Below are 72,089 nucleotides of genomic sequence, written 5' to 3'. Positions count from 1 at the left end.
CTTAAAGAAGGTTGAATCATGCTGGTTTTATGTTTGCCTCCTTTTGAATTCAGAATGAGGTAAACCCTAAAGACTATATCATTATTCAGTACAATTTCATTTTAAGAGCCAGAGTTGGCAACCCATAAGCCACACAATCTTGGAAGAAGCTCATGCAGATTGCCAAAATCAAGGTTAATCTGAGTTGTTGCTAAACCTCAGCAGCAAACCACATGGAAATCATTGACCACTTGTCTTAGAGAAACTAAAATGTAGACCTCTGTCAGATCATAGAATATAGAATCCTTTATAGATAGAAAAGAATTCTTTATTGGCCAAGTGTGATTGGACACACAAGGTATTTATCTTTGGTGCATATGCTCTCAATGGACATAAAAAGACAAGATATATTCATCAAGAATCATAAGGTACAACACTTAATGTAAGTCATAGGGTACAAATAAGCAATCAGGAAACAATATAAATCGTAAGGATACAAGCAACAAGTTACAGTCATGCAGTCATAAGTGGGAGGAGATGGGTGATAGGAACGATGAGAAGACTAATAGCAATAGTAATGCAGCCTTAATGAATAGTGTTGAGGGAATTATTTGTTTAGCGGAGTGATGGCGTTTGGGGAAAACTGTCCTTGTGTCTAGTTGTCTTGGTGTGCAGTGCTCTATAGCGTCGTTTTGAGGGTAGGAGTTGAAACAATTTATATCCAGGATGTGAGGGGTCTGTAAATATTTTCAGGGGCCTCTTTTTGACTCATGCAGTATACAGGTCCTCAATAGAAGGCAGGTTGGCAGTAATTGTTTTTTCTGCAGTTCTAATATTACGACTTAATATTACGCCCATGTTATTATTTGTTTAAATTCAAGAACTGAAGCTATGGTGACTAAAGGGGAAATAGAGAAGATTCCGGTTACTTATAATATTGCCGCCTTAACCGAGAAGCTGGAACAAATCTCCTTGGATTGTCCTGGCCAATTCAATGTTCAGTCATTGAAGACCCATTTGAAAACCTCTTCTCAATTTGGTAATCTCAGACAGCATCCTTTGACCAACTCTCACCAATTAATACAAATCCAAGGTAAGTATTTCAAAGCATCCCCCCTCCTATGCACAGCTGCTTCAAATTTCGGGTATATATCTATTCACTGTATTTTATAATATAATTGTAACTTAATAGAAGGACACGGTGGCTCAGTGGCTAAGATGCTGACCTTGTCGATCAGAAAGGTCTGCAGTTTGGCGGTTCGAATCCCTAGTGCCAGGTAACGGAGTGAGCACCCATTACTTGTCCCAGCTTCTGCCAACCTAGCAGTTTGAAAGCACGTAAAAATGCAAGTAGAAAAATAGGAACCACCTTTGGTGTGAAGGTAACAGCGTTCTGTGCGCCTTCGGCATTTAGTCATGCCGGCCACATGACCATGGAGACATCTTCAGACAGCACTGGCTCTTTGGTTTTGAAACGGAGATGAGCACTGCCCCCTAGAGTTGGGAACGACCAGAACATATGTGCGAGGGGAACCTTTACCTTTAACTTAGTAGAAAAATACCTAAGTGGCAGCATCTAGTTCATCTTGTTTGGCCCTGGAAGCTAAGCATATGTTGACTTGGTTAGCACTTCAGTGAGAGACAGATGCAGAACGCCAGGACTGTTAGACTAAACTGAAAATCAAGATATTTCCTCTAGGAAAGCAGAGTTAAACCACCTCTGTATTATTTTCAGAGAAACCTGAAATCAAACAATATTAAATAAGTAGCATTTAATTTAAAGAAAGAAAGAAAACAATAGTTGTATATTGTTGCGGTGCTTATGAAGAATTTCGTATTGACAAGGCATTTTTAATTGCAGCAAAATAGGATAAGGTGTGTGTTTTTTGAAAAATAAATGCATACCGGTGTTTCCACATGTTGAAGTTTCTGAGGAAGTTTAGTAAGCAGAGTGGAGGGTTGGAGAAATGGAGAAGGACAAAAGGACATCCTTTATCTACTTGTTCCCTCTAAATATGTGGAAATACCAGAACCCTCTTTCTGAAAAGTCCCAAATTGGGGGAAATAATCAGACTCATATTTACAAATATATGCCTGTAATTCACAGTTTGGGGAGAAATAAGGAAAGATTGAGGTAGGGAGGTAGGGGGAGGGTCTGCTTTAAGGATAGCGAAATTGAAACACAATCATTTTTTTGTTTTTTCTTCACCAATGGCTTCTATCTGTACCATTATAAAGACTACCTCGAGTGGTCCTTGAAAATTGAGGTTCTGTGCCAAACAATTGACTGCAGACTTTCTATAATCTATCATGCATGATTCTGAAGGTCGCCATTATGAAATACAGCAACAACAAAATCAAGAGTTTGGTGACACCTTTTCTAGCTAATAAATTTTATGAAAAGACATAAAATTTTGGCAGTCACATTTTCACGCCTTTTCATAAAATTTACCAGGAAGAAAAAATGCTACTGTACTCTCCCTTTTTTTTTGCCATTATAGACCAACACAGCTCTCCTTTGACACTAAAAAGTAGGATTTTCTGAACACATAAAGAGAATTCTGTCTCTCTTGACCTGCATCTTGGATAATCAGCCTATTTTTATGAAAGCTTATGCCTTTTCATAACATTTGTTAGATGAAGAATGTATTACCAGATTTCTTTTCTTTCTGTAAATCTCAAAGCAAATCTGGAGGGTTACAGAATTTGAAACAGAGAAGATTATGCATACAACAAATGTTGAGATGATTATCTGGAACTTATTTGATTTGTTTCCAAAGTAAATTCAAGTCTTTTGCCCCAGGTTGTTGAGTTGCAGCTTGTATTAGTTTCAACTAACAACAGGCAACTTTTTCAAACCACACAAATTAATTCAGGGCAAGAATATTTGTGTCACACCTAACTACTGCTTTGTTTATAGTCACTATTTATCAGTCATTCTTTCTCTCATATCTTTAACCATTTCCCTCTTTCTCCTCCTCCCTTCTTTCCCCTAAATTGTTGAGAATACATATAAGATCATCAGATGAAGCAGCCTATGAGCTATGGAATTTTATGCAATTTTAAATCCACAAGATGCTTTGACATTTCGTTTAGAGACTCTTGTTTTATTTTGTTTTGCAGCTTTGAATGAGGCTCCTGGTTGCATAATTAACAATGAACAGTCAGAGAAGGCAATGATAAAAGCTCATCTTAATACTCGTATTTCAAAGATGCTTGGAGTCCAAATTCCAATTGGTGACCCACTGCCTTTTCCAGTCCCCAAGCTTTCAGTGGGTTAGTATGGAAACCTTTATGCTTTGTTTAGGAATTGATAGGATATAATCCAGAGGTAGTATTCTGCCGGTTTGCACTAGTTCGAGCAAATAATTAGTGGCGGCGGCACAAGATTCCGCCCACCCAGACATCATCACGGACCTTCTGCGCATGCCCAGACATGCTCGCTCGTGCTTCTGCTACCGAACTGGTAGTGAAGAAAAGAAATACCATTACTGGTATAATCTGACTGCCAGAATCCCCAACAATGGGCAGTCCAACACATCTAGAGCAAGGGTGGGTTCTAGCTGGCGTTACAGCTGGTTCACTTGTATGCGCGCTTTGCGCTTGTGCACTGGATGCACGCTGCATGCACATGGGCAGTTTAATAGAAATTGTTCTGTGCATGTGCAGAGTTCCAAAACAAGATGGCAGCAATGACTGAGGCGACTGGGGAACTGGTTCGGAGGCGTGGCAAGCCTGGGTCGCTGCTGGTTCTACAACCCAGGCCGACATACCACTACCAGTTCAGCCTAACCTAGCCGAACCAGTAGGACCCCACCACTGATCTAGAGGATACCAGATTAAAGAATACCACTGTAACCAGGGTGCTCTGATTAGGACTGGCTCATGTGGATCTGGGGCCCACCTTCTCCTGCTTGAGCAGTGCCTTAGACTAAGTGTCCTTGAAGGGGGTCTATGACAATTCGCCATGGCCAACTTGCCATGGCCAACTTGTCACAGCCAACTCACCACAGGACAATTCGCTGTGGGACAAGAGTTACGTTAATATCAAAGAAATCGTGGAATAGAATCATTTAAAAAGGGACAGAGGTGGAGGGATAGAATGAAATGTGAATGACAAAAATTAAAATATATTTTAATAATTACCGTATTTTTCAGAGTATAAGACTCACCGGAGTATAAGATGCACCAAGATTTTGAAGACGCTTTTTTTTTTAAAAAAAAAGGTTTTTGCACTCTGCAGACCTCCCAAACATGGCCCGAAAAAAAGGGCATGCATAGCCTTTAGGAGGCTTGTAGAGTGCTCCTGGGGGCTGGGGGTGGGGTGGGCAAAACCTAGCAAAAAACGGCCTGTTTTTTGTCAAACAAAGGGCATGCATAGCCTTTAGGAGGCTTATGGAGTGCTCCTGGGGACTGGGGGGCAAAAAAACGGCCTATTTCCCACTTGTTTGTGCCCTCCCCAGCCCCCAGGAGCACTCTGAAAGCCTCCTAAAGACTATGCATGGCCATTTTGGTGAAGGGGGTGGGGTTTGGGAGGCAAAAAATGCTGTATTCAGTATATAAGACGCACCCAGATTTTCACCCTCTTTTTTTGAGGGAAAAAGGTGCATCTTATGCTCTGAAAAATATGGTAAATTGAATTGTTAAGTTATCCTGCGATGAGTTGGCCATGGCTAGTTGTCCCGCGGCAAATTGGCTGTAGCAAGTTAGCTCTGGTGAGTTGGCTGTGGCAAGTTGTCCCATTCCGCCTTGAAGGTCCCTTCCAACTCAGCTATTTTGTTATTTTTCAAACCACTCTCATTGTTTCTTCACTTAAAAAATGTAAAATAGAAATAATACTTGGCAACTGCTAAGGATTGTATTCTGTGCCACCACAACTCCTTTCTGCTCCTTTTCTCGCTCAACCCAGTTATATCACTCTGTGCAGTGGTTTGCAGGAATCTGCCAGCTGTCCACACCTGTAAATACATAAGGGATGTAATTAAGGCTGATTTGTTAAAACAAAACTTGGCAAACCAACAAGCTAAATGCCATATGTGAGCCCCGACACCTGTTTTGCAGCCTCCCGAGCATCTTAAAATCATATCACTTATGTGCAGAGGCAAAATGCCACATTTTGCCAACATAATTCGTCTATTTGGGTTCATTGGTTTGTTTTTGCTTATCATTCACAAGTTCTTAAGTCATTCTAGGCCTTGACCCCAAGACTGAACTACTAACCATTTCTCCCGTGGTCTTTGAAGTTCAGCCGCTAATTTAACTTCCCAATTGTCCAGCTTGGAATAGCGCTGAGATATGAAAATATTGCCCATTGGTGTGCTAAATAGGTAAAGTGCCTAAAGTGTGATGAAGATTAACAGGCTTTATGACAGACTTACACATTTCAAATATGTTTCATTTGAACCAATGTAAGAACAGTAGTAAAGCATTTGATATTCTAGCCCTGTGATGGCGAACCTATGGCATGTGTGCCACAGGTGGCAATCAGAGCCCTCTCTGTGGGCACGTGAGCCGTCACCCCAGCTCAGCTCCACCATGCATATGCGCACCCCTCCCACCAGCCAGCTATTTTTTTCAGATCTGTTCGTCCACATCTCTTTGCCATGACTTCAGCTGCCCTCTCCTCCCCATAGCGAGTGGTTTTTCTGTGGACCAGGGGACCATGGTTTTGTGCACTGCCTGCATCTCACAAGTGCATGGATGGGGCTTTGTTTGCTTGTGCGACTCAGTTTCTGACAGGCCGTGGACCAGTGCCGTTCACTGGATCAGGGGTTGGGGACCTTTGCTATAGATGACTAACATAAAACTCAAGAGTCTTTTTTCTAAAGACCCAAGAAGATGTTTTCCAAAATATTTCTTTTGTACCATTGAACTGGGTTGGTACTTCTGATGCTTAACCATTATTGATTACTCATTCTTTTTTTCGATATTCACAAGATCTTTCATCAGACACATCAAGAGAAGAGTTAAAGAAGTCTGCCATAAGATCCAGAGGTGCTACCTCTTCTATTGAGTCAGAGAAGAAAGAAGCAGTAAGTTTCATTAAATATCACTAAGTGTAATTTAATGTCATCAAATGTCATTAAAAATCCACTTTACTAAGGAGTGGCATCAACCTCTGAGTATGAGAGAAGGAAATAAATTCAATAAGAAGTAACTATGCTGAAGCCTGAACTATTTGTACAGGAGATAGTTTCAGGGTATAGTAATTGTGTCAGTTTCCTTCCTCCAGATGTTTTGCAATTAAAATGCTTAGACTTCTTTTTGTTAGCTAAGAACCTTGAAAATTATAGTTCAAACAATTCTGGAGGGCACCAAATTTGGAGGGTTAGGAGATTGGTATAATATCTTACTAGCTGAAACCAGTGGGCTTTAAGCTGCTAGGCATGCAACTCCAAACAGCTTCAAAATTCAAAGATTCTTGAATTCTGCTTGTTTGAGGATAATGCCAATGAAGGTGAGGGCAGTGTGTTAAGGCAAAGAAAGATACATTAAGCAACTTCCAGTTTTCTAGCCATCTAGCTTCCTTAGCTTTCCTAAGCTGAAATAATTCCTAGTGAACTAATTAAATTAGAAAGAGTCTGGTAGCAGCTTTGCTAACTAACAAATTCTATTGTAAGTGTCTTGTTAAATGTGGCTCACTACACCAAATGTATATTTATTCTTCGCATTTCTAAACCGCCCCCTCTCCCCAAAAGGGACTCGGGGCGGTGAATATGAATCAGAGGTGGTATTCAGCAGGTTCTGACCAGTTCTGGAGAACCGGTAGCAGAAATTTTGAGTAGTTTGGAGAACTACCACCTCTGACTGGCCCCGCTCCCATCTATTCTCTGCCTCCCGAGTCCCAGCTGACCGGGAGGAAATGGGGATTTTGCAGTAACCTTCCCCTGGAGTGGGGAGGGAATGGAGATTTTACAGTATCCTTTCCCTGGAGTGGGGAGGGAATGGAGATTTTACAGTATCCTTCCCCTGGAGTGGGGAGGGAATGGAAATTTTACAGTATCCTTCCCCTGGAGTAGGGAGGGAATGGAGATTTTACAGTATCCTTTCCCTGGAGTAGGGAGGGAATGGAGATTTTACAGTATCCTTTCCCTGGAGTGGGGAGGGAATGGAGATTTTACAGTATCCTTTCCCTGGAGTGGGGAGGGAATGGAGATTTTACAGTATCCTTCCCCTGCCATGCCCACCAAGCCATGCCCACAGAACCAGTGGTAAAAAATTTTGAATCCCACCACTGATATGAATGGTTAAGCCAATGTAGACTTTAAAGGGAGAGTAAGGTACAGAGTAGAGAAAGGGGGGGTTGTGCAGGTGCAAGTTAAGCAAATGACAGGACCTCATTAGTCAACATGATTGTGTTGGATTAAAAACCCATTATGTTAGTTAAGACTTTCTGAATATCCTGGAACATTTTGGATATGTTAGTTTGGTACTTTCTCACTCTAAAACTCGTATAGTTCTATTGTTTTAAAATGGGCATCTTAACATCTGCCATGAAATCTGCTGGGAAGGTAAAATGTCCTGATTTTAATCTTTTTTTTTTTTACATCTGATGTCAAATATGTAATTCTTTTGCGCAAAGTTTGTCCTATTTTTCATAGAATCCAGGAAGGGGGACGACAACAGACCATGGCATGTATGGCATTGAAAGAGGCGCATGCGAGAGTGTTTTCTACACTACTTAATGTTAAAAAAATAACTTTCTCATCAAGGCCAGGTTTATCTGTCTGTTTAGTTCCAACATTTTAAGAATTCTTTCATGAAACATTAATTTTTCTTTAATTTTTTTAAAAAAAAACCCTTTCAAAAACTGCTGTCCCCTCTGTTTTAAACTTTAAGAGATTCAATTCTTCTTAAGCTTTTTGCTGGGAATTTAGATTTTTCTTCCTTTCTTCAGAAACTGTGCTAACTCACCAAGCGTATTTCTTTTATTTTGCTGCTCAGAAAAACCTCTCTTTAGCTGTAAAACATTTACATCTGAGAGCGATTAAGAAAGGGAGGCTTTTGCAAACCTTGCCTCCGCAGTACAGCTGTCAGCTTGTTTGAAATCCATCAACCCCCAGCTGCTGGACTCACATGTTGACTGCAAGAATCTCAGTTCCTGCTGTCTTCTCAGGATGAGTAGCTGTTTGGAATACAGATGGGCAACCTCACAATCTCTTTTGTTCTGGAGAGAGCGCGTAAGCCAGAATTCACAAACTGGCTGTCAAACTCCTTTGCAATGCCAACCATGTTCTTTCAGGGATGTCTACTCCAGCACCTGAGGGACAAGATAAATAACAGGTAGAAGCTTACAAAGAGAGATCCAACCAGTGGTGGGTTCCTGCTGGATCGCACCGGATCGCGCGCGCTCCCTTTCAGTGCTCCACCTGGCTCGCGCGCTCCCTTTCAGCGCTACACCTGGCTCGCGCGCTCCCTTCCGGCGCTGAAACCGGAAGTACAGTCTTGCCCCGCCCCTGGCGAAGCAACGACGCCTGCCTGCGCTCCACCAGCTCGGCTGGGAACGGAGATGTTTCCTCAGCGGAGCGGAGCGGGGCCGGGCAAAACTGTACTTCCGGTTTCAGCGCCGGAAGGGAGCGCGCGAGCCAGGTGTAGCGCTGAAAGGGAGCGCGAGAGCCAGGTGGAGCGCTGAAAGGGAGCGCGAGAGCCAGGTGGAGCGCTGAAAGGGAGCGCGAGAGCCAGGTGGAGCGCTGAAAGGGAGCGCGCGCGATCCGGTGCGATCCGGGAGGAACCCACCACTGGATCCAACCTAGAATGAAGGAGAAATTTCCTGTCAATGAGAACAATTAATCAATGAAATGGTTTGCCTCCAGAAATTGTGGATGCTCCATCACTAGAGGTTTCTAAAAAGAGATTGGAAAGCTATTTGTCCAGAATGATACAGGGCAGTGTTGGCGAATCTTTTCGGCACTGAGTGCTGAAATGGGAGCACCCGTGTGCCGGAAACCATAAGTGCAGCTGCCCAGTGTGCATGTGCACGCTGGGAAGATGAACTTCCGGTTTCTGGTATGCGCATGCACACCAGGCAGTTGGTTTGTGGTGTGCATGCATGCAAGAACAGCTGGCTGGTGCACATGCGCATGCCAGAAACCGGAAGATTGTCTTCCTGGTGCACCAGGAAGCTGCTCTTCCAGTTTCCAGCATTTCTGCATATGTGAAGACAGCTGGCCGGCGCACCGGAACCCGGAAGAGCAACGGGTGATAGCTCAGATGACTCTGCGTGCCATAGGTTCACCATCACAGATATAGGGTCACCAGCTTGAGCAGGTGGTGGACTAGGTGACCTTCAAGGTCTCTTCCAACTCTGTTGTTCTGTATTCTAATAGAATAGCATAGCATAGCATAGCATAGCATAGCATAGCAGAGTTGGAAGGGACCTTGGAGGTCTTCTAGTCCAACCCCCTGCCTAGGCAGGAAGCCCTATACCATTTCAGACAAATAGGTATCCAACATCTTCTTAAAAACATCCAATTTTGGAGCATTTACAACCTCTGGAGGCAAGTTGTTTGATTAATTGTTCTAATTGTCTGGAAATTTCTCCTCAGTTCTAAGTTTCTTCTCTCATTGATTAGTTTCCATCCATTGCTTCTTGTCCTACACTCAGGTGCTTTGGAGAATAGCTTGACTCCCTCTTCTTTATGGCAATCCCTGAAACATTGGAACACTGCTATCATGTCTCCCCTAGTCCTTCTTTTCATTAAACTAGCCATGGCCAATTCCTGCAATCGTTCTTCATGTGTTTTAGCCTCCAGTCCCCTAGTCATCCTGGTTGCTCTTCTCTGCACTCTTTCTAGTGTCTCCACATCTTTTTTACATCGTGGTGACCAAAACCGAGTGCAGTATTTCCAAGTGTGGCCTTACCAAGGCGTTATAAAGTGGTGTGAACACTTCACGTGATCTTGATTCTATCCCTCTGTTTATGTAGCCTAGGACTGTGTTGGCTTTTTTGGCAGCCGCTGCACACTGCTGGTTCATATTTAAATGGTTGTCCACTAGGACTCCAAGATCCCTCTCACAGTTACTGCTATTGAGCAAGGTATCATCTATACTGTATCTGTGCATTTCGTTTTTCTTGCCTAAATGTAGAACCTTACTCTTTTCATTTATTCTATACGCAGAAGCCAGTCCAAAAATCTCTTACATTTTTTGAATTTATATTTTGAAGCTATATATTTTAAAACCATGCCAGAGACAGGAATTTTGGATCAGAAAAAGGATTACATCGTTACATAGTTGGGCAAGAATATTTAATATTTTAATTATTAATATAGACACGTTGTTGACAATATATGAGTGAGAGAAGAGTTTGAAATAACCGTTAAGGAGTGGGAGGGAAACTGGAAATAATTTATTACATCAAAAGAGGAAATTATGTCCCCAAAATGAATTGTCCAACATGGAGAATTTGTTATATCCAGTTCAATTCGCCTCTGTGCTATAAATTGCAAATATCCACTAGTATTATTAACAAAGAACTGTTTTCAGGTTCCAGGGAGGTGACCTCAGAATAAATTCCCACATTGAAACCTAGATAAAATTCATGCTGCCAGCCAAACGTTACTCATTGACATTGAGTCTTTATTGATTAGCCCTCGGGGCAAAATTCCAGAAACAAATTATTACTAAAATTTGATAAAAGCAAATTAAAATGAAATTTGATAAAATACAATTTAAAATAGAATTGGAATAAAATACGATCTAAGATGGAATTGGAATAAAATATAGTCTAAAATGAAATTGGAATAGAATACAATACAATAATTTGAGATATGGATAAAATACGATAAAATTATATTTTGGTGTCACCCTTACAATCTACCCCAATCAGTCCCACGTATGCAGATGTCAACCGAATCATTTTTTTAAAGTCCTGTGCTGTGTTAAATGTTATTTTCCGGTTCTGGCCGCACATAAGGTAAGTTGTTTTCATATGGGGATCCCAATGGATCTTTTGTTTGGTATACGGACCAAGATACCTGTCTCTCACCCCCTTATACAGGCAACAATCAAAGAGGATGTGAGCTAGGTCTTCTACCTCTGCCACTCCACACAAGCAGAGATGCTCATTGTAGGGCATAGAATGGAATCTCCCATATCTGACTATTGTGTCAAGCCGTTCAAATCACACTCACGTAAATATCTCCCTAAGACATTTTGGCAGTTTTAACTTCAACTAGCTGTCTACTTGAAAAGTACATTTGTATTTACTCAGCCATTTCAAGTTGCCCACCTTACTAACGATAGCTAGTAACTAAAGCTTTCTCTTGAGGACCAATCAGTTGAGAAAACTGTGGAGGATTTCCCCAACAATTGTCCATCACCAGTAGGTGGCTCACAAACCTCATTTATATGTAAAGAACAACAACCCAAAAAGGCCATGGTAGATGTGTAGACATGAAGGGGAAAAGCCAACATTTCTGGAAGCAATATCTTCAGTGGGCCCATTGAGGATTTTGTAATGTTGACCTACTGTACAAAGTTGGGTTGCAACACTTTACTTACATTAAGTCCATGCAGATAACTGCAATGCTGATATTTACACAGGCAGAGTGTTCTACAAGCAACCCTATGAGAAGGGTCTTTTTTTTCAAAAGAGCACAACATTTCACAGTTGTGCCCATGATGATAGAAAAAAAAATGGTGGCAGGGAATGCAGGAACATTTTTCGGCATGAATCCTAAGTGGAAAATATGAGGTTTATAGGTCAACGTATCTGGAGATGGCTGGAGTAAAAACCCTGAAATTTGTTTTTATTTTATTTTATTTGGTTTGTCAAACATGTACAAGATAACAGGTATACATATAAACATGGACATGAACAAAGGAAATGAGTACAAATAAATGGGGACAGTAGGATAGGAATGGTAGGCACACTGGTGCGCTTATGTACGCCCCTTAGGGACCTCTTAGGAATTAGGTGAGGTCCACAGTAGACAGTTTGAGGTTGAAGCTGTGAGGGTTAGAGGATGTAACAATGGAGTCAGGTAGAGCATTCCAGGCATTGACCACTCTGTTGCTGAAGTCATATTTTCTGCAATCGAGTTTGAAGCTGTTTACTTCCAAAGAATCTGAATCTGAAAAGAATCACTCAGCACTGTGTTATTTTCTTCTTCTTTTTCTATTTTATGTTCTTTCTGTTGTCATCTTACTTCTCACTGGATTTGAAGGCAGAAAAGTCTCAGAGAGAAAAACAGATCTTGGAAGAAACTGGACATTTCAATCTACCTGTCTCCCAAGCCACAAGTCACCAGTTATCCTACTGTATGTTTGGAAACAATGATATAAATAAAGGCAGAGATGTATCTACCTTTGCTTTCCAGAATCAGCTAGTCTCAAGCAAAGCCTAAATACAAGAGTAAATACAAGAATTTTCTGGCTAACATACAAGCCACCATCTATGATGTAGATTTAGTATTCTTTCGTACGCAGAAGATTTGGAAATGCAAGTTTAAATAGCTGGAGAATAAGAAATTAAGCTGGATATACTAAGAAATTAAATCAGATACATAAAATTTATTAATCATTACTGGGAAGTAAGATTTGCCATGTAAGCAATAAAAAGTGATGTTGCAATCAAGTACTTAGTGGCTCTTTTATTTCAAACAAAACGTATTTGCTTCCTCTGGCATTTTGGAGCTATCCAAATGTATGGAACTACAGGTTGCAAAATTGCTCTAGCTTCAATGGCTGGGAATTCTGGAAGTTGGCACAACTGAGAGTGCCAAATTGAAAATGGCTGAATTAACAAATTGTTCAGTTTCATGTATTTTGAGAGGGAGAAGTTGTTAAATACTAAGAAAGCATATTAAATACTCCACAAGAGATGTTGCCAGAATGATTTCCGTGGATGAGAATTGTTGGTAGGATGTCTACAGGAGAATGTCCAAGATGGCAACTACACTTGACTTTTTGATCTCGACACGTAATAAAAGCCCTACCCCTTTTTAAAAATCTGAATTGCATCGCTATCTTGACCTTTTTTTGGCTTGCAGACACCTATGAGTGTTGCTCAACAAAAGTTCTGAAGCAATTGAGAAAACTTAAAAGTATCATTATACCTCGGGGGGGGGGGGTATTGAGAACAATAACTAAGGGTCCCTCCCTTGAATATCTTCTATTGGAATGTAATTAAATGTGGATATCATACAACGTTCAACCATTTCTGACTGGTGGACAATCCAGAATTTTGAGATCATCTGATGGGCACTTCTCAAAGTATGCCAGTTCATACGTTGGGGTGGGATTCAGCCGGTTCGGACTCATTTGGGCGAACCGGATCCTAATTTTACATCTGTTTTGCTGAACCAGTAGTTGAAAGAACTGGATGGCCTTGCACACCCTCCTCTGACCCTCCCAGTAGTCTCCACATGGGCCGTTTTGGATGCCAGGTAAGTGCAGGGCCCACGTGGAGGTTCTTGGACAGGGAAAAACGGGCTTCCCAGAAGTTCTGGAAGTTCGGAAATGGGCCTGTTTCCAGAGGGCCTCCGGAGCCCAGAGGAGGCTGTTTTTGCTCTCCCAGAGCCTTGAGGAAAGCCTCCAGAGCCTAGGGAGGGCAAAAACACCCCCCAACGTGGTGCAGGAGGCCAGGTAGGCCACACCCACCATGGCCATGCCCACCCAGTAACAGGTTGCTAAAAATTTTCAATCCCATCCCTGGTTGGGTCTTCTATTTACAAAACCTCTGCAGTGGGAAACTTAGCTTCTTGGTGTTCTTCCTCAACTTTATCCATGGTTTCTTTATCATTCTGGTTTCCCTTATCTCATCACCCCCGTTAAATAGGCAGACTTCCAAAGAAAATATTGGAATGCATCCACCCCACATTTTCATTTTCTGTGAAAATGAACATGTCCCTTTCAGAGTCCAGACGTATTACTCAATCTAAAAATGATAATGGAAATGGGATGTCATCTCTGAATAAGTACAGGTAATCCTCGACACAGGTGGTATTCAGCAGGTTCTGACCAGTTCTGGAGAACCGGAATTCTTGAGTTGTTCAGAGAACCGGCAAATACCACCTCTGACTGGCCCTGCCCCTATCTATTCTCTGCCTCCCGAGTCCCAGCTGATCTGGAAGAAATGGGGACTTTGCAGTAACCTTCCCCCAGAGTGGGGAGGGAATGGAGATTTTACAGTATCCTTCCCCTGCCATGCCCACCAAGCTACACCCACCAAGCCATGCCACACCCACCAAGCCAGGCCCACAGAACCAGTAGTAAAAAAAATTGAATCCCACCACTGGTCCTCGACTTACAAACATTTGTTTAGTGGCCATTTAAAGTTACAAAGGCACCAGAAAAAGTAACTCATGACTATTTTCCATACTTACAACCATTGCAGCATTCCCATGGTCATGTGATTAAAATTCAGACCCTTGGCAACTGGCTCGCATTTATGATGGTTGCAGCGTCCCGGGATCATGTGATCCCCTTTTGCGACCTTCTGACACACAATGGGGAAGCCAGATTCACTTAACCACCGTGTTACTATCATAATAACTGCAGTGATTCACTTAACAACTGTGGCAAGAATGGTCGTCAAATGGGGCAACATTCACTTAACAGACGTCTCACTTAGCAATAGAAATTTTGTGATTGTAAGTCAAGGATTCCTCATCTTAATAATAACTGCAGTGATTCACTTAACAACTGTGGCAAGAATGGTCGTCAAATGGGGCAACATTCACTTAACAGACCTCTCACTTAGCAACAGAAATTTTGTGAACGTAAGTCAAGGATTCCTCATCTTAATCTTTTTCTTTATTTCAGTTCTTTCAAATACTACAGGTTACTTCCATAGTACTTTATAGCAGCTTCATGCCCTCTTCGTTCCATCACTTAGTTATTCCAACTTCCTACCATGTTTCCCTGCGAATAAGACAGGGTCTTATTTTCTTTTGACCCCCGAAATAAGCACTTGGCCTTATTTTTGGGGAGGTCTTATTATTTTTGAGGTGCAGGAGGCGGAGAGCATGGTCACCTCATGGCTGCTGCTGTGTTGCAATATTTTTGGGAGGGCTTATTTTCGGGGAGCGCTTATTTTAGCTCATGCGCTCAAAAGCCCGATTGGGCTTATTATCCAGGGAAGTTTTTTTCGGGGAAACAGGGTATTTTATATCTTAAGAAATGGAACAGGGAAAGGAAAAAGATTCACAGATTCTTTGGCGGGCACGCTGGGACACCTAAGGGCACATCGGCTCAACCAGAGTTTATGAAATGTCCTCATTTCTGCCTGGTCTGCCTGAAGCAGCTGCACAAGTGGAAAGATTCAATGAAGTACAACCGAATTGTGATTTGGGCAAAGTCCTTCATAATGAAACACAGGGACTCAGATAAAACGGGACCCTGTGTGTATTTAGCTTCTTAGCTATCTACTATGAAGGTCATTGTGACCTGTCATTCTGCCCTTTCCACCTTCCATTTCTTTCAACATTTTTTTGGAACGGCTTATTAAATGTTACAGACCCATTTCATGGCTATAATTCAGCAGGAGCTACTCACCACTAGTGAACAGAATGGTGAGTGTAACCTTCATTTTAAGCAGAGGTGGTATTCATCCAGTTCTGACAGGTTATGGAGAACCGGTAGCGGAAATTTTGAGTAGTTCACAGAACCAGCAAATAGGCTGGCCCCGCCCCTGCTGCCTCCCACCCTCCTACCTGATCTTCTTTTGTTGCCCTCAACAGGAGAATGGAGCTGGAAAGCAGGTTAGTGGGGTGGGGAGGGAATGGATATTTTGCAGTATCCTTCCCCTGCCACGTCCACAAAGCCATGCCCACAAAGCCATGCCCACAAAGCCATGCCCACGAAGTCACGCCCATGAAGCCACACCATGCCCACAAAGCCACGCCCACAGAACCAGTAGTAAAAAGATTTGAATCCCACCACTGATTTGGACATTATGTAATTTCTGATTATTCCTATTATGCAATTATGTAATTTCACACCAATTCTCCTCCCTGAGAATACTTAGGAAATCCAGCACAAAGAATGCAAATTTGGGAAACAGCTCCGGAATGAATTTTCACCTTTTCCATGCCTGCAAACCCATGTTTGTGACCCTAGTTATTCTTGACAAGGAGCTAACATCAATTCTAGTTTTCTGACCTACCTTCCAAATCACTCAGTCTACCCAAATCCTATGTAATTTCTGCACTCCAGGTAGTCCTCAAGTTACAACCACAACTGAGCCCAACTTTTCTCTAGCTCAGTGAGACATTTACGACTTTTCCTGCCACTACAAACCTGAAATTTGGCAAGTATGTTCCTCTTGGTTTCTAGGTGCTCATTAAGAAAGGATTTCTCAAATTGACCATCAGATCACTAGTATTTCTTATACAGTAGTTAACATGCTCTGATGCTAAGGAGTTCTACTCCCCCTCCCCACCTGAAAAGAACTGTTCCAACTGCCAGTTGCCTCGCATTCCATTATCTTAGTTCAAACTGGCAGATGTTCCACTCCTTCACTCAGGAGCAGCATGGGGCTCCTTACAGTACTAAACGTCGGTACCTCACTAAAATGTCTATGTCTTCCACCTATGGAACTGTTTTAAGGACTCAAGGCAGCTGGAGCGGTATTCCCTTATATGTTTCGATCACCAACCACCACTGAGCCACCAAATTTCTCCTGCATAGCCCAATCACATAATTTCATCACAAAGCACGAGTATCCAGCTAGTAAGAAAATATTTCAAAATATGACAAATAGAGAGCACATGGTGATTTCAATTCTATCTGATCAAAGAGCTGTGAGTTCATCAGTTAAGCAAGTTGGGAGTAGGGGAAGTTCAAAAAATCTTTACAGAAAGCACCTTAATGAATTCATCAATAAATGCATTTATCCAATTTATTGGCTGCCCATTTTACCACAGGATAACTCTGGGTGGCTTACAATATTAATGGGGGTTTCCTTATTCAGATTCCAAGATTCCTAAACCTTTCAAGGAACCTTCTATACTTTATAGAGATAGGTCAATTGTAAGGCAGACCGTTTAATGTTTTATTTTTTATTTTGCTAACCTGTTTATTTCTTCCCTAAATGTGCTAATTAAACTCTATTCTATCTTGTCTTATTGCTCTGAAGAAGACATTCTGTATACATTAGCCATTCATGCATATATCAGGTTGTGGGAAGATATGCTTTGTTAAGGTTATGATTGATAACCGTAACTTTTAGGAAGACATCGTGCAAAAACGGAGCAATTTGTAATGGACTTCCAGCACCTTGTAATCAGGGGTGGGTTCCATCAGGCATTACTGCCAGTAGTGCCTGATGGAACCCACTCACTCGTGTGTGCTCCGCGCATTAGTGCACTTGATGCACGCTGTGTGTGCATGCACAGTACAATTAAAATTGTTCTGGGCATGCACAGAACTAAAAAACAAGATGGCGGTGCCTATGGCGCCATCCGGAGAACCGGTTCAAGGGTGTGGCAGGTCTGGGTCGCTGCCGGTTCCAGCAACCCAGGCCACCAAACCACTACCGGTTCAGCCAAATCGATCCGAACGGGTAGGAACCCCCCACTGCTTGTAATCTACCTGGAGCAATAGATCTGCATTTCAATCAACCTTGACTGAATTTAAATGGCATCCTGTGTGGTAGGTTTTTAAAGGAAGAACCAACCTGTTATAATTTCATTTCCAAACAAAGTCAAACTTTTAGAGAGCCTCCCTCGGTGGAGGGGAGGATAAGGAATGTTGGCCCTTGTTCAAATCTAATCAAAGTGATCTTTGCCTCGGACCAGTTTGTTTGCATATTCTACCTTGGCACCATGCTTGGTTAAAATCAGCAAAAGCTCCAACACTTTCCATAAGTACCAATGAAGTGACAAAGTTAATCACCTGGAGCTCTTTAGAAGAACACAGAATCCTACAAGTGGAATATCTATGAACTACAGCTTGTTCTTCTGAGAGTCTTCACCCACTCTTTGCTTTTTGTTGTTGTTTTTTACCAGATATGTTCTGGTAACTCCACTCTCCTTTCGCTCCTCTTTTATTTCCCCTGGGAGGGGCCATTCATCGTCCACTCCTAAGTCGACCCCTGTTCTTTAGCTGTTCCCTTCGTCTGGCAACTCTGCACATGCGCACACTGGGAACAGGCTCCAGCTGTTCTTCTGCCCCACTGATGTCTGACTCCAAAGGCAGCTGATAACTGTCAGACAGCCCTGAACCCCTCTCTGCTTCCGACACAGAGCCCTCATCAGAGCCTTCCCCAGACTCCAGGACTGACCCATGTTCCTCCCCAACCTCCTCACTGTCTGAATCTGCTGTCAGCTTCACTATGAAGCTTTTTCTCATTTTCGTGAGAAAGGTGAGCTGATTTGCCATCGTCAACAAATGCAACTTTCCTCTGATAAACTGAACCCCAAACTTTGCCTGTGCTGCCTCGAATTTCTTTCCCCCAAATAAAATAATTTGAGGAAGGAGGAACAGGCAGCACCAGGCAGCATAATTGACTACGGATAGCCCTTGGATTACAACCATTTGTTTAGTGACTGTTCAAAGTTACAACCACACACAAAAAATGACATGGTCATTTTTCACACTTACGACCGTTGCAGCATCCTCGTGGTCGCACAATTAAAATTCAGGCGCTAGACAACCGTCATGTGTTTGCACTCCCGTGTGATCACCACTTGTAACCTTTCCAGCTGGCTTCTGGCAAGCAAAGTCAATGGGAAAAGCCAAATTAATTTAACGACTGCATCATTCACTGAACAACTACATCAATTTGCTTCACAACTGTGGTTAAAAAAAATAGGGCAAAGCTCACAAACAATTGTTTTGCTTAGCAACAAATATTTTGGGCTTCATTTTGGTCATCAGTCAAGGACTACCTGTAGGGAAGATACATGCCCTGGAAAATCACATGTTGTTCTTCCCTGGCTTGAAATAAAAAATTCTTGCAGGAGATATAATGAAATGTACCCTGTTTCCCTGAAAATAAGACAGGCCCTTGTTTTCTTTTGACCCCTGAAATAAGTGCTTGGCCTTATTTTCGGGGAGGTCTTATTATTTTTGAGGTGCAGGAGGCGGTGAGTAGGGTCACCTCATGGCTACTGCTGTATTGCAATATTTTTGGGGAGGGCTTATTATTTTTGAGGTGAGGAGGCCCCTTAACCTTGGCCTGCAGATCAGCTGATCCAGAGAGGGCCGGAAGTTCTGTCTCTGTTTCTGGCACACTCTTGCCAGCCCTAGCGTCACTGAGCATGCTGTTGTTTTTGCGACCGCCACTAAGGGAAGGGGAATGGTAGCTAGGGTTTGCGGCAGCAGCCCCTGCGAGGTTATTCCGCGTGGATGGCAGGTGTATGTGGGGCATGTTTCCTGCATCCTCCCCCCCCCATGAAATGGTGGGGACAGGCTGTGTATGTGCTTAAATATTTTATGGGAGGGCTTATTTTGGGGGGAGGGTTTTTTAGCACATCAATTGCGCTCAAAAGCTCGATTGGGCTTATTATCCAAGGAGGTCTTATTTTGGGGGAAACAGGGTATCGGGCTGGGCTGGTGCGATGGCATCTTCTCCCTGCAAGCATTTGTTCCAAAAATCCCTTTTCTTGTTTTAATTCCAGTGAGAGGCACAGGGCGTATTTCAGTGCACACCAGGAAAAGAGAGGCCTCTTTTTACAACTGGCAAAGTTCCCACGTCAATTCCCCTCTCGAGACAGAGAAGGGGAAGAAAGCAGGAGAGAAGGGGGGGGGTGTCTGCAGGGTTTTGTGCAGGGAATAAAAAGGGCCCATTCAGGAGAGAGGCTGATTGACACTCACAGTTTCTAAAGAGAGCTCAACTCGCTATCTTTCAAACCTATCTGGATTTGAAGCACCGTCTCTCTGGACTTTCGAATGCTTCGGGTTTTCTATTTTCTTTTCTTTTCCTTTTTTTCCCCATTTGGGTGGCTGTGAACGATTAATCATTTGCTCTTCCTTGTGATGTGTAACTTGGGGATAGGGAGCGAGATGGGGCTGTGCCCACATAATATGGTTATCTCAGCTCGGCTGAGTCTGTGTTGAAAGGACAACCTTCACTGCCCTCCTCCCAGCTGGGTTCTCTGCCCATTGGTGCTTTCAATTTTGCACCCGCAAAACACACCATGAAGTTGCAGGCAGCTTGCCGGTATTCTTGTTGGCTTTTCTTTTTCTTAGCTGCTACAGCAGAAGGTAAGTGACCGAGCGTTGTTATTTTTGGGAACAAGAGGAAATTAGAGCTTCATGGAAAATTATTGTCACTTTTTTTTACCCCAAACCAGTGGTGGGTTCCTACCAGTTCAGACTGGTTCGGCCCAACCTGTAGTAGCTTGGCGGCCTGGGTCGCTGGAACTGGTAGTCTTTGCCGGAACCCACCCCTGCCCCAAACCCCTGAATGCCATCCACTCTCCGTAATGTGAAATCTTAAAAAAGGATACTGCATAGAATTAAAAAACCTAAATCCCCAAATGAAATGCTAATTAGAAACAAAGAGCATTGAAAAGGTAAGCTTCACAGAAATTGTACGTAACTAATTACATCATTGCATAATGAAACTGTTTAATTTATTAAGAGGTTCCTGGGACCTAAACGTATCATTTGGTCTCAACCAAATTGAAAAATTAAAACTGACATGGCCCAATCAAACTAAAGGATTTCTAATAATACCTTCTTACCAGACCTTGCTTCTGAATTCATTGGGACTTATTATAGTTTTAAAAAATGTATTTTTTTACTCTAAATAAAAATGAAAATAGAAAATCTACCTGGAGAGAGAGGGGGGAGGGAGAGAGGGAGGGAGGGAGGGAGAGAGGGAGGGAGGGAGAGAGGGAGGGAGGGAGAGAGGGAGGGAGGGAAACACAGAGAGAGAGAGAGAGAGAGAGAGAGAGGGAGGGAGGGAGGGAGGGAGGGAGAGAGAGAGAGAGAGAGAGAGAGAGAGAGAGAGAGCGGTTGGCTCAGCCTTCCATCCTTCCAAGGTCGGTAAAATGAGGACCCAGCCTTTTGGGGGTAATATGCTGACTCTGTAAACTGGTTAGAGAGGGCTGTAAAGCACTGTGAAGGGGTGTATGTCTAAATGCTATTGCTATATAGGATGGATGGATGGATAGATAGATGATAGATAGATAGATAGATAGATAGATAGATAGATAGATATTCTAAGGTAGAACATGATATTCATGCTCTCCTGATTTCTAATCCTGCACTATACCACATCAGCTGTCATGATTGCTATACGTATAGTATGCCATATATGCCCACAAACCAGAGGTGGTATTCAGCAGGATCTGACCAGTTCTGGAGAACCAGTAGCAGAAATTTTGAGTAATTCGGAGAACCGGTAAATACCACCTCTGACTGGCCCCGCCCCATCTATTCTCTGCCTCCCGAGTCCCAGCTGATCAGGAGGGTAATGGGGATTTTGCAGTAACTTTCCCTGGAGTGGGGTGGGAATGGAGATTTTACAGTATCCTTCCCCTGCCACGCATACCAAGCCACACAAACCAAGCTACGCCACACCCACCAAGCTGTGCCAACAGAACCAGTAATAAAACATTTTGAATCCCTCCACTGCCACAAACACAAATTTTCTGAGGTAACTCATAGTAATAAACAAAACCTTTGACACGTTGATCACAAAGCCACCATTTCCCTGTCTGTTGACCTCCAAATGTGCTGGATCTCAGCTATTTTAGGATTAGAGTAGATGAGTTCCAAAACATTTGGAGGACAGGAGTTTGCCAAAAGCTGACTTAAAGGTACTTAAGACTTGTTTCTTTCTGCATCTGGGTTACTTTCTCCTAAAACTAAATAGGGAAGGGATTGTCTTCAGTGTGGGTTTCACAGTAAAATGTAACACAAAACTAAGAGTACAGGAGAGTTCAGCCATTCTTCAAACAAGCTATGTTGCCGAGGACATCATGTTAAAATGCGTATGTTGTGTTTTAATGGCATAATGCTTGCTCATGCTTAGTCTGTTGTATGAAGCCCTGTCCAGCTTATTCAATAAACTTATGATTAAGACAAAACACGGCTTAGAAAAATAATTGAACCCAGGCTAACCATTCTTAACCATTACTCAATTGTCATGTATCAATGATAGCATCAATGACTCATTATCTTATTTAAAAGCTTCCAAGTTACATCAGCATGGGACTTTTTAAAAAAATTTGTACAGGAAACTTGGAAACACCTTCTTTCGGCTCAGGAATTCTCTATCAGTACCAATACTCACTAGACAGCCAACTAAGTTTCCTATCCAGGCCAACTTTGCAAAGAAGCAAGCTTCGGGCAGAAGCTGTGGTTGATGTGAATCTCTTGTGGAGCAACACCAACAATTCAGGCGAACAACTGCTCCAAATTCAAGTAAGTACTGTGCTCTTCTGCTTTCTTGGTTTTTTAGCTTCTGGGGAAAAAATGGCCATTCTATAGACTAGGGGTGTCAAACTCACTTCATCGGTGCGGCATTACATGATATACCAGGCCATTTTCCCCCTTCGCTAAACTTGGTGTGGGCGTGGCCAGTGCGTGGTTTTACCCAATGAAATGATACCTATTAATCTATTTGCAATATTAAATGCTTTTGAACTGCTGGCTGGATTGTAGTTTGGGATTGAGTGACGGGAGCTCACACCATCGCAAAGAGCCAGGCTCTAACTGCCAAAGTACAGATCATTTCTGGCAAACAATTTCAGCATCATTAAGCCTGTGCCATTGCATTCCCTATTTGTGGCCTAATTCTACACTATATCTAAGACTAAATACAACAGGGGTGTCAACTCACAGTGTCACAGCAGCATCACAGGACGTATCGGGACTTTCCCACCCTTTGCTAAACTGGGTATGGGTATGGCCAGCGCATGACGCACCCAGCCCATGGCCGGGAGTTTGACATCCCTGAAATACAGCTATAGTTTGAGCATTTGCATTTTTCCTTATTTCCTACTTTTAAAATCTGATCTAACTCCCTGCTTGAAACTGCATTCTTGTATACTGCTTTATGACACAGTTTTTAACCTCACAATGCTATTCTTGATTTGAAGTGTCCCGATTTTATTCCACCCATTTTGGGGATTTAGTTCCATGACTTACGCATCAATCAAGATTTGGAAAAGGAGGATCAGACTAGCCAAGGCCATTCTGTAAAAGGCTCACAGAACGCTACCGAACTCCAGCAACCATTTTTCCTCCATTGGAATAAGGGAAAGGTATGTAAATATTTCTCTACCCAACAGCAGCTGATGGCCCCTTTTCATTCGGACTTGTTTACATGTCATTTTCCTTTCAGCTTCGTGTGCAGGCACATTTTTCTAGCCATCCTTCCACAACTGCATATTGAGAGCATAGCTTTCAATGTACAAGAATGTTATAGTGCTTACGTAAGAGGGCACTCCTTTTTTGGATGGACAAGCACTGCCTTTTTTTTAATGGGAGTAAGACACTGGTGGGTTTCAAATAATTTAACAATGGTTCTCTGCAGAGTGGACTCATGTCGGTGGGCACTTCGCCTTAGCTGTTACAATGTAACAAGGGTTAACCAGAGAGGCAGTTTCTGTAAGCAGGGCAATAAAGATTAGACTAGGAAAAAAACCAGAATGTTTCCTTCCTGCCTTCCTTAAAGGATTAGCCTGAAAAGTGGAAAAAACAAAAAAAATGAGATTTCTTCCAACAACCAGTTCTCCGAACTGCTTAGAAAGTTAACAACCGGTTCTCCCGAATAGGTGCGAACTGGTTGAACCCCACCAACTAAGATTGATATCAATGGGCAGCCCTTGATTCTGCTGCTACCGAATGCATCAATTACACCATATTCTCATCCCACCTTCCCCAAGTAGTTGCCCTCCAGTTGAATTGAGATGACAGGTCCTGAAATTCTCAGCTAACTCTTCTAACGCAGGGACTGAGCAGGAGGAAGAAGGGCATGACCTTGAAAATGGTGAATTGAAAATGCCTCTTTACTTGATCTGATTGCTTCCTGCCATTGTATCCTGTGATGCATCTCTTTTTTTTTGCCAAAAACTTTTTTATTTATTTTTAATTTTCAAAACAAACATAAAAATCCTCCTCCTTTACATCCTGTAGAAAGTGTATCAGTTGGTTACAAATGGTTTTTGTGCATCTCTTCTACCGTCATCAAGAATAATTCATATTAACTCTAGTATCTTAACTCAAATATTTATACATATTACCATCATCACACCTCCACTTTTATTTGACTATAATTGTTTAAACGTTGTTCATCATGAAATATAGCAAAATTTAATACATAACCACATACTGGCATTTCATTTACTTATTTATAAAATCCTCCATTAACATTAAATCCTTATATCCTATTCTAGCTAAACATCCATAATATTTAATAACAAAGTTTTCTAATCCTCCTTTCCAGATCGCTGTTTACAATTTACATCCAATTTCCTTATATTATACATTATATAACCGGTGGTGTAGTGGCTAGCAAGTCTGCCTAATATGTAACACTTCCCAGGTTCAAATCCCAGTAAGGGTATGGCTAGCTGATGAGAGCTAAACAGCTTGAAATGGATCCATACTAGTCTCCCTTTATTTTATCAGCACAAATACAATATATATATACATACATACATATATATATAATTTGTTAGCCGCTCCGTCTCCACAAGGGACTCGGGGCGGCGTACAATAAATAAAAGCACATATATATATTACACGGAGGAGGTAACAACCATTACAATACATAAAATAATAATAATGAGATTAGGAATTAAAATACCCCAGTTTAAAATTACTGATTTAAAAAGACTGTCAGGAGGAATAAGATGGAACTATGGTTGAGCCAGGCCAGATAGTTGAAAAAGGTGGGTCTTGAGTTTTGAACGGAAGGAGCGGAGGTCGGTGGTAATCCTAATGTCGAGGGGGAGGTCATTCCAAAGGGCTGGGCCCATCACATATAGATTATTATTATTATCCTTTCTTTATTTGGCTATATTCTATGTCACAACATTTTCCCCCTAATAATCAAAACTTAACTGTGTCTAATTTAGTTCTCTTTCTTTTTATTGTTATTTATATATAATCTCGGGTATCATTCAATATTCATATCCAATTATTGCTTATCATAACACTACACATTATATACAGTATTATCATTATCAATTTTTTATTTAACTATACCTATTATCACAAAAATTTCACTAGGTTTAGCTAGTAGTTTTAAATTATACTCTTCCATCTATCAACCTGTATCTTTCCAATAACAAAACAATCTTATGTCCTCTGCCATTTGTAGTATCAATCTTCTAAGCTTCTTCTTAATGAGCTTTGTATGGACTGGTCCTAGCAACTCCTTGCTTGTAAGATCTCTCATATAATCCTGATGCCCTCTTTTTGCTTCTTTATTCCACTTGTCTTTAGTTGTCAGCAGTGTTATCCATATTTTCGTTAATAAAGTTTCATAGTCCATAAATTCTTTACCTGTTTCTTCTTCTTCTGTGTCTTGCCTTTTGAAATAGGTTTCCTCTCCATTTATTTCCTCTTTCAGTATTCCATTCTTTGCATTTTCAAAAACAAACCAATTACCATAAATGTCAGCAAGTTTAATCACTGTATATTCATTTTCCACTTCAATTCTTTGAGTTTTAATCTCCTCATTTTGCATTTGGTGAACATCGTCAAATTTTCGATCACATCTTTCTGTTAACTGTTCCAAAAGTTCCAGTTTTTGTTCAGTCTTCCCAAATGTATTTGTTAATTTTAGTAATTCTGAAAATATTATCTCCAGGCTTACAATCTCTCCATTTTCCTGACACTCCGCCATCTTAAACAAAGAGCTCTCTCTTGGAAGGTTTTTTTAAGTTAAAACATGGATTCACAAAAGCTGTTTCCCCCCCTCTTCTCTAGTTGAAAACACGCTTCAAAGGGACATTTGGCTTACCCCTATTGCTCTGTAATGAGCCGTCAAAACAAACTGTGAAGAAGGGAAAAGTTCTGCTTGAATACACAAAGCTCCAATCAACAAAACCTCCTGGCACGTAGCACTTTTAAAATATTTCTTTTTTTATATCTGTTTTCTATTTCAAATTTTAAAAAGAGGTCCAGTCTTTAAATGAATTAAAAAATAATAATACTCACAGCGATGAAAGAGGAAAGCTTTGATTTATAAATCACTGAGAGTCACAGAAAAAAAAGATAGAAACAGAAGACTTAATCCATCCATTTTAAAAAGCTTGTAAAGGTTTCATCCATGAAGATAGCATATAAGAAAATGGGATAGCCACTGTCCAGAACTGTTGCAAGATTAATTTCGCCGCTTGAATCTTCTATTCTTCAATTTAAATCAATTTTTATAGGCAGTCTCTCTTTTAAAACAATGAAAGTTCCTCACCAGCTGGAAACACTTTCACTTTCCATTCCTTCCGTTTTGGGGTTGCCCCAACTTCATCAGCCAGCCTTGGCTGGATTTTTTGTCACCAGCTTGAAGAAATTTCTCTTGCTTCTTTCGGGGATTTTGCTATATCCCCGAGTTCAGCAAGACGTATTCTTCCTGTTCACTGTCTCTATGGGACAGTTTAGATCCGTTTGGACACCCCCAGTGGCAAAAGTGTCGATTGTGATCTTAGAGCATTGAGATCGCACATCGTATCGTCGTGACTTCGGCCCCGCCCCCCTGCAATGCATCTCTTGTTCACTTTCTTATTTTTTCTTAGGCACGCCCAGAGGTTGGCTGCTGCCGGTTCAGACCGGCTTGGGCAAACTGGTAGTTCTGACCAGCGGTTGGGCCCGCCCACCCACCTCGGCGCTATCCCGTTCTATATAATCGTGTTTTCGGTGTCGCACACATGTGGCACTCACATTTTCAATTCTGGGCAAACTGGTTGTTATATTATGTGACGCCCACCTCTGGGTATGCCTCTAAAAGTTGACTTTCACCTTGCAGGTCAAAGCTTTCTACATAGCCGAAGAAGAGAACCCTTTAATCTTGGATTTGAAGCGAGGTCTTCTCAGCCTTCTCCAGTTTCAGACCCATTCTGGAACAATGACTGAGGTACAATATAAGGTTTCCCTGAACTACATAGCATCTGCAATTCTGACCTCTCTCTCGAAGTAGTCCTCAATTTACAACCGTAATGGAGCTTGCCCATTTACAATCGTAAGTCGTCATAATGGCCATAAAGCAGATCACCCACATAGGCCCAATTTTATGACTTATGTTACAGCAGCCATTAAGCAAATGACTCCATGGTCATTAAGTGAAGCCATTGTTTGCTCTGGGGAAGTAAATGCTTCAGCAAAAATGTTGCCATTTGTGATCATGTGACCATAAGATGCTACAAATAATTGTAAATGTAGGCTGGTTTCCAAGTCATAGGACCATGGAGGGTGGCTTTCGACTTTCAGAACTTTGGAACTGGATTGTAAATACCTTTGAGGTCTGTCACAACTTGGTAAGTCATATGTCTGGTCATAAATTGGGGACTACCTGTATTAACAAGCTGAACATTTTACTTGAATACTGAATCTAACTACGCTTCACCTTTGCTAAAAAGTGTTTTCATACATTGAAATAAGTCCAGCCTTATGGTTTAGGCAAGATTCATGATGCTTTGAATACGGATCCATAATGATTATTCATTCAATTCATTGATTTCCATTTATATAGGCTGCTTTTCTTAAACTCATTACTCTTCACAGCTAACAATATTTAAAAAAATATTGACAACAACAAACATATAAACCACAGCTAGTGTAAAGGCGAAGGGGACATGGTGTCTCAGTGGCTAAGACGCCGAGCTTGTCGATCAGAAAGGTTGGCAGTTTGGCATTTGAATCCCTAGCACCGCATAATGGAGTGAGCTGCTGTTATTTGTCGTAGCAGTTCGAAAGCACGTAAAAATGCAAGTAGAAAAATAGGGACCACTTTGGTGGGAAGGTAACAGGATTTTGTGTCCCCTTCGGCATTTAGTCATGCTGGCCACATGACCACAGAGACATCTTCGGACAGCGCTGGCTCTTCGGCTTTGAAATGGAGATGAGCACCGTCCCCTAGAGCCAGAAACGACTAGCACATATGTGCAAGGGCAGTGGTGGGTTTCCAATTTTTTTACTACCAGTTTGCTCGTGCGCGCTAGTGCGTGCACACGACGCTTCTGCGCATATGCAGAAGCATCCAGGCAGGTGGGCGGAGCCTCCTGCCGCCGCCATTACCGGTTCGTCCGATCCAGGCCGAACTGGTAGAAACTCACCTCTGGGCAAGGGAAACCTTTACCTTTAGGTTAAAGGCAAACTCATCAATAGTAAATCAATATCACCATTGTAGTTTATACTTCCAGGAACAGAAAAACGTAAACACTGAATAAATGGCATTTATCACAGGCATGTGTTGCTAATCCCACTGCCAAAAGAAGTCCCTAAAATTACAGTATGAGATCACAGGACACATCCTGTACAGAAACAGGTCATAACTGGTTTACCCTTCTCAGATATCTTTTGTTTTTAAAAGCAAGGACGACTATTTCCAGATCCTTGAGAATCAGTTTCAGAGAGCCCTGCATTTTGTGTGGGAATCTCTAAGCCTGCAATAAAGTGGATTTAGTATAAATTCAACCCAGAAGAATCTGTTTTATAACAAGTGATCCAACACAGTGTTTGCAAAATAGCCCAGAATTTCACAGGTAAAATCTTTTAAAAAAAGCAAAGCAAAGCAAAGCAAAACAGATGTTTGAATTATATTAAGGGCTAATGTTACATCTGCTATTTTAATCACAGTATACCCATTTTTATTGTTTAGGAGGATATTTCCGGGAGCTGCCAGGTTACCTATGCTGTCTCTAAGGATACTGTTTTGAAAACAAAAGACCTACAGAGCTGCATAAGACCGAAATTTGGATTCAGCACAGCTAACAAAGCAAGTCAATTTCTATTTAGCACATTGTGTATTGTACATATTTCAGATATACCAGTGGTCACCAACTGGTGGTCCATGAACCACTGGTGGTCCATGAGAAAAGTTTGGTGGTCCGCAGAAAAATCTTTGCATTTTTGCATTTTTGAACATTGTACTAAATCAGGGATCCTCAAAATACAGCCCCTGGGCCAGATATGGCCCACCAAAGCAATTACTCTCACTCACTGATGGGATGGGGTCCTTCAGGCACTTAGCTTGGCTGCCTGTTTAGTAGCTCCAGCCCTTCCCTCCCTCCCTCCCTCCCTGGGAGTCCAGGCGCTTCAGAGCAGTGCACGAAACTTCGGCCGGGCTCCTCAAAAGACAGAGTTTGCTGATCTAACACCTGGGCTGGCTACAAGACAAACATTCATTCTTGGCCATATTTGAGATTCCTAGCTGCAATAGACAGCAAACCTAGGGTTGGCCCTGGGCGCTTCTCTCAACTAACAGGTGGCCAAGCTAAGTGCCTGAAGGACCCCATCCCATCACTAATTCATATTAGTGGTCCATGGGATTTAGAATTATGAATTTAGGGGTCCCTGAGGTTCGAAAGGTTGGTGACCCCTGAGATATACTAGAGTCTGGCTATTAGAACACTTCCCCCATGACATAATTTCTCCTTTATCTTGGTTTACTATGATCAGAAAAGTTGTCGGTGGACAAACCTCAAATTTCATTCATCTTTCACAGGCAACATACAAATAAAACTAACCCACCCAGCAATGTTATCTTTCTCTGAAATCTGAAACTAGGATTATGATTTCTTATGTCAAACATGCCCAGGCTTCTAAGCATACCTAAATCAACATTTATATGGGGTTCCCAAACCTTATTTGAAGCAAATTAAAATATACTCTGGAAACAAACGTATTGAAGCAACTTATACTATTTAATTTGTTTTATTGCTTTATGAGAATCCAGGTCATCTCCCTTTCTTCATGTCCTAGAGCCCCAATTTTTTGTTATTACGCCACACACATACACATGCATCCTATCCAGGGGTGGTATTCACTTACTTTCCCTACCGGTTGGCAAATGTGAGCACGCACATGCCCCATCCACGCATGCGCTTGGCTTTCCGCGCATGCGCTTTGGTTTGAAAATGTGCCTAAGTGGGAAGGCATAGAGCCATGGTGGGTGTAGTGTTCTCCCGATGACGTCAGGCTTACCCTGCCTGACTTCCAGCAACAGCCAAGCCGCGTCTGATTGGCTAAGACGCGGCTTGGCAAAACGCAGGCCTTTTCCCTTCCCTGATTGGTTGACCTGCTTGACAGCTCCATATAAATAGCTGTCAAGCAGGGAAAGCTTTGATTCTCTCCTGTATTACTTGTGAAGACCTGTTGCAATTAAACCTGTTGAAGTTACCTCAGCGGTGTCAGCCTCTTGCTTGCTCACCTCTAACAGTGGGTGGACGGGTCCACCTGCTATTTCCACTACCGGTTCAGGCGAACTGGTCCGAACCGGCTGAATACCACCTGTGATCCTATTCCCCTCTTAGGATGAAAGCCGTGATCTCCTAGGAAGAAGAAAGCACAACGGGCTTTGCCATTTACAAATTTACAATCTGCAATTTCCTAAACAAAGGTTACTAATGGTATAACTCAGTCACTGCCATTTTTAAGGATATAAATCAGACAATTCTTGACTATTATCATTCTATGGCTCAAACCCAGATTCATTAACACTATTTTTTTTAAAAAAAAAAAAATCAAAGTAATGCTTGACTGTAATCAACCAACCTGTGGATCGAGTTTTTGTATTTCTCCTGGGCAGAATGCAGTATGTGAGGGTGTTTGGTGTTCTCTGAGCTTGGTTGATTGCTTGTTGACATTTCATTACTTAACCTGATAACAACATTGGAGTACTGGTGACTCGCCGGCGGTTCCGTAGGGAGCGAAGGGTGGCTTGGATGCCATGGCTGACAGGATCGATTGATGGTCTGAGGGAAAAAGAGTGAGCAAAAAAACTTTTTTCCCCCGACGAGGTAGCGCTTGTTGTTCGGCGGTGTCTGCGTGGCCTCAGAATCCCACCTTCGTCGCCAGTGTAGAATATTGGCCGAAGGATGAGGCAGGACACGGTCTGAGGAAACTAACAACCAGCTTTATTGAACAACAGACGTGAGAACTATATACAGTAAAAGGTTCAGCACTTTCCTGCCTGACAGCTATTTATACGGAGCTGTCAGGCAGGACAACCAATCAGCTGTTCCTGACAGCCCGCACTCAGCCAAGCCGTGTCTTAGCCAATCAGGCGCGGCTTGGCTGTTGCTGGCTGCCAGGACATAAGATTACCCAATGAAGTAATGAAACATCTGCAAACAAACAACGAAACTCAGCCTCAAGGATGCCACAGTTCAATTCTGAGCTACATACATTCTCTCCTGTTGCAAAATGCAAACTGATCATATTTCTGTTCTTTTCACAGATTTTTGGACTCCTGTGGCATCCCACAAGTAAAAGCCATTACGTTATGGAAGGAAATCTCATAAAGTCAGCCTCGTCTGAGGAAAACCATATAATTTATCAAGGCATAAAGTCATCTGTTGGAGTCGATATCACCTCCAGGTTAATTTTGTAGGGGTTCGTGCAGCTGATCTGCAGCCTGGGGAAGTCTAAGAATAGCAAAATAACACAGTTGGAAGGGACCTTGGAGGCAGTGGTGAAATTCAATATTTTTTTTTACTTCTGGTTCTGTGGGCGTGGCTTGGTGGGTGTAGCAGGAGAAGGATACTGCAAAATCTCCATTCCCACCCCACTCTGGGGCCAGCCAGAGGTGGCATTTGCCGGTTCTTTGAACTACTCAAAATTTCTGCTACCGGTTCTCCAGAACCTGTCAGAACCTGCTGGATTTCACCCCTGCTTGGAGGTCTTCTAGTCCAATCCCCTGCTCAGGCAGGAAATCCTGTACCGTTTCAGAGAAATTGTAGTCCAAACTCTTCTTAATGACTCCCCGTTAATTAACATTAGAAAAAAATCATCTTGTTCATTGAGGCTGAAGCCAGATGCCAGGAAAAGCACAGAGGACATTTAACTTGCTGCTGAGTGGAAGAAAAAATCCTAATCAAGCTTCCAGGATGTGCTTTTACGTGCCAATCTAGCCTATTACTCTGTTTTGCTCTGGAAATCTCTACTCAAAAACTAACTCAGGCCTAATTTTTGCTATCTTTCTCAAACTCAGCCAGGTTTGACTAAGTGTTCCATCAGATAAAATTAGAAATAATGCCTATTTTGGAAAGTTTCCTCTATGTTTTAAATTATCTCATTTTGAATACTGTAAAAATTCCAGGGATCCATCCTACTCAGTTCTTCAAGTTGTCTTGTAGTTGAAAGGAGGGTGCAAAAGACAAGTTAACGAAGACCATGCTTGCTCAGTGGCTTCAGAAATACAGTAATAACTGCCTGTTCTTAAGAGGGATAAAAGATAAGGAAGGTAAAGGAATGGAGTTCTCTGGAAAAGGGTAAGGCCGTCTTCAAACCTGACCAGAAGTACCCAACCACGCAACATCAGTTGCTATGTCCATGCCATGTTTGCAACATATGCAAAGTCCACAAGACAATAAGAAGGAAGAGTTACAGGTAGTCCTCTACTTATAACAGTTCATTTAGTGACCATTCAAAGTTACAAGAGCACTGAAAAAAGTGACTTACAACCGTTTTTCACATTTACGACCGTTGCAGCATCCTCATGGTCATGTAACCAAAATTTGGATGCTTGGCAACCGGTTCATACTTATGACAGTTGCAATGTCATGTGATCACCTTTTGCAGCCTTCTGACAAGCAAAGTGTCAGGGTTCCAAATAGCATCCAAAATTAAATCAGAATCCAAGGCAAAGTATTGCTCAAAGTTCCAATTTATTAAGAGAGCCATCTTGGCACATTTGGGAAAACCTGAATCTGAAGACTTCCCAGTTTTCCCTACCTAGTTGAAAGTTCAAGATCTTGACCCCACACCCATAAGTCCATCACATGGTCCAATCTTCCACTGCCATGCTGGCAGTTCCACCCATCCAGTTCCGGTCAGGTGCAAAGGTGCAAAGACAAAGGATGACCTTGGCTTTCTAGAAAGAATTTTGTTATGGCTACATAGCATCTAACTCCATACAATCCCCCCTCTCCTTTTCCCACAATAGAAAATGCATAGTAGAATAGAAAGTGTGGCAGGCCTAAGATCCACCAGAAAATATGGCTGCAGGCCTGACACAAAGTCAATGGGGAACACAGATTCATTTAACAACCGTGTTACTAATTTAACACCTGCAGTGATTTGCTTAACAAGAAGGACTGTAAAACGGGGCAAAACTCACTTCTGCTTCACTTAGCAACATAAACTTGGGGCTCAATTGTAGTCGTAAGTTGAGGACTACCTATATTTAAAGGCAAAAGTCCAATTACCGGTCTCTTCCTTCTCTCCCTAGGCAACATCTTGAATTTCTGACTCAAATGCCTGGATCCAAAGAATTATCTGGAAAGAATCTCCAGAAAACTCTGAACTCTCTCCTGGGGAAACCTCAGCCCATTAAGTTAACAAGCCAGCCATTCAAAAGGATCTGCAGCGAGTGCCCAACGGTGAGTGAGACAGAAATTTTTAACCTAAGTTTAAATCGCTATTCTGATGTCATGGCCCTCCCAGGCTCTGTTTTCGGCCGTAACAGCCTCCTTCCACCCTCTGCCAGCAAAAATGGAGCTCAGGGGCCTCTGTACGCCTTCCCCCCCAACTCCATTTTCGCTGGCAGAGAGCTGCAGGAGGCTGTCGCAGCGGGAAACGGAGCTCAGGAGCCCCTGACATGAGTGACATCAAGCTGGCCATGCCCATCCTGGCCCCCGAAGCTAAAAACAACCCGGATGCAGCCCTTAATGAAATTGAGTTTGACATCCCTGGTTTAAAACATGCACAGTCCTAATATATAGTCCTCTATACAGGTAGCCCTCAAGTTAGACCATAACGGAACCTGTTAGATTATAATGGAGTCATAAATTGTAATGGTCATAAAACAGATCAGTCACATGACCGATCCAGTTTTACAACTTGCTGTGGCTGTTGCTAAGCGAACACCGCTGTCGTTAAGCAGAGCCATCATTTGCTATGGTGTGATTTTGCCAAAACTGAAGTAGATACTGGTTTTTGGCAAAACTGTTGACAGCCAAATATGGCTTTTTCAGGCTTGTGCCTTGGTGTGCATTTTTTTCCAATGAGACAAACTGAGACAGGAAGATTATTTTATTACAATTTATCAGAATATTCAGAAAAAAAAGGGATTCCTCTCATTCAAAGAGGGAACCCCGATCTTTAGCTTACATCCCCTTTTACAGTGAACATAACAAAGAAACCTGAAAGAGGAAAGTTGATTGGACAGGATAATAGCATACATGTTTATTAAAATGAGGCCTGAAGGGGAATAAATTGTAAGGAGAAAGTTTGTTTAGGGTTCACAAGAGATAAGCCAGACCCCAATTTGTACTAACAAACTTTTCTTATCAGGAACTAGTCCCCAGCTTGTTTATCAGTTTAGGAATGTTAAAAGCTAATCAATCTTGAACATCACTTGAAAAGAAAGAAAATCAATCAGATTAAAATACAAACTATGCTAATTAACAAGTAACAAAACCCATGTTATTTGCCCCTCACTGTCATAAAACTTGGTCACATGACTGAAAGACGCTGCGAATGGCCATGTTGTCAAGCACCCAAGGGGCAGGCATGTGATCACAGAGGAACCTAGGATTCAGATCATGTCTCCTTTTTCACATAGGTTGGAATTCGAGGACCATCTGTGTAGCATATTTCGAAATATAGAGGGTTGTTTGTCTTTCCTTGGACCTGCTTCATTAAATACCATATCACATTTATTGACTGATTACTTCGAACATATCAAAAAGGATGCAAAAGTACCGTGTTTTTCGGAGTATAAGGCACACCAAGGTTGATAACAACATTGGAGCACACACTCAGATTTTCAGCCTCTTTTTTGAAGAAAAAAGATGCGTCTTATACTCCGAAAAATACGGTAGTTTTTATATGATTTATAGGAGTTCATGATAATCCTCCCAATTCTTGTCTGATGAACATTCTCAGACCACCAGGGGAATCTACAAAGGGGAGATTAAAAAGGCCAGAGTGGTAACCACATTGGAAGCTCTGATTTCTTTTTCCCCATGGATTGCAAATACGGCACAAGGAGAGAGAAAAAATCTTTCACTGTGTAGTCACAGCTGCCATCTTGACTTTTTCGACCCACCCAAACCCCATCTCAGAACATTTCACATGCAATGCAAAATTCTGTGGTTTGAATATAGATAGTCCTCAACTTACAACAGTTCATTTAGCGACAATTTGAAGTCAAGACACTGAAAAAAGTGACTTATGACCATTTTTCACACTTAGGACCATTGCAGGATTCCCATGCTCATGTGATTTACATTCAGACGCTTAACATCTGGTTCATATTTATGACGGTTGCAGTGTCCCAGGTCATGTGATCATCTTTTCCGATCTTCTTGCTTGTCAGATTCAAGTAACAACAATTATTAATTTAACATCTGCAGTGATTCACTTAGCAAATGTGACAAGAAACATCATAAAATGGGACACTTAACACATTTCTCTTTTAGCAATATAAATTCTGGGCTCAGTTGTGGTCATACGTCGAGGAGTATCTCCTGTACTAAATCTGCATTGTTGATAAGGGTGTAAATATCTTAAGTTTTATAGTGGCAAGAATGTTTGATTAGCTAGAGGGCACTGCAAATTGTTCTTGTTCTTTTAGCTCAGATCCTACTTGAAAACATTTGCCCAAAAGAAGATCAAACTTGACCTCTCTAAAGCATCAACTACTTGGCATTTTTCCAGAGTTGTGCAGATGCTGCGTAGTGCTAAGAAGAAAGATATCCTTCTATTATTGAAGAAAGCTCCAGAGAGCATGTTGTAAGTAAAGGAAAATTATTATTCCTGTTATCGTTTGTTGCACAGTCAGCCAGATATTTAGACTGGATTTGACATTTTTATCCACCTATCAAGTCCTTCCCAAGGACCTTGGTTAATCAGAGATTCTTATTTGATGGAGTTACAGCTATCTTTGCAGGATGTAAGCTGTTCCAAGTAACCTCTTGGTTTTGTTTTTTTGCATTTGAGTGGTAATGATTTTGTCAATGCTGTATTATTATTTTCACTTTCCTGAGGACATCCAAAGTACTGCTATTCCTTTTTACCAAAAATTAAAGCACAAGGCTAATTAATTAGTTTAGGAAACAAATGTGTGGCATTGTACTTATCCAGGATATTTGCAGGGTTGTGTCAAAAAAGTCAAGCCCACAACCATCTAATCAAAGTCCCACACTCTTAACTAATTCTGCAGATGCCCTGAACTTAAATCATTCTGCCCCCAGCTATCTCAACATTTAAATTTTTTTTGCCTTATCTCATTTTTAGACCCTTCTACATTGAAGCTGCAATAGCTGCCCATTCAACACCTTCCTTAGTAGCAGTGACTGAATTTCTGGATTTGCAGGGCAGAAAGCAAATGTCCTTGCTGGAAAACTTCCTCTATGCTGCAGCTTTGTCTCCTCGTCCTTCCAAGGAACTTTTCGGTCTGGTGCTTGTAAGTCCAAGCCATTTCTGGTATTCGTTGTACTACTCTTTCCATATCTTGATGTTTCAATATTGCTTTTATCCAGTGGTGAAATCTAATTTTTTTTCCTACCTGTTTTCTGGGAGCGGCTTGGTGGGTGTGGCTTGGTGGGGTCATGTGACTGGATGGGCGTGGCTATGTAGTCATGTAACTGGAGGATCAAAAGACAGAAACTCACTTTAACAATGTCCTGCTGGAGCAGGGTTGGACTAGATGACCTCTCCCTTCCAGCCCTGGATTATCCTCTGAAGCTGTGTCTAGTGCCAAGTTTGTAGTCCTTCCTTCCTCTCCTTTTTCCTTCCCTCCCTCCATCCTTTTCTCTTTCTTTCTTTCTTTCTTTCTTTCTTTCTTTCTTTCTTTCTTTCTTTCTTTCTTTCTTTCTTTCTTTCTTTCTTTCTTTCTTTCTTTCTTTCTTTCTTTCTTTCTTTCTTTCTCAGGACTCCCTACCCTCGTTTTTGGCCTACCAGGCCTCAGGGAAGCCTGCTGGGAGCAAAAACGGAACCCCCCCCCCCATCCCTGCATTTCCGGAGAACCTGTAGTAAAAAAAAATGCTGAAAAAGTTTTTAAAAAAAAGTTCCAAAGATCAGCTGTGCAACGTGTGATCATCGGAACTTTTTAAAAAAACATTTTTTTAGTATTTTTTTTACTATCGGTCCTGCAAACCAGTAGCAACCGGCCCGAACTGATAGCATTTCACCCCTGCTTTTATCTCCTTTTACTTTTAAGTGAGTAAATGACAATGGATGCATGCATGGATGGATGCATGTATCTAGGTCCGTGGTGGCAAATCAATGGCACGTGTGCCCCAGGTCAGATCTCCGTGGCGTTTCTTTCATGAGCTTCCATTTCCCTGCAAACGACAAAACAGAAGCTCATGAAAGGAAAGGATATTACCTCTTGCTGCCCTGCCAGTGTTGGGATGCCCCACCTCCTGCCGGCTAGCTGGTGTTCAGGTCTCTGCTGCGCGTGCATGCATGTCCATGCATTCGCGTGGGTGCACAGCTTTCAGTTTGGGCATGTGCGCGCGCAGTTTGGCCACTCAGTGGATAAAAGGTTGGTCATCACTGGTCTAGGTAAAGATTTTGATATGGCTTTGAAATGCCCAAGTTACACAGCAACAATGATATGAAGCAGCACCACAGAATGGAATACAGATTTGATCAAAATGTTGGATTTGACAAAAATAGAATGCCACAATGATGGCATTCTATAGAATGCCACCCATGCTTTGTATTCAGTACTTGGTGAGCTTTTGATGAATATTTGAGCTGTCTGCAGTGAAAGAAAATACTTCCAAGGCAAAGAGCTTAAGGAGATTAATAAAACAAGTAAAAACTTCACTGCAAAATTATATTACAATATCTCTGACAAGCAGTTATCCCGCGCCCTGCCTCTGAAGGGAAGCTATTCCATTGAAAAAAATGATTTTTTTTATCACCGTATTTTTCGGAGTATAAGACGCAGCAGAGTATAAGATGCACCAAGGTTTTGAAGAGGCGAATTAAACAAAAAAAGTTTTTGCACTCTGCAAACCTCCCAAAGATGGCCCAATTTTCACAAAAACGGACCTGCTTTTTGTTTTAAAGGGCATGAATAGCCTTTAGGAGGCTTGTAGAGTGCTCTGGGGGGGGGGACAAAAACGAGCAACAGAGGAGTTCCGGTTCCGGCGGCGGCGGCGACGGGCAGCTCTTTGCCCGCTCCGGCTCCCCGGTGGGCTTCCCCACTCCTTGGGGGGCACAGGACACCCCGCAGAGGGGTCCTGCCGGAGGGGCGGCATCGCGGAGGTCTCCTGCAGCGGCGGCAGCCGGCGGGAGCTCTCTCGCGCGCCCAAGGCACCGGGGAGCAAGCTCGGAGGGCGCATCGCGTTTCCACGCCTCGCGCCTCGCTACAAGCCGACTGGAGAATGCTACAATTGAAGGAAGCAGCTGCGGTGCGGTGAGGTTGCCTCTCTCTTCATCCCTTACTTTGCATGAAGATTTGATTCAGCTTTTAAAACTTTAAAATAACTTTCGGAGCATTTTGGAGGTGCGGCTGGAGGGAGGGGGGTTTTCCCCCCCCCCCTTGGACAAGCGGCAAGAAACAATTTTGCTCTCAGCCCCCGGGGAAGGAGGAGGGGGGAGAGCCAACGAATGAAGCCTCACTTAGGCTGAGATGATTTTCTTTTCAATTTAATTTTACATATTACAATGATTTGAGGACTTTTGGAACTTTTTAAAACTTTGTTACGCCTCTGTGCCCAAAACTGGCAGGGCAAGATGGCACACTTCCGTTGTCTTTATGAACTCTGAAACCTGACTCCACCTTTAAAATTCAGGCTTCCGGTCTTTGTCTCCGTGTCTCCCAGAGGAACCTCTTGTGGATTGGTATTTTTTTAACCTTCTAGGGGAAATTTTCTATCTATTGCCAGACTTATTGGAGAGATTCTCTTCTGCCTGGTTATTCTGCTCCCGGATTCACCTGGCTACCCTTCTTTTCTAACTGCTTACTTCATATTTGGACTGAACTTTTAACGTTATAAAGGATGGCATCTAAAAGACCCCCTCCTGGAAAACCTGGCTTTGCCACCTCTGCTCCAACATCCGCAACATCCAGTCCAGCCACACAGTCAAAGATAACAGAACTGATGCAACATAAGACTACGGAGATGGACTTTCAACAAATGCTTCAACAAATTCTACAGGGCCAGGAGGAAATCAAGAAACAGTTAAGGGAAATGAAAGATGAAATTAAAGAAAATCAAGCCCAAATATATAAGAACTCACAAAGACTGAATCTTGTGGAAGGGGGGGTGGAGGAGGTGAGGGGGGGGGTGGAAGCTGTGCAGAAAGGGAACAAAGATCTTGACATCCAACAGATGAAATTAGAATTTGAGAGAATGTCCTATTATCTTAGATTTCAAAATGTTATAGAAGAAGATGGGGAAAATATAAGGGACATCATGACAAACATTCTGGCTGACTATACACACAAAGAAAAACAACAGATGGGGTGGGACATAGATCTGGTTTATAGAGTGAACTCAGCTTATGCTAGAACACACAATGTACCCAGGGAGGTTCACATTAAATTCCTTAGAAAAACCACAAGAGATGAAATTCTGGGTGTACAAAGGGGGCAAGCATTGACATATCATGATATGGAGATAACCATTCTGAAGCAGATCCCTAAGAAGATTAGAGAAAAAAGAAAAAATTATTCGCAATTAGCGAATAAATTATACCAGAAAGGGGTGTGGTTTAGATGGTTGATGCCTGAAGGTATGGTGATATTCTGGGAGGAGACAAGAATCAGAATTAATTCATCCATAGAGGCGCAGGCCTTTATGGAAAAAAATAAAACACTCCTAGAGAAACCACCAGATACCACAACGGACACGCAGGACACGGGAGGGGCCAGAGCTCTGCCAGTGGAGGGAGATGGGGCAATAGCAAGAAGACTCAGATCACAGAAATAAATATGAAAATCATATTATTATAAATTGACCGAAAGTGAAAATGGAATTATATTTGGATTTTATATTGTAATGTTTAATTTGATTGAATTTAATAATAGAACTAATATGCTGATTATAATCAATTATATACTAATGCATTATATATAAATGTACGCTATGGGTATGGAGGGAGGGGGGCCTCACACACTTTGCAACTGCCAAAATTTGTATACCTGTCCATTTACCCTTTTCCCTATAAATTTTGAAAAACCAATAAAATTTTATTACAAAAAAAAAAAAAAAAAAAACGAGCAACAGACGGCCCATTTTTTTGCAAAAAACTGGTTTGTATTTTGTCAAAAGAAGGGCATGTATAGCCTTTAGGAGGCTTATAGAGTGCTCCTGGGAACTGGGAGGGGCAAATTGAGCAAAAAATGGCCTGGTTTTGCTCATTCCTGCCCTCCCCAGCCCCCAGGAGCTCTCTGAAAGCTTCCTAGAGGCTATGCATGACCATTTTGGTGAAGGGGCCGGGTTTCAGGAGGCAAAAAATGCTATATTCAGTGTATAGGATGCACCCAGATTTTCAGCCCCTTTTTTGAGGGAAAAAGGTGTGTCTTATACTCCGAAAAATACAGTAGTTTCTTTCCCTAATGGTCTAACTAACATCTGCTTCTTCTTTATGTTCAGCAATTGGTTTCAGTTGTTCCACTCAAGAAAACAAATGTGCCCCAGCTTTTACAATTCAGTCTTCATGTAGCAATAGCAACAGCACTTAAACTTATATACTACTTTACAGTGCTTTACAGCTCTCTCTAAGCCAAGGGTGTCAAACTCAAGGCCCACGGGCCAAATCCGGCCCATGGGGTGCTTAGTTCTGGCCCATGGGGCCGCCCTGGAAACAGCAAAGGATGGCCCACGGTGCCTCTGCCAGCAAAAACGGAGCTCGCAAGAGCTGTGTGCAGCCCTCCGTTTTCACTGGCAGAGGGTTGCAGGAGGCCGTCCCAGTCAAAACGGAGCTCAAAAGCCCATTTTCCCTGGCAGAGCGCTTGGACCATCACTGGTGCCCCTGACACGAGTGACATCGAACTGGCCACACCCACCCTGGCCCCTCGAGGTCAAACACAACCCAGATGCGGCCCTCAATGAAATCGATTTGACACCCGTGCTCTAAGTGGTTTACAGAGTCAACATATTGCCCCCAACAATTTGGATCCTCATTTTACCTAGATCGAAAGGGTGGAAGGGGGAGTCAACCTTGAGCCTGGTGAAATTTGAATTGCCAAATTGCAAGCAGCCGGCAGTCAGCAGAAGTAGCCTGCAGTACTGCACTCTAACCACTCCACCACGCTGGCTCATATAGTAGTAGAAGATTATTTGCTATCCTTCTGTTAACTTTCTCCAGACCAAACACATCTAACTCGTCAGATATCACTTTTACATCTCACACCATCCTGATCACCATGCCTTGTTCCATATTCTCCACTATGTCAGTGTTCAATCTGAAACAGGAGTCCCCAATTCCCGGGTTGCAGACTGGTACTGATCCATGGCGTGTTAGGAACCGGGATGCAAGAGTGAAGCTTCATCTGCACATATGAGTTCACTCACACACACACACCAGTTTGTGGAAAAAATGTTTTTTTACAGAACCAGTCCCTGATGCCCAAAAGGTTGGGGAGCACTAATCTGAAATATGGTGTCTAGCACAGATCCGTATTATAATCCAGACAAACACTTCTTGAATTTCATGTTGTTGGTTTTCTCCCAGTGTTTTGAGCTTGCCAAATTCATTACAAATTTTCACTCAGTTTTTACAATAACAGGTGCACTTTCAAGCTCCATGGCATATGCAACCTTTCCACACTTTCATCCAAATCATATACTATACTGTTGTGGCCCGCCAGTGGCCAGGACAGCTGGCAGCAGATTCGGACAGTGAGGAGGCTGTGGAGGAACATGGGCCAGTCCTGGAGTCTGGGGAAGGCTCCGATGGGGGCTCTGTGTCGGAGGCAGAGATGGGGCCAGGGCCATCTGACAGTTATCAGCTGCCTTCAGAGTCAGACATCAGTGAGACAGACGAACAGCTGGAGCCTGCTCCCAATGTGTGCACACGCAGAGTTGCCAGATGAAGGGAACAGCTAAAGAACAGGGGTCGACTTGGGAGTAAGGCCACAAGTAGACGATGAATGAATTTATTTCCTCCCAGAGGAAATAAAAGAGGAACGAAAGGGGAGTGGAGTTTGCAGGAAACAATTAGTTCGATTAATTGGCTCCTGACTCTCCACGCCATATAAGGTCTGTGACTGTAAATCCTCCCTTAAAAGACTTTGCTGGTTGTGAATGAGCAGAATTCACAGTAAATTAATAAAAGTGGTTTTTGTCAGGACCAGGAGTTTGCTTCATGCTCTTGGAAAACCTAGGTCAGAACATATACAACAGTGGCCCCCAAACCTTTTGGCACTAGGGACTGGTTTCATGGAAGACAATTTTCCCATGGAGTGGTGGGTGGGTGAAGAGTATGCAATCTAGATTCCATACATGTGCAGTTTACAGAAGGGTTTGCTCTTCCGCCGCTCACCTCCACCTGTGCTGCCCAGTTCTTAACAAGCCAAGGATCGGTACTGGTATGTGGCCTGGGAATTGGGGTCCACTGCTGTATAAAACAGTTGAATAGAACAGTTACAGTGTGGTCCACCTGAGATCTCCTGCCAGGTTGATCCCGAGTTATTTATGAGTACCTGTTGCCACAAAAGAGTCTTTCCGGACTATAAATATTCCTTTGAGCTCTTGGCAACTCCATGGATACATCCATGTACTTTTCTTAGCAGCCAGTCAGATTTGCCTTGCTCTGTTCTGGGATGTTTCAATGGTCCCTACAGCCTTTAATGTTCTGGTAGTCAACTATCCAAGTACTAATCAGGTTCAACCAGGGGTGAAATCTACTTACCTTCGCTACTGGTTCGCAAATGTGAGTGCTCGGGCAGAGCATCGAAAACGGATGTGATAACGTCCGGGTGGGTGGGCAGAGCCTGCCACCGAGTTGCCTGCAAAGGTAAGTAGAACAGCAAAGGGGGGGGGAATCCGCAGTGCCACGTGATTTAGATTAGGAGGGAAATCCTGCTTTCTAGCTAATCTAAATCATGCATCACAGTTGATCATTAGAAATACCAGCTTTTTTTACTACTGGTTCAGGTCAACTGGTCCAAAACAGTAGCATTTCACCCTGGATTCAACTGTGCTTAGGAGTTGGGAATCAAGTCAAGATTAGCAAGATGTTGCCAACTTGGGCATCTCTTCTTCTGGAAATTGACGTTCACACTATTGGAGGGCATCCGGACTGGAGAATTTTGGTACAGCAAGTATCATCATCTCGATCAAATGCTCAGTGCAAAAAAACCACACCCTTAAATTCTTAACAATTGTTCTACTCCTTTCAAGATGACAATCCTCTTTAATACACCCTTGAATGAAGAGATATCTACTGCCATGTCCTTCTTCTCTCTTTCTTATAGGACAGACTAAACAACAAAAAACTAAATAAAGCCACTTGGGAAACGGGAAGCATGATCATTGGCAGTCTCGTGGGCAAATTGTGTCAGATGAATCAATGTGACCTGGAGGTGAGTTGATACTGTATTCTCCTCCTTTCCACTTTGGATTGCCAATTTGAATTTTGACAGACGTCGCTTCTTTCGGTTTGTTCTTTCCCTCTCTCAAATAAACTAGGAAGTCAGACTTGCAAAGGAAGCCATCCTGAAAAAACTTCATGCCTCCAACACAGACTCAGTGAAGTTGATGCACTTGTCGTCTCTGCAAAGTACTCTCCTCCCAGAATTCATCCCCACCTTCCTGTATTATGCAGAGGAAGGCTCATCCACCATGTCAGCTGCAGCGGTAATAGCTCTAAAGAGATACAGTACAGAGCACATCACAAGCAAGGTATGGGTTAGGATGTCCTGTTGCTAAAATAAACCTTGCTGAGAATTAATCTTTAAAACCAGTGCTTTAATGAAACATTGCTGCTATTCTCTGCCAGGAAGTCCAGAAGCTATATACATTTATAATTTGATCATTTCTTGATTTGCATCAGAAATTAATCCCACCATTTCCACAGTACCTTCCATCTATGATTCTTCTTGACTGGACTTCTGACTGTTTCTCCTACTGGTTGAATCCAGAGACAGGTTACAAAAGATCAGCTTCCAGCTGCTAGCTGGGGTTATGAGAACAGCAGAGCCATAGATTTAAAGAGTCCCAGACTTTGAATAGTGAACTTAAAAGGTAAAGGTTCTCCTCACACATATGTGCTAGTTGTTCCCAACTGTAGGGGACGGTGCTCATCTCCGTTTCAAAGCCGAAAAGCCAGCACTGTCCAAATATGTCTCCGTGGTCATGTGGCCAGTATGACTAAATGCCGAAGGGGCACGGAACACTGTTATCTTCCCACCAAAGGTGGTCCCTATTTTTCTACTTGCATTTTTTACACGCTTTCAAACTGCTAGGTTGGTAGAAGCTGGGACAAGTAACGGGAGCTCACTCCATTACGTGGTGCTAGGGATTCGAACTGCCAATCTTTCGGATTGACAAGCTCAGCGTCTTAGCCACTGGGCCACCTTAGTGGCTAAGTGTACCTTAGTGAGTTTAAATGACACTGTTATTGTTCTGAATAAAGTATTTGACATAATCTTCTTCAGACATTAAACGTTCAGAAAATAGGTTTGCTAGAAATGGATAATGCATGGCCTCCATTGTGCCATTAACTGCATTTGAACCAGTCATAGGACTGTTTCTTTTTTCTTTTTACGACCCTGTATAATTCCTTGATTCAGGGTGGGGTCAGGGCAACTGGGTGGATCTGAGCGTTTACTGGCTGGATGCCCTTCCTGATACCTACACGGAGTTTACAGCAGATATTTTCTCTTTGCACGAGACAGAAACATATACTGCTATCTAGGATCAATCTCTCCCAAGCATCTTCACCATTAGGCCACCATGCCACTCAGTCATAGGACTGTTGATGTAGGGGAAATAGGAGGTAGGATGATTAGATATATTCATGCTTTGATTGAACCAAACTAAAAAGGGGATTTTAAAATATCTAATGATTAAATAATGCTCCCATTATCCCTTGCCCTTTTCCACATAGATCTGGTAGAAACAGGAGTTTAACAATATCTTGAAATGTAGAAAACCAGCATGTCAAGGATGTAAGCTCATTTGAATGGAAGACAAGTTGCCATTCAAATCAAGTTATTATCATTGCACTAAAAACACCTATGGTTTGTGTCTGCTTTCTGGCACCAGGTTAAAAAGGCAATGAGACGCATTTTCCATCAAGTTCAGAGAAAGTATCAAAAAAATTCAAGGTTGGCAGCTGCAGAAATCCTCTTGGATAACAGTCCCTCGCACACGGACTTCATCAATATCCTATTGGCCAGCAGAGAACTTTCACCAGAAATGCAAAGATTTATATTGTCCAAAATTCTAGGCATTATATCTTCTGATAACCACCCAACCAGGTAAACTATACTGAATGTCATTACATAAAATTATATCTAATATTACCTCTCCAGGACAACCAGTGTTGTTTCTTTTCAACTGTTCTTTCAATCTCTTAAATAACACTCAATAAAACTTCTTATGGATAATTCCGCTGCCTAGATAAAATCTCATATGAATCAACCTTATGTTAGGCCAGTGATGGCTAACCTTTTTTGGCTTGGGTGCTGAAAGCGCGCACCCGTGTGCCCACACCCATAATTCAATCCCCCCATGCCCCTCACATGACCCCCCCGGTCCCGTTTTGGGCCTAGCAGGCCTCCAGAGGCTGGAAACGGCCCATAGGTAGGTCCGGTAAGCCTATTTTTTGCCCTCCCCAGGCTTCAGAGGCTTTCCTGAAGCCTGGGGAGGGGGAAAACGGCCTCCCCTGGCCCTCCGGAGGCCCTTTGAAGGCTGAAAATCAGTTGGCCGGCGCACCCATGTGCACTGCAGCTGACCTAGGGCAACGGCTTGCGTGCCCTCAGAGATGGCTCCGCATGCCACCTGTTGCAGGTGTGCCATAGGTTCGCCATCACGGTGTTATATCTTTGATCAACTAGCTCAGTGGCATATTTTCTACATCACTGCTGACAACTATTCTTTGAGCTGGTAGAAATGTTTGCTGTTTTCTTAGAGTGTGAGATTTAGACTTGCAAAGCAAATATTCATTTAGAACTCAGGTTCTAAGGTTCTCTGATCTCTATTGAGATATTCTAGTACGGGTAGTCCTCATCTTACAGCAGCTCATTTAGTGACCATTTGAAGTTACAAAAAAAGTGACTCGTGACTATTTTTTCACACTTATGACTATTGCAGCATCCCCATGGTCATGTGATCAAAATTCAGACACTTGGCAACAGACTCGTAAGTCTGTTTGTTTGCGACATTTGCAGTGTCCCGTGGTCATGTGATCACCTTTTGTGACCTTCTAACAAGCAAAGTCAACGAGGAAGCCAGAGTCACTTAACAACCATGTTACTAACTTAACAACTGCAGTAATTCATTTAACAAATGTGGCAAGGTTGCAAAATGGCACAAAATTCACTTCACAATTCTTACTTAGCAACAGAAATTTCAGGCTCAGTTGTGGTCAGTTACAGGACTACCTGTAACTCCCATAGTTCCACTCCCCTTGGCTCCACCATGACCAGCAGACTGATGTTACAAAGAAAGTCAGAAAAATACAGTGAATAAAAACTCAAGCTAAAAAAAACCCCTCATCATAAAAGATAAATACCGTATTTTTCGGACTATAAGACGCACCGGTGTATAAGGAACACCAAGATTTCAAAGAGGTAAGTAAGAAAAAAAGTTTTTGTCCTCCCCAGCCCACAGGCGCACTCTGCAAGCTTCAGCAGAGCTGGGGGAAGGCAAAAACGCCCCTGTTTTTGTGAAAAACAGGCGGAAAACGGCCCATTTTTTGCCAAAACTGAGGTGTTTTTGCCTTCCCCCAGCCCTGCTGAAGCCTGCAGAGTGCTGCTGGGGGCTGGGGAAAGGCAAAAACGCCTCCTTTTTGGCAACAAAGGGACAAAAACTGGGCTATTTTTCACAAAAATGGCATGTGGGGGCGGGGCTTCAGGAGGCCAAAAATGGCTGTATTCAGTGTATAAGACACACCACGCTCTTTTGGGGGGGAGGTGCATCTTATACTCCAAAAAATATGGTAGTATCAAATAAATATATTATCTAGTACAATGAGAATGATATAGCCAAACAGAACCTTCTTTCATAAAAAAATATATAGAAATCAGGGTTTAGGGCCGTGATGGCGAACCTATGGCACGTGTGCCACAAGTGGCACGCGGAGCCATTTGTCAGGGCACGCGAGGCGCTGCCCTGTCAGCTGGCCAGCGCGCATGCGCGCGCTGGCCAGCTGAGTTCACCTTTTTTAAAGCTATTTTTCGCCTTCCCCAGGCTCCAGAGGCTTTATAGAAGCCTGGGGAGGGCGAAAAGAGCCTCCCCCGCCCCCCGGAGGCTTCAGGGACCGTCCGAGGCTTCCCTGATGCCTTCGAGGGTGGTTTTAAGCGCTCCGAAGGCTTCAGGGACTGTCCGAGGCTTCCCTGATGCCTTTGGAGTGCTTAAAACGACCCTCCGAGCAACCCGGAAGTCACCTCCGGTTTGCTCGGAGGGTGGTTTTAAGCGCTCCGAAGGCTTCAGGGACCGTCCGAGGCTTCTCTGATGCCTTCGGAGCGCTTAAAACGACCCTCCGAGCAACCCGGAAGTCACTTTAAGCGCTCCGAAGGCTTCAGGGAAGCCTACGGACAGTCCCTGAAGCCTCCGGAGGGCCTCCGGGGGGTCGGGGGAGGCTCTTTTCGCCCTCCCCAGGCTCCTATAAAGCCCCTGGAGCCTGGGGAGGGCAAAAAAAATGTAAAAATGGGGGGGTGTCGCGCGTTGCATTATGGGTGCGGCACGCCCGCACTCAACCCCCCCGCGCTCCCCCCACTTGTGGCACGCGAGCCAAAAAAAGGTTCGCCATCACTGGTTTAGGGGATAGATCATTTTAGCAAAATATTAAAAAGTGCAACTGGTCTTTTTTTTTTTTTTTACATTGTCTGCGGGAGTTCATCCATGACTTCTTTCATTTTTTCTCCACCTCTCCTTTTGATCCAGGCAGCTGATCAAAGATGTCTTGAAGGATCCAAAGATAAATAATTACCACTACTTCTCACCCAAAGATGGCAAATCCATCACTTTCTCAGGATTATTAGCAGGTGAATAATGTGGTACTATTTAATCATGTCTCCAAAAAAAGAGGGAAAATCCCTTTGATATTCAAAAATATCTATGGAGGCCTCCTGTATCAATGTGGTAAAAAGTGCTCTAACACAAACCACTAAGCACAATAACACTTCAAGAATATGAAATAAAGTAAGGATTTCTTTTAAGTATTGATGATTTCATGGAACATGTTTGGGTAATTTTCTTAGCAATTAAATAAAAGTTTATCTTGCCATTATTCCTTCCAATTTTTTTTGCAACCCAATGTAGCCTAAACTTGGAACTTTCTGATACTCTCCCTCCCAAGTATTAATCAAGCCTCAGCATGCTTAGATCCATCCATCCACCCATCCATTTTCTTTCTTTCTTTCTTTCTTTCTTTCTTTCTTTCTTTCTTTCTTTCTTTCTTTCTTTCTTCTTTCTTTCTTTCTTTCTTTTTCTTTCTTTCTTTCTATCATCCATCCATTCATCTATCCATCCATCAATATCTATCTCTCTATCTCTATCTATCTATCTATCTATCTATCTATCTATCTATCTATCTATCTATCTATCTATCTATCATCTATTTATCATCCATTCATCAATCCATCCATCATTATCTATCATCTATCTATCTATCTATCTATCTATCTATCTATCTATCTATCTATCTATCTATCTATCTATCTCTATTTATCTCTATCTTCATCATTATCTTTCTATCATGTCTCTCTCTCTCTTTCTGTGTGTGTGTGTTTCTTTCTCTCACAATGAATATGTTACATGCCATATCCCAAATAGTATTTGACCTTCAGAAAGGCAATTTTATCCCTGAGTGTACTGCTATGGTTATTATGAAATAAAATAACCACAGCAAATACATTTTAAATATGCAGCCCCCTCTCACTAGATTTCACTATTCAGAAATCCTAAATAGTACTTTTATGCAAAATCACTTCCAAAGTGAGAGAGACTTTGATATTATACTTGAGATGGATTCCCATGTCTGCATTCATCGTTCAACCGTAGGGTTTCAGTGCTCTAGTAAAACACTTTGCCGTGGGCTGCACATAACCAGAACCCCTTTTCTCAAATTTCACTGCTCCCATCAATCCTTCACGCATTCTAGAGAGATAGAACTTATAAAAGATAGACACATCTACAAATACTCTTTTTTTAAAAAAATCCACTCACTATTTGACATCATGGTGCCATTTTCCACACTACTGCTGTTTTCAGGTGTCTAAAATAGTAAAAGAATGGTCGCTGGTGTCAAAAATGTGTTTTTTCCTACACTACAACATGTACATCCTATGTGGTTCTCCCTTTAGAAAAGCTTTGGAAAAAGTGATGGAGTTGTATAAGGCCTCACAGCAGCCTTCATATTCATTACTGTCTCCTTTTCCTCCCCTTTAGCCACTGAAGATGCATCTTCTACTTTTGGTGTGGAACACTTATTCTCAGATTTTGGTTTACTTCAAAAGAGCACCACTAATGTTGATCTTGAAAGTCATGGCCACCGGATCCAAGCAGCTCAGGTCTGATGGTTTATGTAGTTGATCAAAGTCTCTCCTGCTATTCAAGACAATTCTGAAGGCTTCTGCTAGCTACCATCACCTTCTGGCAGCTCTTTAAGTGTCCCATTAAATTTCGACCAGATATATTTCTATCCATAAAGTCATTTCAAGTCTTCTCAGAATGCCCTGAATGATTGTCCATACTCACCAACTAGGAACCAGATGGATAATTGATTGCCTACATATCATCCAAGTGCTTTAAAATTGTGTTGTTATTTTTAATCACAATTGATTGCATTTTAAAGTGCTTCACTAGCTATGGAACAGTGATGCAGATTTTGTTTTCAAGCCAATTTACATTGGTCCAAGTGGCGTATTGAGGATGATATTGTAGAAGTAGACTGGAACAATGTGCATTTTTGATCATATTAAATATCATAATTTAGTGGCAATGTTTGTACTCCTGATCTGGCACTTGTCTTGGGTCTATCTTCCTTATTTTGGAGCCTTCCAAATATTTTCGGCTCCTTCTTTTTATGAACTCTACTCACCATGGTGAATAGTCCTAGATGATGGAAGTTGAAATCCAATGTGTCTAGATCAAGGTTCTCCAAACTTGGCAACTTGAAGACTTGTGGACTTCAATTTCCAGAATTCCTGAGCCAGCCATGCTAGCTGGGAATTCTGTGAGTTGAAGTCCACAAGTCATAAAATCCACAAGTCTACAAGTTTGGAGACACCTGGTCTAGACAATAGCTGTTTGAAAAAAGATACTCTTGTTTACTACCAAAGCCTTTCATATGCTTGAGTCATCAGTAGTTTCACTTCTAGCGGGGAAAAGCTAGCAGGCATCAGCAGAAGACCTAAATGGCCTTTAATGGGTTTACCTGGTAGAAATTTGGAAACAGAGATTACACAACCTTTAAAAGCATACCAAAATATAAATAGAAAAAAACCTGTGCATCAGAGCTATGGTGGCGCAGTGGTTAGAATGCAGTACTGCAGGCTACTTCTGCTGACCGCCAGCTACCTGCAATTTGGCAGTTTAAATCTCGCTAGGCTCAAGGTTGACTCAGCCTTTCATTCTTTCGAGGTCAGTAAAATGAGGACCCAAATTGTTGGAACCAGATATGCTGAGTGTGTAAACCTCTTAGAGAGGGCTGTAAAGCATTATGATGCGGTATATAAATCTAATAGGGATGCAGTGGCTCAGTAGCTAAGACACTGAGCTTGTTGATCAGAAAGGTCAGCAGTTCGGTGGTTTGAATCCTGAGTGCCGCGTAACAGAGTGAGCTCCTGTTACATGTCCCAGCTTTTGCCTAGCAGTTCAAAAGCATGTAAAAATGCAAGTAGAAAAATAGAAACCACCTTTGGTGGGAAAGTAACAGTGTTCCGTGCGCCATCGGCATTTAGTCATGCCGGCCACATGACAATGGAGACGCCTTTGGACAGCGCCTGGATCTTTGGCTTTGAAACGGAGATGAGCACTGCCCCCTAGAGTCAGGAACGACTAGCACACATGTGCAAGGGGAACCTTTACCTTTACCTATATAAGTCTAAGTGCTATTGCTATCACACTTTATTTTTCTGTGCATCCTGCAGGTGGTTGTTGAAGCAAAAGGACTTGAAGGATTGTTGGGTGGAGATCCAACTGAGGAACAGGTGGACTTTATAGCTGGCATGTCTGCCATTTTGCTTGACGTCCCATTGCGGCCAGTGATCTTCTTTGATGGATATTCAGATCTAATGTCAAAAATGTTTATGAGCTCAGGAGAGCCTATGAACGTGGTCAAAGGGAACGTGCTGTTGGTGGATCATCAACAGGTATTAGTCCTATAGGATATTTATGACAACTCTAAAAATTTTATGTGATTAAGAATAGGCTACTTTGGAGATTTTTGTATCTGTACTTGGAAGTAAGACCCATTGAACTTAGATTTATTTTGGAATGGCTCTATACCTTTAGTGATTGCACTGACTATGTAAGGCGACAGTAACAGGATGTTATTGCTCCAGGCAGTTCCACTTCAATCTGGGTTGCAAGCTGTGATTACTCTTCAAGCTGGACTGGGCTTAGATATTTCAGCTGATGTCAACTTGAATATGTGGGACCAGGAATTCAATACAAGTATTAAATCAAGGTATGTGAATAGGTACCAATTTCACCTCTAAACAGTGAGAATGCAATGGAATGGAATGGAATAGGAATAGAATAGAACAGAATAGAACAGAACATAATAGAACAGAACATAATAGAACAGAACAGAAAATTATATTTGGCCAAATGTGATTGGACACACACGAATTTGTCTCCGGTGCAGAAGCTTTCAGTGTACATGCAAAACAACAAAGTAATAATAAGGATAATAACAAAGAATATTAATCATAATATGCTGAGGTGGCGCAGTGGTTAGAGTGCAATACTGCAGGCTACTTCAGCTGACTGCTAGCTGCAGTTCAACAGTTCAAATCTCACCAGCTCAAGATTGATTCAGCCTTTCATCCTTCCGAGGTGGGTACAATGAGGACCCAGTGTATTGGGGGCAATATGCTGACTCTGTAAACTGCTTAGAGAGGGCTGTAAAGCACTATGAAGTGGTATATAAGTCTAAGTGCTATTGCTATTGCTAATAGTGATATCAAAAGAGAAGTGGAATAGATGAGAAGGATAAAAGCCATACAACTAACCTATATGGGTAAATATTCTTCATCATAAGACAGTACTGTGGGAATAAAGAGTTCAGTAGAGTGATGGCACGAGGAAAAAAACTTATCTCTGTTGTTTTGGCATGCGATGCTCTGTTGAAGTGTCCCGAAGGGAGGAGTTGAAAGTTTATTAGGCAAAGTTCATGCAAGTTATTTGGCAAAGTGTATGAAACCAAGCCTTGATACTGTATCCACTCATGAAAACCTATAGGAGGGATATTCTGTTCTCCGGTTATGCTTATTACATAGTCATTGATAGCAATTTGTTCAAATGGCTGGCCACTGCTGAGATACCATTATTTATTATGGAAGTTTTCACCAATATGGTGCCCTTTGGATGACCTACACCTGTGCTCTAAGAATTCCTGCTGAAGAAAAAACCCAAGCAAATCAGAACTCTGAGGTTAAGGTCTTCCTTAAAGAACTTCTTTATTGGATACATCATATTGGCACAATCAAATGCAAAACAAACTCTACTGTAAATGTTTCCCGCGGTTTTGGTATAATTAAATTAGGAAATAACTCCCTCCCCAAAAGTTACAGGTCACATTGGCCGATTAGATTAATTGGCAGGCTCTCCAGACACTCCTCCCCAGCTCTATCCAGCACCTGTATCTTGTCTTTTTATGTACACTTGAGAGTATATGCATCAAAGACAAATTCCTTGTGTGTCCAATCACACTTGGCTAATAAAGAATTCTATTCTATTCTGTAGAGATGACCTTGGTTCTCACGAGAAAACTCTGTATTTTGACTGGCCACGCATTTCATCCTCCTTTCCCTTCCCCACTTTGTGTAGCAACTAAGGAATAGAAAAATGGCTTCTGCCAGGTTCGATTCGAAGTTGACACCATGTTTGTATGGGATCTGGAAACCTTTGTCCAACAAATGGGGAAATGTACAGGGTGTTTAATGTCATGCCAAGGAAAATCTACCATTCAACAACGTAGACAGCTATGAGGCCCATTATTTTTTTGGCTTTTTTAAACTGCTTCTTCTCCAGATTTATATTCAAATCGATCCAATTTAGGTAATTTGTGTCATACAAACAATCTTGTTGCAACAGTAAATGTGGATGGCTTTACAGGATTGGCCAGATCAGAGTCACCATTTCTCTGAATATCAATTGCTGGGTGACAATAAGACTGATGCCCTCATGTTCTGCTTGGTGATCTCCAATTGGCCATTATGGGAGATAAAAAGTAAAAGGAGTCTCTGTTACTCTGCTAGTAATTGCTGATTATAGGGGATAGTGCTCATTTCCATTTCAAGGTCATTGAGCCTGCACTGTCTGAAGACATTTCCGTGGCCGTGTGGCTAGGATGACACCACGAGCACTGTTACTTTCCCACTGCAGTGCTACCTATTTATCTACCCGCATTTTTATGCTTTCGAACTGCTAAGTTCCGCAGCTAATGAGCAGAGGTGGTACAGTGGTTAGAATGCAGTACTGCAGGCTACTTCTGCTGATCACTGGCTGCCAGCAGTTTGGCAGATCAAATCTCACCAGGCTAAAGGTTAATTCAGCCTTCCATCCTTCCGAGGTGGGCAAAATGAGGACCCAGATTGTTGGGGGCAATAGGCTGTAACTCGCTTAGAGAGGGCTGTAAAGCACTACGGAGCAGCATATAAGTCTGCTATTGCTAAGTGCTAAGTAGGCAGGAGCTGGGGTGAAAACAGGAATTCACGTTGTCCCATGGCGCTCAGGTTGCAAACCTGGGCTGCCAGTTTTCCAGAATGACAAGCCCAGTGTCTTAACCACTGAGCCACCACACTGCCCCATTATGGGAAATACCACATTGATGTTTACTCTGATCCAGCAGGAATCTTCTTACATTTCTGTAGAATAGAAAGCAAATTAAAAAATAAAAAAAAGAAAAAGAAAAAGTGTCCCACTGGTGTCAGTATTGACCTGTTCTCTCTCTCCCCAATGCAGAGCTGCACTGACTGTTGATTTCCAAGCAGAAGTGGATACTTCCTTCTTTAAAGCCACTCTCAAAAGCCAATCAGACATAGAAATGGGCACAAATGTGAACATTCTTGCAAGGCTTTCTTTGGGCCCCATGTCCATGTGTCTGCAGCTTGCAAAGCAACCAGTCTCTTACAGGTAAACTAGATATACATTTTAAGCCAAGGCACTATGGCCGTGATGACAAACCTATGGCACACGTGCCACAGGTGGCACACAGAGCCATATCTGCTGGCACGCGAGCCGTCAGCTCCAGCGCGCATGCATATGACAGCCAGCTGATTTTCAGCCTTCTGGAGGGCCGGGGGAGGCTGTTTTCACCTCCCCAGGTTTTAGGAAAGCCTCCGGAGCCTGCAGAAGGCAGAAACGGCCTCCCCCGGCCGCCCGGAGGAAATACCAAGCTCAGCTTGGAGGCGAGCAATGCAGCAAGCCTGGGGGTTTGTGCGTGCATGTGCATGTGGGGCAGTGGTGGGTTTCAAATTTTTTTAGAACCTCTTCTGTAGGTGTGGCCTGCTTTGTGGGAGTGGCTTGCCCGCCATGTGACTGGGTGGGAGTGGCTTGCCGGCCATGTGACCAGGTGGGAGTGGCTTGCTGGGCATATGACCAGGTGGGAGTGGCTTGCCAGCCATGTGACTGGGTGGGCGTGGCCAACCTGTAAAATGTGGTGAAACTCACTTAACAACGCTCTTGCTTAGCAACTAAAATGTTGGCTCAGAAATTCTGGCACTTGAAGCAGGCAAGTCTTAAAGCTGTCAAGTTACAAGACCCTTGCACCCCTAACCCTTTAGAAAAAAAAACCCAGGGGTGTTCAAACTTGACAGCTTTAAGACTTTAAGGTTTAAATAGGACTCTTAGAGGCAGGCGGGGCGATTGGTGAGCCAGCCAATCAGTGAGCGGCGGGCGGGGCAAGTGTGGTGCAGACGGGCGGGGGGAGGGAGCTGGAACCGGTTCTAAACGGCACTGTAGATTTGTGGAACCTCTTCTATAGAAGAGGTTAGAACTGGCAGGAACCCACCCCTGATGTGGGGGTGCGCTTTTCATTTTGATTACCGGCATGTGCATGTGCTATCGCATGCGTGTGCTTGCATTTTTGGCATCCAACAAAAAAAAGGCTAGCCATCACTGCACTATGGAGTCCAAAACTATAAATAATCTTAAACATTGCTATGAGTACTGCTTTATTTTGCTTTAAAAGTAATCTCCTAAGTAATCATGGCCTTTCCACTATGAGCATTGCAGCATGTGCTGTTCCTGAATGTAACCATAGATCAGCTGAAGCATGCGCTGTTTATCCCAGCTGCCAGAAAATTAAACAAGGACTAGCACATGTATGGATCACTGCAGATCAAACTTATAAACAGATTCAGTTCAGATGCCAAACAACTTGGTTTTGTTGATGATGTAAATTTCAAGTTTACAGTATCAAAAAAAAAAAAAAAACCGATAAAATTTTAATCCAAATGGCTAATGAGGGGTCTGATTTTCTTGCAGACGTTTCATTATCCAAACTAGGTAACATCATCAGTGCTAGTAAGGAGTGGGCTTTGCTCTTAGTTTATATTCTAGTGACTTGCCCTGACAAGTGTTAGTGAGGGTGATCTTGGAGGATCTTTGTTTGGGGGGGGGGGTGTATAAATAAATAAATAAATAAACACCAAAACACCTCCCCACCAGCAATCAGAATCCAGATGAGCATAGATTAAGTTCAAGATTAACATCAGACCAACAATCAAGAAGTAAACAATCAAGGAACTGTCATACAAGGTAAACAGGAAACAGTTCAACCAAAGAATTTCCAAGACCCACCAACACTGACAGGGCAAGTCACTAGAATATAAATTTAGAGCAAAACCTACTCCTTACTAGCACTGGTGATGCTAATTTTACATACATAGGATAGTTTCCAGAAAAAAACATAGCAGATGCTACGTATTGTTGTTGTTGTTGTTAGTCATGAAGTCATGTCCGACCCATCACATTGTCCACTCCATGGACAATGTTACTCCAGGTCTTCCTGTCTTCTACCATCCTCTGGAGTCCACTTAAGCTCCACACCGACTGTTTCAGTGATTTCATCCAGCCACCTCATTCTCTGTCGTCCCCTTCTTCTTTTGCCCTAAATCGTTCCCAGCATTAGGCTCTTCTCCAGTGAGTCCTTCCTTCTCATTAGGTGGCCAAAGTATTTCACTTTCCTCTTCAGGATCTGGCCTTCTAAAGAGCAGTCCTCTAGGACTGACCAGCTTGATCACCTTGCAGTCCAAGGGATTTGCAGGAGTCTTCTCCAGCACCAGAGTTCAAAGGCCTCTGTTCTTTGGCGCTCAGCCTTGCTTATGGTCCAACTTTCAAAACCATACACTGCAACTGGGAAAATCATAGCCTTGACTATACGCACTATTGTTGGCAGGGTGATGTCTCTGCTTTTTAGTATGCTGTCTAGATGCTACATATTAGATGAGATTTATTTTATGTATGTTTCACTTTTTTTCCTCCTTGCAGGGAAAAGTTCTTCATCTCTGAATTATCTGCAAACTATAGCACTCAAGTTCGCAAAGGGAGACGGGGTACGATGCCTGGGCATGGATTTCCTTTCTACAGAGCCAACTCTGACATGTGTAGAGTCCTGCTCGCAGGAAAAATGTAATAAAAGCAGCGTTGTTTTGTTGTATCACTGGCTTGCTGATCCTTTCCCCACTTTTCATATCTGATCTACATTGTAGTTTTAAAAGGGGGAATCCAGAGCCTTGTCTTTAACAGGGAGGGTAAGACAAAGCCAAATATCTGGTAATTTCCATCCTTTCAAAACAGCATAGCCTCACACAGCTTGATTGGATAAATGTGCACTTTGTGCATGCTCCATACTACCATTTCCCACTGTTTCTATTTCACTTTCTTCTGGCCTTTGGCAAGGGTGAAAGAGCCCATATTTTACAGACATTTGGCATTTTTAGTTAAAACACTTCAAGTGAGAAAAACCTATTTCTGAAACCCCAAAGGGGCACAACTAGGCTTAAAGTTTTGATTACCATATTTTCCAAAGTATAAGATGCACCCTTTCCCCCCCCTAAAAGAGGGCGAAAATTTGGGTGCGTCTTATACACTGAATGTAGCCCCAACCCTTTGGCCTCTGCCTCCCAGCAATTTACCTCTTTGCAGCAAAGTGGGGGGGGGGGGCTTGCACAAACTTCAATAAGCTATAGCAATCCCTGCAGCCTGAAACAGCTGATGATTGGGAGAAATTGAAAGTGAAACTTGCTGTTTGCTCCAAGAGGCAGAGGCAGATTTTTTTTTCTTGCGCTAATCTGGCTGTTTACTGCAAGGAGGTAAGTCAACAACTATACATGCCTATAGAATGTTCAAATTATTAGACTTATTTTTTAAAGACTGTTTTATTATTATTCTAGACAACAAAATGAAGCTTTTTAAAATAAATGCTTGATCTGAAGAGGCCCAGTGCTATTGTTTTAAAAAGTGCTATTCTTTTAAATAACAGAGAATAACTATACTTCCAGAAAGCACATCAATTTTAACAGCATCTGTACAAGTATACTCTGAAATATAACACTACAAACAGTGATATTGTCTGTACTGTTTGTTGCAAGGAGGCAAATTGCTGGGAGGCAGAGGCAGATTTTTTCCCTTGTTTTCCTCCCCAAAATCGAGGTGTCTTATACTTTGGAGCATCTTACACTCCGAAAAATATGGTAAGTATGACAATTCTTCCATTTTCATCCAAATGCAGAGAAATTAACATAGGTGGAAGCCTCAAGGAATCCTAGAGCAAAGTCTGAATCCATGCCTTCTAGATATATGTTCATAATATTGGTATTCTAATTCCTTTTAAAAACATTGTAGTGAATTCATTATTTCTCAGTGGAAATCACACTCCCAAGATGAGACAACCATTAGGTCAGATGGTTTTGAATTCAGGAAGATAATTCCTCCAGTAGCTGAGTCATAATGCTACTGAAATGCCACATTTCAAAGTGAGACCAAATATTGTCTTCATGTTTGGTTCTCCACCATGGGAAGTAGAATACTGGACTGGATTTTTTCCCCATCAATCTAAATTTTATAGATCAGGGGTGTCAAGCTCCTGGCCCATGGGCCGGAACCAGCCCATGGGGTGCTTAAATTTGGCCTGCGGGAACAGCCTAGAAATAGCAATGGACCAGCCCCCAATGCCTTTGGCAGCCAAAACGGGGCATGGGACGCCTCCTACAACACTCCCCTCGTGTCCTGTTTTGACCAGCAGATTGCTGCAGGCTGTCTGGGCTGAAAATGGGGCACGGGGGGCACACAGGACCCCTTGCGCCCCATTTTGGCTGCTGGAGGCACCACAGGCCGGTCCTTTGCTATTTCCAGGCCGCCTCCACAGGCCAGATTTAAGCATCAGCGGACTAGACACCCCATTCTATACCCTTGTTCAACCTGTCTTTCCAGGGCTACTTCCCATTAATCAGTTGCATATGGATGGAAGACTCTTCATTTAGAATAAAGAATCTCTGCTTCTTTTGAATTTTTAGTGGTGGTGATGTCTCCCCCACCTCAACAAATACTTGAGGGCACTTCATGAGGTCTATCCAAGCTTCGCCATTATTTCACAGCTTGTGATATGTACCATACAAATTCCAAAACTATATAATCCCTATATAGTTTAGCTTTAGGCAGATCCTCCCATGCCTCCTAAATCAAACATAAATGGCCCTACATCAATGATCATTCAGCCACATTGAATTATTCATAGATTGTATTCCTTCTTTTTATAAAGAAAACATCAGTCCTTTATGAATTGCCCATTTTTTTCAGAGTTAATGCCTCTCTTCTCACCCCCCCAGCCCCCAAATAATAAAAATAATAATAATACATACATTAAAAATCCAAATCTCATATTTACAAAACTCTTACACACGGTAATATTCATCAATAATATTCACCAAGTTTATAACTGTTCAATTATTGGATTTGTTTGATAGCATTCCCCTGAATGGAAGCCAGAGACAAAGAATCTATCTTTAATTAAACATTTGAACTGGACTCTTCTGCATATTTTCATGTCAGTTGAGATTTTCTCTCCCTGGTAACTGTGATATAAATGGACAATTGTCTTTTATATAATGAAAAGGGGCTATTGGAGAGGGTGGAGGAAGATAAACATTTTCTTCATATTAAGATAAAGGTTCCCCTCGCGCATATTGCTTAGTCGTTCCCGACTCTAGAAGGCAGTGCTCATCTCAGTCTCAAAGCCAAAGTGCCAGCATTATCTGTAGACGTCTCCATGGTCATGTGGTCGGCATGACTAAACATCGAAGGTGCATAGAACACTGTTACCTTCCCACCAAAGTGGTCCCTATTTTTCTACATGCATTCTTAATGTGCTTTCGAACTGCTAGGTTGGCAGAAGCTGGGACAAGTAACATGAGTTCACTCCGTTACGTAGTGTTAGGGATTTGAACTGCCAAGCTGCCAACCTTTCTGATCAGCAAGCACAGCGTTTTAGTCACTGATCCACCCTTTGTTCATATTATAGCAATGCAATTCAAACTAATATTTTCTTTGCCCAGAGATCTCCAAAGGGTTGAGGGAACATGAAGGTATAATCTTTCACTTCGATTTTGCAACACACTTCACAATGCTTAGTACTATTTTGAGAAACAGGTCTCTGGATAATGTCCAAAGGGTTTAAAAATAATAATAAACGGGAGGTGGGGGCACAAAAAACATTGTTAGGGGAAAATGGCTGAGACTATGACAGAATGAGAAAATCATAGCCCGGGGATCACATTTTGTTTTGTTAGGATGCCAAACTCTTCATGTATTGCCCATTGAAGTAAGAGTCTATTTATTATATTGGTACAGGTAACACCCTAATTCTTAATGGAAACAAATTCAGAAACATTCTGAGGAAAGAGGGAGAAGAAACATTCCCACACCCAAATCTACTTTCATGTTACAAATGTTGCTGAGGTGTGAGAATCACTTTGTCACTCTCACAGGCTGGTCTTGAAAATAATCTGTTAGTCTGAGAGGCGGCAGTTTGAATTCACAAATGCAAGGTTAAAAGAACACACTTGTTTTCCACTTCTCCTTTTAATTCGGAGATTTGTGCCATTTGTGCCACATCCTGGAACACTCATTTTGCTTGGAGTGGTTATTAAGAGGTGTACAAGACCTGATGTCAAAATTGCCACCAGATCCTTTTTCAGCCCTTAAAGGTCAAATGGAGAGACAATTGTAAAACTTTCATTGATAAAGATGCATTCCTCACAAAAGAAATGTTTAACCAATATGGCGCTCAAAAAAAGATTGTAAAATTGGGTTGGTCACTTGGGTGATTCAATTTACAGGCATCATGACTTATGGCCATGATTAGGGAGGCTTCCATTCTGGTCATAAGTCTAGGACTATTGGTATAAACTAGGGGTCGGCAACCTTAAACATTCAAAGAGCCACAAATGTCCTAACCGGTAGCCCCCGTTCAATTCTGGAGCCAAGCAGAAGTCCAATTCCCCCACCATAGAGTCCTCCTAGCACAGCATCCTTTTTCCTCTACCTGCCCTTAACCGAAAGCCCTATCAATTTTGGAGCCGACTGGAAAACCTGCCCCTTGCATGAGAGTCTCCTCCTGGCACGCTGTGCTTCCTTGCCCCAACCGGAAGCTTCTCTTAAAATTGTGGTGCCGACTGGAGACAGGGAGCCGCAGCAGAGGGATGAAAGAGCCACATGCAGCTCCAGAGCTGCAGGTTGCTGACCCCTGCTATAAACAGTCCAGTTTCCAATAATGTTGCTGAGCAACCAACACACCCAAGCAACTGAGAATGGGAAGAGATGAGGTCATTGATCAAACCAAAAGCACTCTCATGTTTTAGTGTTCAGTGACATACATCCTGACACAGCCTAGCTTGGAATTCAGAAACTGCTTTTATATATTTACATCGATGGCTACAATGCATTTAGCCCCAAAGGCACATTTTCTTCTCAGATCCTAAAAAGAGCTATTTCTAGAATGTGGCAGAGTAAAAATACATATGGCTTCAGTGGAATAGAAGAATAGAAGGCCTGCAAAAATTTAGGTAGTCTCTTTTGAGGCTTGGTGATTCTGCTGCAAATAGTGAACACAGCAGATGGAAATTTTTAGGAAAGAGGAAAACTCATAGCTAATATAGGCAGTTTTCACGAATAGATTCACAGCAGCTTTCAATAATTCAATAAAATTTAAATGGCATTCAATTGCACCCGTCCCTCTTACTTCAATGGATTAGCATTCGTAATTCAAACTCCATTTGACACACTCAGGGGAACAGATGAAGTGAAAACTGAATCCCAAAGGTAAGAATTTTCAAATGCTCTTAAAGATTTGGATAAGTTTTTACATTATAATAAAAGGACTTGACTATGGCTAGGATGAAAGCCCTTATCACAGCATTCCTGATTCAAGACGGGAATAAGAATAAGAATCTTTTACCAACAGTGACGTCACGATTGATAAAAGATTCTTATTCTTATGCTCCTGTCACTATTGGTAAAAGACTCTTATTCTTACCCTCCTGTTCTCATCTTGACTTTTCTGCTAGCTGTTGACTAAGCTCTTGTGATGAAAAAAGGGTTAGATAAGACCGGAGGAGGAGGAATGATAATTGTAGCATATAGCATGTCTGCTATGAAGTTAGAAGACAGAACTATCAAAGGAGAAGATGTCAAAAGAAGAATGAGAATAAAGCAAACAGTGGAATCAAAAGAGAGAAAAGGGGGGTGGACATAGACAGGGGTGGTAGTCACTTACTTTCCCTACTGGTTCGCAAATGTGAGCACACATGCGCACGGATTTTCACGCATGTGCTTTGCTCACTTGCATGACTTGCACGCATGCACGACTTGAAAACGTGCCTAAATAGGAAGGCATAGAGCCGGGGCGGGCAATTTCCACTACTGGTTCGGGTGAACTGGTCTGAACTAGCTGAATACTAACTCGGAACACAGCGGAGAGCAGCATGCAAGATTAAGGGAAGCCAATGTCCACATTCTTTTCTTAGACTCATAGGGCTGGAAGGGAGCTTACCTCTTTAGTCCAACCTGCTACCCAATGCTGGGGTCCTTATTCCATCCCAGATAGATGGTTTTCCAATCTTTTCCTGAAAGTTATGGAGCACCCACCAGCTTTGGGAGGCAAGCTGTTTCATTGCTTTATTGCTGTCCCTGCTAGGACTTTTTTCCTTACTTCCAAGTAGGATCTCTCTTTAACCTGTTGCTTCTTGCTCTGCCCTCGGGTGCTTTGAAGAATGAGTCAACCCCCTCTTCTCTGTGGCTCTCCTTCAAGTATTGGAAGACTTCTATCAAGTCACCCCTAATCCTTCTCTTTGTTAGACTAGATATACCTAGTTCCTTCAATTGTCCATCAAATAGTTTAGCCTCAAGACCCTTTATGATTTTTGTTGCTCTTCTCTGCATGCTTTCTAGGATTCTCAGTGTCTTTTTTTGTATCAGTGACCAAAACTGGAAGCAATATTCTAAGCCAGGCCTCACATATTGAATGAAATACTAGCCGTCCAAGTGTTTGGCTGCTGGCCTTGAAAATATATGAATGCTTCTGACCTCTGCTATCAAGGGATTTCCTGTATCATTTAAACCAAATAAAACTATGATGCCAATCTTCTTTCTATTTCCTTTCCCACAATTCTATATAATCAGTATCAGCTTCCCATAACAGCAGACTTCCAAAACAGCTTCTCAAAATGTGAGAGGTGTACTTTTTATCTTTCCTAAAGTTTCAGTGAAAACAAATGTTAAATGTCTATTCTGAATGCAAACAATTATAGGCTTGCTGGAAATCCAGTATATGGTTGGGTTTTTTTTGCAAAAAAGAAAAACAAGGTATCCTTCCCACTCCTCTAAAAAAAGGAAGTCTTTTCATAGCCATACCTAGATCGTCTCATGGAGAGAGAAAAAAGTGAGAATTGAGAAGTTAACCCAGACTACTGCAAATAAAAGCTGTTCTGATCCCTGAGATTATGCTTGTACCATTTTTAAAAAGGACAAGAAAGGAGAGTGAAGGACTGTCAACTTGCATGTGTGATTCCCGAATGTTCCTAGGAAAGGGAAAGGCGATTGCTATAAAATCTAAACCAACCTCATCCCCTGAAAATAAAGAGATTTAAGGTCATATATGGAATGGAATGGGGTATTAAGACAGGCTTGATTTAGTGATTAAAATACATTAGGTTGATAGCTTCCCTGTATGTCTTTCCCCATACATAGTCACTAATCTTACAGTACATGCCTCTTATGTTCTTCAACATAATGAAGTCAAGGTCAAAACTACCAATATGTTCAGGAGTAGGCTTGAAAAATTTTAGCAAATGGTTTTCTGCCCAGTTGCTGGGTGGCTGTGTCCATGGGTGTGTGGCCTAGTCGGCTTCCTACACCGTGTGTATGTGTGTTTTCGCCATCCCCAGTGTCCGGAGGCTTTCCTCGATCCTCCGGGAGGGCGAAAACAGCTTCCCTGGGTTCCAGAGGCCAGAAACAGGCCAGTTTCCAGACTTCTGGGAGGCCTATTTTTCGCCCTCCCAGAGCCTCCGCATGGGCCCTGCATTACCTAGCATCCAAAACAGACCACGTGGAGACTCCTGGGAGGGAAGGGGTGGGATGGAGTCAGCCGGTTGTCAGAATTACTGGTTCAGTGAACCAGATTAAAATTAACATCCAGTTCGTCTGAACCGGCTGAATTCCACTCCTGAATACGTTTCTGGTTATGTGTCTCACCCTGAGCAGTTTTTAAATGGACCTGCAGTCAATTATCTAATGTGGGGTGTACAACCTTGGCAACTTTAAGACCTGTGGGCGTCAACTCCCAGAATTCCCCAGCCAGCATTGTTAGCTGAGGAATTCTGGAAGTTGCAGTCCACACACATCTTAAAGTTGCCAAGGCTGGACCTCCCTGATGTAATGTGTACTGAATGTCTTGATGCACATATTGTACTAAAAGTAGGAAGATAAGACTTCTCACTTTCCACCTCTAGCAGAGTCCAAAACAGCATCATGCCAATGTAAAATAATACTTTCAAAGGAAATAAAGCATGAAAAATCAAAGAAATCAAAGTATTTTTTTAAAAAGATCCTCCATATAACCTTTTTGTTCCTATAACACTATTTCAGATGCAAAGGCAATCTATTGCATGTTACTATCCTTTCTCCTTTCTATGAAAGCCGTTGCAAGTGCTGCTATAGACAAAGTGCTGGAATCAGAGATGTTGTCTGAATTAGACAACAAGCACTTCCTAAACGGGTAAGAGTTGGGTCAAGCCAAATATGTGTTCAGAGATCACATCCTACAGGAAAGGGATTGACTCTTCCATGAAGACTCCAGGCAAGGAGGGCAGCATCCTGTCCGTTTCTAGTCCTATTGTGTCTGGCACCCATGACCATGTCAACCCACTGTCCCTCTACCCTTCTAAATGTACTACTCATCGTGTCCCACTGAAGGTTGAGCACAGAGGTGAGCTGCCTTTTAAAAAAAAGCAGCTTTCATAAGGTGAGCCAACTAGATAACTTGTTTAAAACAAATGGTGATTTGATCTGATCCAACCAGTTAACCATTATGTTGGTACGTTCTCCCTGCTTGGTTTCTAATAAAGATTTTAACTTCCCAAAGACTTCCAACCAATCAGATTGGATGCTGTGTAGTGGGTTTAGGAGTCTTACTTAATCAAAACTGTACATGCACATCTCTCCTATGTTTTTAAACTAGTTCTCTTCATTGGTCTCCTCCAAGTGAGATCTCCCTTATAAGGTCTAAAACTGCCAGGATCACGTTCCACTAGCTATGTAATAAAAAGCCCATTCCAGAACGACAGGAATAGCAGCAGAAATGGGCAAGAAATCAAGGAGGAAGGAAACAAGATCCCTGGGTTTGGGGTGCTTTGTTTTTGTTCCCTAATTGCTTTTTTAAAAAACCTTGTTAGCACCTTCAAAGAAAAAAAACTGCTTACTGAAGATAATGTTCTTAAATAATCTAGAGGCAGTGACTCTCGGCTTCTCGTTGTAAGAAATATGGCAGCTGCAGCTGAACCCTTTTGCTTCTGGCTTTCTTTGGCTTTTTAAGCCTTTAGAAAAGGGCTACAAAAGAGCAAAAATGTTGTCGCTATTATAAATGAATGGGCTATTGCTTTGAATCCTTCCAATGAGAAACGTCTTGATGGCACCCCAAAGAATCTGTGGAGAAAAAGGGAGAGGGGGGGAGGGAGAAAGAGAGGAAGTTCTAGCAAAAAAATAGCCATGCTCATGTCAATGTCAAGGAGGAGGTCCTGGAAATGGCATCTGGCTCTTCCAGCATCCCATTGTCCCTTCCCCGTACTGCTACACCTGAAGAGACATGGGAGGATTTGATGTCTCCCTGCGATGCAGCTAAAATTTTGTCCAACATCACAGGGAACCACTGGAATGTTGAGTTAATCTGGAGATTCTTGGGAATCCACCCAGCTGTCAGCCGGCGAGGAGAAGACAAGCGGCCTGATCTTCTAACTCGTGCGCCGGTGTTGCCAGGACAGGGCCAGGGGGTAGTCGCCCGGCATAAGGTGTGGGCTGTTGAACTGGTCATCGTGGTGAGCAAGGGACGAACCGCCTCTGTCTCCTTTGGAGTTGTAGCCCTTATCCTTTGCAGGGGACTAGCAGCCGTGAGGTAGAAAGGCATTAGTGGCAAAGGGCTGGGAAGGACAGCAGTTCCCTCCTGTACTTCAGTCTCGGGGGCTGTGCGGTCAACACCAGGAGGCCGAGTGGTGGCAACGCTTTTGCTGCAGGATTCACAGCACAGCTTGTGGTAGCCGGGAATGGAGCAGTATCGAGCCAGCACTTCCATTTGGCAGAATACAGACTTGTCCCCAAGGCAAGACACCTCTGTGACAAGAAAAAAAATCACAAAAAGGTTCCTTGAAATGGAGTGAAAATACCCTTTGGTCAGGCATACACTCTGCTGCCAAAGGTCCAGAGTTGGAAAGGTTAAAAAAAAAACCAATAGAGGTAGTCCTTGGACTTGCAACAGTTCATTTAGTGACCATCTGAACAACACTGAATGACGTGACTTTCACACTTACGACAATTGCAGCATGTCCACATGATCAAAATTCAGATACTTGGTAACTGACTCATATTTATGACGGTTGCAGTGTACCGCAATCACATGATCACCTTTTGCAGCCTTCTGACAAGCAAAGTCAACAGGGAAGCCAGATTCACTTAACAAGCATGTTACTAACTTAACAACTGTGGCAAGAAAGGTCATAAAATGGAGCAAAACTCACTTAGCAAATGTCAACAAATATTTTCTTAACCATATTTTTTTTAAGTGGTTGCCATTGCCTCCTTCCTAGGGCTGAGGGAAAATGGCTGGGCAAAACCATCTGGCTGGCTCTGTGACTAACCAGGATTAAAACTCCCATCTCCGGATTTTTAATACGGTGCCTTTAACCATTACACCAACCTGGCTTAAGAAGGCTTAAAAATATATATATAAACCAGACAAGCAGAAAGACCAACATAGAAACGTGATTCAACTTGATGCAAAGAAACAGCTTTTAGAACAGAATAGATCTGGGCTGCTTGCAAATACCTAAAGGACGCTGGATGGCAGTCGATTTTACTAAAAAGAAAAAAAAACTGAACAAAAAATTCAAAGAAAAATTGTAGTCCTGCATACACTTTTCTTGGACTATGCCTCCCTCAATCATCCACTTTACTTCCAAGTAGATATTAGCCTAATATGACTAAACAGACAGGAATACAATCATGGAAAGCTTTAAATCTTATATGGCTTTCCTAGCAGTAAATGCCACTGCTATACCCACATGTAAAGCCACAAACACATGTAACATATGCCATAAACATGTATAAAGAATTATACTAATGAATCAGCATTAATCTCGCCTGAGACCATACATTTTTTTAGTGGAAACAAATTAAATATTTTCTACATTATGAAAGTATTGACTAAGCTTGGTGTACTGTAACATAAGGAAGAATTTATTGTCCCCGGCAAAGTAAGATCATTCTGTTCATCTCAAGAATTGCTTCTCTCATTATTTCCATTCAGTGGTTAGTCAGATCATAGTTATCTGGAAAATAAGAGTTGCATCTTTCAGTTTTTGTTTTACAAGGATCCATTTTTGGCTATAATGTTTTTTTATTAATCTACTGTACTTCATTGACCTGCAAACCTGGATAGCTGGAAAACCAAATTATGTCTGATGGTTTAGCAAGTGATTGTTTTAAAAAGGATTTATTAGATTATAGTAGGTATCTGGCCCTCTCAATTCCTGGCAAATACTGTAGATGGGGAAGAAATGGAGGTAGTGACAGATTTTATTTTCCTGGGCTCCAAGATCACCGCAGATGAGGACTGCAGCCAAGAAATTAAAAGACGCTTGCTCCTCAGGAGGAAAGCTATGGCAAATCTAGACAGCATAACAAAAAGCAGAGATATCACCCTGCCAACAAAAGTGCATATAGTCAAGGCTATGGTTTTCCCAGTTGCAATGTATGGCTGTGAAAGTTGGACCATAAGGAAGGCTGAGCACCAAAGAATGGAGGTCTTTGAACTGTGTTGGAGAAGACTCCTGCGAGTCCCTTGGACTGCAAGGCCATCAAACCAGTCAGTCCTAGAGGAGATCAACCCTGACTGCTTTTTAGAAGGGCAGATCCTGAAGATGAAACTCAAATACTTTGGCCACCTAATGAGAAGGAAGGACTCACTGGAGAAGAGCCTCATGCTGGGAAAGACTGAGGGAAAAATAAGAAGGGGATGGCAGAGAATGAGGTGGCTGGATGGAGTCACTGAAGCAGTCGGCGTGAGCTTAAATGGACTCCAGAGGATGGTAGAAGACAGGAGTGTTGTCCATGGGGTCACGATGAGTTGGACACGACTTCGCAACTAACAACAACAACAAAGGTTTTAGTAAATGTATTCATTCACTTACACAATGAGATTGAGAGCATCCCATCTTCTAAGTATTTCAGAAAATAGAAGAATTGAGAGAAGTTGATTCAGAATAGGAAAGTCTGCACTTACTTGATGATACCTTGCTAACGGGATGTTTGACACTCTCCTCTGAAACCCACTGAACCTGTGGAGTCACGTGATTGCTGGTGTTTGCATTTGCTGTGACATTTGGTGGCCTTCCTGAAAGAACAGGAGTAAAAGAACACATCTTTTACTCAGATTAACAGATTAACAACCCGCAGTCGGTTGGGAGACCGTGGGTGCTGGTTACACCCGGTCGCTTGTACCAACCCCCGCGTCCTAGGTGGTCAGGATTTGCAGGCCCAGGGCCTGAGGCTGCTGTTATGCAATGCGAGGTCCGTTATCAATAAGGCCCCCCTCATTCATGATCTAATTTTGGAGGGGGAGCCGGACCTCGCGGGAATAACGGAAACCTGGTTGGGCCACGAGGGAGGGTTACCCCTCGTGGAAATGTGCCCACCAGGTTACCAAGCATTTCACCAGCCCCGGGCCCGGGGAAGGGGCGGTGGGGTAGCAGTGATTATCCGGGAGGACTTAGAGCCGAGGGAGTCCACTGTGCCACAGACGTCCGGATGTGAATCCCTTGTTGTGAAATGGGGCCCTGGGAGGCAGTTGGGCCTGCTGATAGTATACCTGGCTCCCCGCCATACATCAGCGACCCTGCCTGAGCTCCTCGAGCTAATCTCATCGGTGGCGGTTGAGACCCCCAAACTTTTAGTAATGGGGGATTTTAACCTGCCGTCAGTGGGAGAAGCATCAGAGGGGGTTCGGGAGTTCATGGCTTCCATGACAGCCATGGACCTGACTCAAATGATTCAGGGCCCGACACACGAGGGAGGTCACACCTTGGACCTCGTTTTTGTCTCTCGCCAGTGGTTGAGTGATCTGGGAGGAGTGCATTTAACCATCACTCCTCTATCATGGTCAGATCACTCACTCCTCCGACTTGACTTCCCTGGTGCTACCCCTCGCTGCGGGGAGGCGGAACCGGAAAACACTAGATGGTTCCGCCCCAGGCGCTTGATGGAACCAGACAGGTTCCAGACGGAGCTTGGGCCACCTCCTGCAGCCCTGACCCGCCCTCGGGTAGAGGACCTGGTGGCCGCGTGGAATAATGCGACTACCGGGGCCTTGAACCGGGTGGCGCCTTTGCGGCCTCTCCGGCGGCAACGATCCACCCTGGCTCCTTGGTTCACTGAGGAGCTAAGGGTGATGAAGCGCCGCAAGAGATGCCTAGAGAGTCGTTGGAGATCCTCCCGATCCGAATTGGACCGAGCACAGGTACGAGCCCATTTAAGGACGTACCTAGTGGCATTGAGAACGGCCAAACGTCGATATTGTGCCGCTCTCATTGCATCCGCAGAGAACCGCCCTGCCGCCCTGTTTCGGGTGTCCCGCTCCCTTCTGTTTCAGAGGCCGCGGGAGGCCCCTCTACAGGGTAGAGCAGAGGAGTTTGGGAAATATCTGCTGGATGAAGTCGCTCAAATCCGGAAGGATTGGGTCCCCTTCAGTGGCCCAGTCGAGACGCCAGTGGCGAGTCTTGAGAAACCTTTTTGGGAGGAGTTTGACTTGGTTGCCATCGAGGATTTGGACAGATTGCGTGGACGACTGCGACCTACCACATGTTTGCTGGTCCCGTGTCCCTCCTGGCTTGTACTGGCTTCCTGGGAGGTTACACGCGACTGGCTCCTGGGCCTAGTGAACGCTTCGTTGGGTGAGGGGTCTCTCCCGGCCGCCTTGAAAGAGGTGGTGGTGAGACCCTTGCTCAAGAAGCCTTCCCTAGACCCTACGGAGCTGGCCAATTATCGTCCTGTCTCCAACCTTCCCTTTTTGGCGAAGGTTGTAGAGAGTGTGGTGGCTTCTCAGTTCCCACGACATCTGGAGGAGAATGATTATCTAGACCTGCGCCAGTCCGGCTTTCGCCCTGGGCACAGCACTGAGACGGCCTTGGTCGCGTTGGTAGACGATCTCTGGAGGGCCAGAGATAGGGGTTGCTCCTCTATCCTGGTCCTATTAGACCTCTCGGCGGCTTTTGATACCATCGACCATGGTATCCTGTTGCACCGACTGGAGGGGTTGGGGGTCCGGGGCACCGTTTTGCGGTGGTTCGGCTCCTACCTCTCCGGCCGGACGCAACGTGTGTTGGCAGGGGGGCAGAGGTCGACCCTAAGCCCCCTTACTTGTGGGGTGCCACACGGGTCGGTCCTCTCGCCGCTCCTGTTCAACACATACATGAAGCCGCTGGGTGAGATCATCCGTGGTTTCGGGGTGGGATATCATCTGTACGCTGATGATACTCAGCTGTACATTTCCACCCCGAACCACCCCAACGAGGCCATCGAAGTGATGTCCCGGTGTGTGGAAGCCGTACGGGTCTGGATGGATGACAACCGACTCAGGCTCAACCCTTCCAAGACGGAGTGGCTGTGGGTTCCGGCCCCCCGGTTCAACCAGATAATTCCATCTCTGGCCATTGGGGGCATTCAACTTGCCCCCGTGGAGCGGGCGCGCAATTTGGGCGTCCTCCTGGATGCCAGGCTGTCCATGGATGAACATGTGACAGCCGTGGCCAGGGGGGCGTTCCACCAGGTTCGCCTGGTGCGCCAATTGCGCCCCCTATTGGACCGGGACGCCTTACGCACAGTCACCCATGCGCTGGTGACGTCTCGCCTGGACTACTGTAACGCTCTCTACATGGGGCTCCCCTTGAAATGCACTCGGAGACTGCAGTTGGTCCAGAATGCGGCCGCGCGGGTGATTATGGGGAGTACCAAGTACTCCCATGTGACACCTCTCCTGCGCGAGCTGCACTGGCTTCCTGTGGTCTATCGAGTGCGTTTCAAGGTTTTGATTATGATCTTTAAAGCGCTCCATGGCTCAGGACCTAGTTACCTGCGGGATCGTATTCTGCCCCATACATCCCTACGACCCATTCGCTCGCACAGAGAGGGACTTCTCCAGGTGCCGTCTACCAGACAGTGCCATGGGGCGGCGCCTAGGAGCAGAGCCTTCTCTGTGGCGGGCCCAGCCCTGTGGAATGACCTCCCCCCGGATATTAGGACTACTACTGACCTCCGCTCCTTCCGTGTCAAGCTCAAGACCCACCTTTTCCAAATAGCTGGCCTGGCTCGACCATAACTTAGTAACGCTCCTGATGGGTTTTTTAATTTGGTAATTTTATTAGGGGATTTTAAACTGTATTTTTAACTGTCTTTCACTTAAGTCCATCCTCCTCCATGCACATATGTATATGTCTCTGTTTTTTGTATATATGCTTGTCTTATGTGTATTTTTTATCTGTTTGATTGTACGCCGCCCCGAGTCCTTCGGGAGAGGGTTGCGGCTAATCAAATAAAATTATTATTATTATTATTATCTGTATGGCAGCTTGAAAGTAGACGGGTCACTAGAGCTTTCCCCAGAATAATCTGGTGATATGGTTTAAGCCTTCTGAAGAAAATCCCAAACAGGTATACAAGTACTCCTTGATGTATGACCATTCGCTTAACGATGGTTCAAAGTTACAATAGTGTCAGAAACAGTGATTTATGACCCATCCTCAAAGTTATGACGGTTGAACCATGGTTCACGATCTCAAATAATGTGCTTGGCAACTGGCTTGCATTTACAACTGGTTGCAGCATGCTATGGTCAGCCGACTTCTGACAAGCAATGTCAGTTGGGAAAACCAGATTTGCCTAATGACTGTGATGATCCACATAATGACCATGGTAAAA

The 72,089-nt window shown here is 43.0% G+C and overlaps 2 protein-coding genes across 5 annotated transcripts in view; one reads left to right on the top strand and one right to left on the bottom strand.

Annotated features, from left to right (window-relative positions):
* The first annotated feature begins 19,699 nt into the window (after positions 1–19,699).
* Positions 19,700–57,012, top strand: LOC309392909 (microsomal triglyceride transfer protein large subunit-like). The gene is made up of 18 exons (XM_081954500.1): positions 19,700–20,130; positions 22,112–22,299; positions 23,013–23,141; positions 26,852–26,959; positions 28,703–28,819; positions 31,283–31,422; positions 33,275–33,425; positions 35,624–35,781; positions 36,286–36,454; positions 43,430–43,537; positions 43,644–43,856; positions 45,222–45,436; positions 48,066–48,166; positions 49,572–49,693; positions 51,275–51,496; positions 51,689–51,813; positions 54,315–54,485; positions 56,844–57,012. The coding sequence occupies exons 1-18, from the start codon at positions 20,064–20,066 to the stop codon at positions 56,986–56,988; spliced, it is 2,649 nt and encodes an 882-aa protein (XP_081810626.1). The 5' UTR covers positions 19,700–20,063; the 3' UTR covers positions 56,989–57,012.
* Positions 57,013–64,286: 7,274 nt separating this feature from the next.
* The window catches only part of ADAMTS14 (ADAM metallopeptidase with thrombospondin type 1 motif 14), a 94,516-nt gene continuing 86,713 nt past the window's right edge, over positions 64,287–72,089 (bottom strand). For all 4 annotated transcript variants that reach the window (XM_081956486.1, XM_081956487.1, XM_081956488.1 and 1 more), the window contains 2 exons: positions 68,401–68,511; positions 64,287–66,233 (listed from right to left, as the gene is read on the bottom strand). In XM_081956486.1, the coding sequence (XP_081812612.1) occupies positions 65,620–66,233; positions 68,401–68,511 (725 nt within the window). In that variant the 3' untranslated portion in view covers positions 64,287–65,619. The remainder of the gene's footprint in view (positions 66,234–68,400; positions 68,512–72,089) is intronic.

Source organism: Natrix helvetica, assembly GCF_964273705.1.
Source record: "Natrix helvetica genome assembly, chromosome: 5".
Classification (NCBI taxonomy): domain Eukaryota; kingdom Metazoa; phylum Chordata; class Lepidosauria; order Squamata; family Natricidae; genus Natrix; species Natrix helvetica.
This window is presented reverse-complemented; position numbering and strand designations above follow the sequence as displayed.

Coding starts and splice junctions, on each gene's coding strand:
- LOC309392909 (XM_081954500.1), top strand. CDS start 20,064: ATGAAGTTGCAGGCAGCTTGCCGGTATTCTTGTTGGCTTTTCTTTTTC. Junction 35,782..36,285: donor AAAGCTCCAGAGAGCATGTT/GTAAGTAAAGGA, acceptor TCTCATTTTTAG/ACCCTTCTACATTGAAGCTG. Junction 51,814..54,314: donor AATACAAGTATTAAATCAAG/GTATGTGAATAG, acceptor TCCCCAATGCAG/AGCTGCACTGACTGTTGATT.